Below are 60,948 nucleotides of genomic sequence, written 5' to 3'. Positions count from 1 at the left end.
GAATCCCATGTCTGGGTTATAGATTATGTCAGCATGAATGAGCATGTGAATGTCTGTAAAAGGAAACATGTGTATTTATTTTTCTGAAAAATGAATATACTCTATATCAAAATGCTATTTCATTGTTTCAATGGTTATTGAGAACTAGATTGATAGTTACATTTGCTACTATAAATATGACTATTAAAGTGAATCTCCATTTTTCCCTGGTGTGTATAACTTCTTCTTGCATCTTCTAGATTCCTTTGCGTTCATCTTCTGGATAAAGAAATATAATCTAATTGTGATAGACTGAGTGGGTGGTGCCTGTCTAGATTCATCTTATACTCTGTGTGTATAGCAGTACAAATCTGGATACAGGACAGAGTGGCAAACTTGTAGGCAAGAGAGGTCAGCACTTCCTTGCCCATGAGAAAGGAGGAGACATAAAGTCAGAGTGAGATTTCTAGGTTAATTGATTGCTTTGCGCAGGGAAGTTCTAGAATTTGTGGCAGAAGAAATGGGGCAAGGAAAAGGTGAGCAAAACCTTGCTTTTTTTTTTTTTTTTTTTGACAGGAGAGTTAGTGAGAGAGAGAGACAGAGAAAAGGGTCTTCCATCCATCGAAAACCTTGCTTCTGAGTCCCTCTCAATCCCTTTCTGTTCAAAGTGCTCAGAGTACCATACCTTGGGGGATTCTTATCTGAGCCACCCAATTTTTCTCAAAAACATTTTATCAGAAATTTCAAAAATTAAGTCTGAGAATATGGCAGTGAGGAGGAAATCTGGAATACAACATGATTCATAAGAGATTGCCAAAGAGTGACAAGGCCTAAGTTTAGATTGAGAATTACTAACAAAGAACAAATCACGGGCCGGCACCGCGGCTCACTAGGCTAATCCTCCGCCTGCGGCACCAGCACCCCAGGTTCTAGTCCCGGTTGGGGCACCGGATTCTCTCCCTGTTGCTCCTCTTCCAGTCCAGCTCTCTGCTGTGGCCCGGGAAGGCAGTGGAGGATGGCCCAAGTGCTTTGGAGACCAGAAGGAAGCACCTGTCTCCTGGCTTCAGAGTGGCGCAGCACGCCTGCAAGCAGCGCACCGTCCATAGCGGCCACTTGGGGGGTGAACCAATGGAAGGAAGACCTTTCTCTCTGTCTCTCTCTCTCTCTCTGTCACTGTCTAACTCTGCCTGTCAAAAAATAAAATAAAATAAAATAAAATAAAAATAAAAAATTAAAAAAAAACAAATCTAAGAACATTAAAAATTTAAGCATGCAAGAGCAATCTAACCCAGCCATTGGGTTCCCCTTTCCTTTTGCAAATAATTTCTTCAGCAAATACTATGCTTTGGATACTTCTGAATTCTAGGGTTAAATAGACAAATAGCTGTGCTTATGTGAGTTACAGTCTCAGCACAAGAGTACATCTAGTTGCTAATCAAGTACAACCCCCCAAAAGGAAATACAAACTGTGAAGTGGTAACATCGAGGACATGGGGACAGTGCTGTGGCTCGGTGGGTTATGCTGCTGCCTGTGATGCTGGCCTCCTAAGTGAGTGTAAGTGCAAGTTCCAGCTGCTCTCCTTCCAATCCAGAACCCTGCTAACGTGCCTAGGAAAACAGCAGAAGAGAGCTCAACTTCTTGGACCCTGCCAGCCATGAAGCTGACCTGGGTGGAGTTACTGGGTGGCAGATCCAGTGGAGTTCTAGGCTTCTGGCTTTGGCCTGGCCCAGCCCTGCCACCCTGGCTGTTGAAATCCTCTGGAAAGTGAACCAATGAATGGAAGATTTCTTTTTCTCTCTCTCTAACTCTGCCTTTCAAGTGAATAGATACATTTTAGCAAAAAGGGAAAAAAAAAGTGATAAGGAACACATCTGGGCAGGAGGAGTCAGAATTTTTTCTGAAAAAATGTAAGTGAGCCAAGATATATACAAAGAACTTTTCTACTTAAGTTAAAGATGCACTTTTAGTAAATTAAATAGTAGGAGAATATATTATCCCTACAGCTGTGTTTCATTTTAAACGAGAGCTTCAACTTGAAGCCAAGAGAGTTGTTTTGTTGGGTTTGACTGGGGTCAGCGCCGTGGCTCACTTGGTTAATCCTCCACCTGTGGTGCCGGCATCCTATATGGGCGCAGGGTTCTAGTCCCGGTTGCTCCTCTTCCAGTCCAGCTTTCTGCTGTGGCCCAGGAAGGCAGTGGAAGATGGCCCAAGTGCTTGGGCCCCTGCACCCACATGGGAGACCAGGAGGAAGCACCTGGCTCCTGGCTTTGGATTGGCAGAGCTCCAGCCATAGTGGCCATTTGGGGGGTGAACCAGTGGAAGGAGGACCTTTCTCTGTCTCTCTCACTGTCTAACTCTGCCTGTCAAAGAAAAAAAAAAAAAAAAAAGATGTGATTCTTCTCTATTGCCCTGAAAATAGTAGATCATGGGAGGCTTTATTCCAACAATTTGGTTTGTATGATATTGGTACAGAGTGAGTACTCTGAAATTTTCTTTTTTAAAAACTATTTACTTTCATTTTATTTGAAACACAGAGAGACAGAGACAGAGAGACTGATACAAATTGTCCATCCATAGGTTTGACATTTGTCCATCCATAGGTTTGATCATTTCGCCAAATGATCACCAGAGTGTTCTGGGACAACTGAAAACCCAGAACTTGAAATTCAATTTGGGTCTGCATAAACTGGGTAATAGAGACTCATGTGTTGGAGTCATCATCTGCTGTGTTCTGGGGTTTGCATTCGAAGGAAGCAGTATTGGAAACTGCATGTAAATTTGGGATTATAAACCAACATGGGATATGGGTATTTTAAACAGCATTTTAATTGCTGTACTGCACAAATGGTCCTAATGGGGTTTTCATGTGTGTTATCCAGACATTGATTTTTTTAATGTATAATTTATTTATTTATTTGAAAGTCAAAGTTACAGGCAAGAGAGAGGGAGAGACAGAGAGGTATTCCATCCTCTAGATCACTCCCTAGATGGCAGCAATGGCCAGTGCTGGGTTAGGCAGAAGCCAGGAGCCTAGAACTCCATCCGGGTCTCCCTCATATATGTCAGGGACCCAAAATCTTGGCCCATATTCCACTGCTTTTCCCAGGCCCTTGAAAGGTAGCTATTTCAGAAGTAGAGCCCCTGGGACATGAACCAGTACCCACACATGATGTCATTGCTGCAGGCAGTAGCTTAACACTGACCCTGAAATTGATTCCTTTTTTTTTTTTATCTTAAGATTTATGTATTTGAAAGTGGAGATTCAGAGAGAGAAGGAGAGAGATCTTCCATCTGCTGATTCACTCCCCAAATGGCCACAATAGCCCAGGGCAGGGCTGAGCCTAAGTCAGGCGCTTCTTCTGGGTCTCCTACTTTAGTGCAGGGTGCAGGGACCCAAGGACTTGTGCCGTCCTGTCCTGCATTGCTATCTCAGGTCACAGCAGAGAGCTGGATCAAAAGAGGAGCAACCAGGACTAGAACCAGCAGCCATATGGAATGCGGGCATCTCAGGCCAGGGCTTTAACTTCTGTGCCACAGCACCGACTCCCCCCCCCCCCCCCCCGCCATTCTATGTAATCATATGATCAATTTTTTGAGTTCCATTTCTGAAATTTCTTAAAACTCTTCATCTTCACAGTCTAGAACTGAAGTGTTGTATTTTTTTGGAGGCATGATGTTGTGTTCCTTATTCTAGTTTCTTAAATGGGTGTTTTTTATTTGTTATTTGTGGAGAGAGTCATTGGTTTCTTTGTTTTCTTGCTGTGGTTGATTTTATCTTTGGACTATGTGTGGATTAGTGGACTGTCTGCTTTCAGGGAATTGCTAGGGGCATGTAGCGGGTGTGGCCAGGGAGCTCTGCACATTGTTAAGGTGACACCCAGGTTGAGCATGGTAAATCTCTTTTCTTCCTTTTTTTTCAGAGGGGAGGTTTTTCTTTTGTTGGTGTGGACTCAGCTCATTTCTTCTCTTCCAAAGAGACCAGTGCCTGGGTGCTAGCCCCAGGGCGTATAATATTCAGCCACACTTCCATAGGACCACACAAAGGATCTGTGCAGTCCTTGGTGTATACAGATTCCCAGCAGTGTCCTTCTCCAGGGAACCAGGGATCCCTGAGCTGATGGAGCCTCCCACAGTGTCTGTCCCAAGTCCCAGCCACACCCTGTGCCTTCCCACACAGCCTCAGTGGTTTCAAAGCCCCTCACTCTCAGCATTTTCACCATCCTTACACACAAGCCTCCCACAGTCACGAGCACCCAGCCCCCCATCAGTTCTTCCTGAGTCTCCACTTGTGTTGTTGGGTTGGACAGGGACATGAGCTGGAGCAGCTGTTATATTTGTCAAAAATGCTGCCTGCTTGTATGGGCTTGTTACAGGACACTGTTGCAAGGTGATCGGGAGAGAGAAACGTGCCCCCCTACCTTTTTTTTTTTGCTCCTCTAATTTGGCAGGTACACTATCCCTGACAGGGTTCCAATCCAAATTCCCTCTTGACTTTTTCTGCAGCTTTATCACCAGCAGCTTGGGCTGCTGCAGTCTGGCCCCACTTTTCTCCGAAGCTGGTGCAAAGGGTCTCAGCTGCTGGGGTACTGATCGGTGCCCACACCCTCCACATAGGTCTTTTGTGTTCCTCTAATTGGCATTGAGTTTCCTCTGCTGTTGTCTCCTAACACTTCCCTGAGACTGCATTCTCTCCACTTTTTTTTTTTTAAGGTATCTTCTAGACTAGAGCTCCCTCCCTACTCTGCCATCTTAATCCAATCCAAGTTAATGTGATTTTTATAAGCTAAAGATTTATATTTATATATTATATATAAATATATATATATAATATTTATATATTAAATTACTCAGTGTTGTATCTCAAAATTTTGACTGCTTTACTTTTTTGGGGGACCTTTGGGTACCAGTAATGGTGTCAAATATATACTTGTTCCAACAGAGAAGCACAAGCTTTCCACAATGGTCAGAACAATTAGAAGCTGAAGCACTGAAACACTGTATTATGAATCTTAGTGGTCTACGTCCATATTAGCTTACACACATATTACCTCTTAGAAATAAATGTGCTGGAGCCAGAACTTGTGGCATAGTTGGCTAAGCCTCTGCCTGTGGCACCAGCATCACATATGGGCATTGGCTCATGTCCCAGGTGCTCCTCTTCTGATCCAGCTCTCTGCTTATGGCCCAGGTGGGCAGTGGTGGATGGTCTAAATGCTTAGGCCCCTGCACCTATGTGGGAGACCTGGAAGACACTGCTGGCTCCTGGCTTTGTATTGGACCATCTCCAGTTGTTGCAGCCATTTGGATAGTGAGACAATTAATAGAAGATATTTCTCTGTCTCTCCTTTTTCCTTTCTGTAACTACACCTCTCATAAATAAATAAAATCTCTTTAAAAAGGAAGTGTTTTGGTTGCTCCTATTTGAATATGTTTTTTCTGCTACAGTCACAGGACAGTCACATTTTGGGGAAGAGACAAAGTTCTATCAAGAAGAGTTAAGCGTCTTCTTTTCATAACTATTTGTGGAAACAAATACTGGAGGAAAAGTGCCAGAGACCAGCTCCAGCCAGTTCAGGGGCCCCAAGGTGTGAGAGGTGTCGGTGGGCTTGAAGAAATGAGAGACACTCACAGCAAGGCTGATGGCATGGCTCTGGCTTTTGAGCACCAGACTTTATTTTTATATTATAAGCCACATAATGATTTTTTCTTCTTACAATGAAAAGCCTGTTGTCCATTGTCTAATTATAATTTTTCTTGATTTTCAAGGACATACTCAGAGCATGGGTTACAATCACAGACAGGTGCAAGATAACAGGCTGCCCACACAAGCCAAGGCCTCAAGTGCTGCTGAACTATGCAGAAATTGGCTACATAAGATAGAATAGTACCTTCATAATGTAATAGTTACTAGAAGCCCCAAGTTCAAAGCAGACCCTTTTTAAAATGTATCCCCTCTTTGCAATTTTTTTTGTAATTCTTTAATTTCTTTATTGCACTTATTTAAAGGTTTACATAGATCTATTCTACAGTTTTGACATCCTAACCATTGTAGTATTTGTAGCATATAGTGAATTAAAGCTTTATTAACATCTATCTTTATTCTAGTGGGAAGTATATACCAGAGAGCCTGTTGCCTTTTAATTCTTTTCTACAAACATCTCAACCTTGCATAAGGCATTAACCCTTTCTTCCACACTAACATTCTGCTTGATTAAAATTCTACAAGGCAATGGACATTTTGGAGGTTATGAGACTAAGTGCTCTTCCGTAAAATTAGGAATACAGCAGTCATTAGCAGGACCACCAGGAAGCACCAGCTTGCTTATGCAGAGCGTAGTTCCCATCAACCTAAAACCACCAAGAGGACCGCAGCTGTCCTTCTCATGCCTTGCTGAGACAGACCTTCTGCTGTGACCTTGTCAGCCAGCTGAAGTTGCCTTGGCTTCGTCAGAAAAGTAATTAGAACAGTAAAATAAAGCAGAAAGAAACATGAGTTTAAGTGAAGTGTGATTATTTCTGTTTTTTGGGCCTTGTTTATAGCATGTAATCTTTTTCAAATAATAAGTGAAAGACCTCTTTGCACAGATAGCTAAAGCACAAGCCACAGAGCAAGGCTCTGGTATCATAGGAGCAAGAACGTTAGCCTTAAATAACCTAGCTTTTACAATCCTGAAGTAGTTATAGCCAATTGTATGTTATTTTACATTTTCATTTTTGTTTGTTGATTACTAAATAAATATAGAATAATGACTAATGTCAATTTATTAATTGAAGTATCAGAATGACTTTATGAGTTTCTGGGATTAGGAAATGGCAAGGAAAATTTTACGCATTCCAAGAAGGTCTTTGCTTTTGAAAAAAAAAGGGAAAAAGTCAGATGCACATGACTGCAATGCTCTGTGTGTGTGAGTCATTTGAGTAATTGAGATGACATTTGACAAAAGAGGAATTTCAGAACAGAACATTTACTCTGTAAGGAGTGAAGGAGACAATATAAATACTATGAGGACATACTGAGCCATGGAATCCATAGGACCTCTTTTATTTTTTAATATACCCAGTGAAAATCCAATAATCCAAAAATTATAATAGGTATATATCAAACAATTTTAATATATATCAGTTATAACATAGAAATAGCAATATAAATGATACAATATATTTATACTTTTAAAAGACTAGATTTTAGACCTGATTAAACTTTTACTTGGTAACATTTTTGGGATAAGCTTCATATGAAATAAAATAAATATTTCTTCTCTACTATATTATCACCATGCACATATTGAATGAGCACCAACGTTTTCAGTTTTACTCAACTCTAAAAAATTACTGCATGTGGCCAGCGCCATGGCTCACTAGGCTAATCCTCCACCTTGGGGCGCCGGCACAACGGGTTCTAGTCCCAGTCGCGGAACCGGATTCTGTCCTGGTTGCCCCTCTTCCAGGCCAGCTCTCTGCTGTGGCCAGGGAGTGCAGTGGAGGATGGCACAAGTACTTGTGCCCTGTACCCCATGGGAGACCAGGATAAGCACCTGGCTCCTGCCATTGGATCAGCGCAGTGTGCTGGCCACAGTGCGCCGGCCGCGGTGGCCATTGGAGGATGAACCAACGGCAAAGGAAGACCTTTCTCTCTGTCTCTCTCTCTCACTGTCCACTCTGCCTGTCAAAAAAAAAAAATAAATTAAAAAAAATTACTGCATCTATGAAACAACTTCTTTCAAACATTTTATTCATTACATATTTACATCTTTGTTCTTCAAACTGTAGATGATTGGAATTCAGCATGAGCATTACAATAGTATAAAGTATCAACATTTTCATCATCCTCCAAGGCATAGTTGGAAATTGGTCTCACCTACATGAAGATGATCATCCTATGCTAACTGCACACTCCCATTAAGGGACAGACACATGCAGAAACATTTATCTCCCTTCAGAAATATGCACCCTTAGAATAGCCCACATATGACCATAGGAGATCAGGACAATCAGTAAAGTGACTATCTCAATAAAGGCCACAAAAGAAAAGACGGAGTCTGATTTATGTGGGTATTAGAACAGGAAATGGCAAGTAGTGGAGGGATATCACAGAAGGCATGCCTAATTTTATTGGATCCACTGAAGAACAGGCTAAATGTGGCTACTGTGTACAGTAGTATGCAAATGCAGCCGATATATCAGGCAGTGATCAGAGGAGCAATAGACCCTGTGTGACGTACTTATTGAGTGCAGAAGTGGACTATAGATGGCTATGTAGTAATCATAAGCCATGGCAGCCAAGAAAAAGTGTTCTGTGATCCCAAGAGTAGCAAGAACTCCATCTCCCACATGGGTGACAAGGTGCCTAAGCTCTTGGCCCATTATCCACTGCTTTCCTATGGGCTTGGGAAGGAACTGGATTAGAAATAGAGCAGCGGCTCCTATGCTGGACCCCACATTATATGTCCCAACACTGACCACTTAAATTTTAATCTTTCTGACATAGGAGTTTCCTTATCAGTATTTGTGTTCCTCAAAATATCTAGAAAGAGAATCATTATGAAATATCTAAGTGAATATTTTCATTAAGATTAAGAACTCTGTCTCACTAATATTTGTATATGCCTTTGATGTATGGATCGTGATGTACATATAATCAATCAAAATAAACTTTGTGAAAAAATCTATTTTAAGAATTCTTACTCAAAATATCTTATTTATAAATTAAATGTGTCCTAGTAATTTACATATGCATTCCTTCTCAAATGATCTTTTTCTGAATGATTAGGATATTGAAATAATATAAAGAAAGTTGTATTTTGTGTATATGATTTTAAGTACAGTCAAGTAGTTATTAGTTCAATCTCATACAATACAAAGAATACTCTCTCACTGAGAATCATTTTCAATCTGTGAGAATGGGATTGGGTCTTTGTGTGCAAATGTATATTGTAGTATTTTTTTCTGTGACTATATTCAGAGATCTGAAACTTACTAACAATTTTATAATATCATATTTTACATTTTAAACAGTTAAAACACAATTTGTGAAATCTACTATTGCACCATTGGGGGGAGATATTCAGTTCTAACTCATCACTCACTTGTTTCTATTAAGCCTACATCAAGTTTTAATTTTTCCTTTTATATCAGTGTCTGATTAAAATTGATGGCTCTGAATTTTTTCCATAAGCAATGTTGAGATTTATGAAATGATTAATTTTCCTTTCTTCTTTTTCACAAAAATCATTTTGGGGCCAGTGATGTGGATCAGCAGGTTAAGGCACCGCCTGCAACACCACATGCAATACTGGGACATCAGATCTAGCCCCAGGTGCTCCTGATCAGGCTCTCTGTGAATGTGCCTGGGAAGCCAAGGGAAGATGGCCCAAGTCTGTGGACGCTTCCCAACCATGTGTAAGACCTAGATGGAGTTCCTGGCTCCTCGCTTCAACCTGGACCATCTTCAGGCCTTGTGGCTATCTGGGGAATGAACAAGGGTTAGAACATCTCTTTCTGTCTGTCTTTCCCTATCTTTGTAAGTCTTCCTTTCAAATAAATTCCTTTCAAATAAAAATCTTGAATAAATGATTTTCACTAATATTATAAATGTTTAATTTTATGAATGTGTGTAACACCTTGTTTTTATACATTATTATATTTTTATTCCAATTAAATTTTTATTTTTCATTGTTTTGAATATTTAATAATTTCAAATATTAAAATTGTTACTATATCATTAATGAAACCGTGCATGTAATTGTTTTTAATGATCAGTGCTTTCTTGTTATCCTGTCTCTAGAAACAAAATAAACTGTACTTTTTCTAATTCATTATATAAGTGGGAATATGTGTTCTTTTTTTTAACCTAAAATGATGCTTATGTGTCCATATATACTTTTTCCAGTGCACTCCTTGTGCTTATCTGCTATGCCTCCTGTCATTCTCTCTTCTAGTCCCTCTCTGAACCTTTGCTTTGAATACTATACTCTTTTCAGAGTGAGCCCTGCGTTTTCTTTGGTCATCCTCTCTGTCTGCCTCCCCATGTGCTGTAGGTCTCTCCTATCGCAGATGTCTTAGTAAACAGTCTTTGGTACTATGTCTCCAGTAGTGACATCAGGTGTGAGAACTTACAAATATTTTATTTTTTCACATTTGATGAGAAAAAACACTCTATTTAAAGTAACTTTTAAAGAATTTTTTTAAAAATTTTAATTAGTTTTTAATAGATTAAATGTGTTTTGTAGGTGCAATTCTAAGAACATAATGATATTCCCTCCTTCACTCCTTCTTCCTCCCAATCCCCTTCCTTCTCCTTTTCTTTATAGTTTTTGAGATAACATTTTTTTTTTTTTTTTTTTTTTTGGACAGGCAGAGTCAGACAGTGAGAGAGAGAGAGAGACAGAGAGAAAAGTCTTCCTTTTTCCATTGGTTCACCCCCTAAGTGGCCGCTACAGCCAGCGTGCTGTGCCACTCTGAAGCCAGGAGCCAGGTGCTTCCTCCTGGTCTCCCATGCTGGTGCAGGGCCCGAGCACCTGGGCCATCCTCCACTGTACTCCCGGGCCGCAACAGAGAGCTGGACTGGAAGAGGAGCAATTGGGAAAGAATCGGCACCCCAACCAGGACTAGAACCCGGGGTGCCGGCGCCGCAAGTGGAGGATTAGCCTAGTGAGCAATGGCGCAGGCTTGAGATAACATATTTTTAATTTACATTACAGTAAAAGGCTTAATACTTCACAGAATAAGAAATGTAACCGGTTAAAAGCAAAAAGACCCTAGTTTTTTGAGAATATAGACAATGGCTATAAATAATAATTGAATGGGAAAACGACAGTATTGCTGCAATTATAGTTTTGTAAAATTTTATGTTTGTCAAAACAATTAACATTATATTATATATTTTAATGATCTGTGATTATTTTAAAATTTACTGTATATAGGTGAAATGGTAATTTAAATTAGCTTTGATGCTTCAACATAAAGTTCTGAGTTTGCATTGAGTCTGTTGAGTATGTGATAATGCCCTAATACTGTTCCTGTTAATCATTTGTATTTTTTTAATTTATATTTGCTTACATCCCTTTTATCATACCTTTTCTATAAAAAAATTTCTAAAGATTACTTTGCATAATGTGTTTTATTCCAAAAAATATTTTAGGAGTATTTGAATAAACACATTAGTTAATGAAATAAATGTAAATTTAAAGATATTGACTTTTGATTTAATATTATTTACTTATATGTATATATAAAGATCAATAATCCAAACTGAATTTCATGAATGAATGAAAATAATTTGAAATGATATGTACGAGAAGGTCTTAAAAATTTCATGTATTATGTTTATTGTGAATAAATATTCATTAATTCTTCAAATTTTGTATCAAATAAACCTACTATTTAATGCCATTTTTCCATGACCATTGAAATTCGTGTATTTATTTATTTGAAAATCATAGTTACAGACAGGGAGGGAGAGCTGTCAGGAGGTCTTCCATCTGCTAGTTCACTCCCTAAGTAGCCTCAACAGCTGGAGCTGGAACAAACAAAGTTCAAACGCCAAGAAATTCCATCCTGCTCTCTCACATGGGTGGCAGAAGCTTAAGTACTGGGGCCGTATTCTGCTGTTTTCATGGGCTTATGGACACTAGCTTGATTGGAAACAGAGTAGACAGAACTTGAAATGGAGCTCTGAAGTGTGATGTGTTGCCACAACACCAACCTGATGGCCTTTTTAAACTATTCCCCACATGACGTAGTTTACACAGTTTTTATAGCAATAAGTTGGTTAGCTACATTAGCATAAAGGAATAAAGGAATCCACCTTTTAGAACATCCTTGTTGGTTTTTCCACTTGTCTGAACCCTACTGACTCCAGGTGTTTCAAGTGTTTTCTACTTCTTTTCTTTCAATGTGATCCTATCACGAAGGACTTCCCTTAACATTCTTTTTTAAGGGAGAAAGTTCTAACGTTTCCACTTAGTGTTCTTGTGCCCGCTCTCTTTGTCTCTGTCTCTCTCTCCGCAGCAGTTGTTCCCATCTATAAAGATCCTTAATTGTTTTTATTCCATCACTATCCTCTACCACATCCATAGGGTGACATCTTTATATATAAATAATGTGTTCCTTCTTACTCATACTGTACAACCCAGCCTTTGCAAAGGTCTTTTCACCAATGTCTTCCCTGTCGGGAAGACTTTTCCTCCTGTGCTTTCATGGCTAACTCTTCCCTCTTTCAAGTCTTTGCTAAATGGTGAAGTGTTGATTACCATCTACATTGACCTCACTATTTCTCATTGGTCCCTTATGCCCCACACCTGAAAAGTCCTTCCCACCATGATCTGTTAAATGTTGGGCTTTTTAATTAATACATTTCACCTGCTCACATGATGCCTCACTAATGGTTGTATGTTTTCTTACTCCTTTTGAGAATTTATAAACTATATATATACAAATTGATAAGACCAGACTTGCATAGCAACATTTTAATTTGTCTCTCAGAATCTATCTTTGATCAAGCTGATTACAAATAATTCAGAATTTTCAATAATTTTACCAAACTTAAAGGAATCATTTTTTCTGACCACAGTTCAATGAAGTTTAAAATTACTACTTAAAGCATACATTAATTTTTTTTTCTTTGATACGTAGAGAAACAGAGAGAAAGATAGACAGTGTTTCCATTTGCTTTCCCTCTCTCCAAATGCCCACAGTGGCCATGACTGTGTCAAATTAAAGCTGGGAGCTCAGAACTCAATTTTAGTTCCCCATGTGGGTGGCAGGAACACCGTTACTTGAACCATTGTCCCTGCCTCATAGTGTTTGCATTAGGAGAAAGCTGGAATCAGGAACCAAAGATGGGAATTGAACCCAGATACTCCAGTATTAGATTTGGGCATCCAAACTCGCATCTAGATAGCTAGACAAATGACTGTCCAACACAAAATCATTAATTAAAATTTAAATATTTAATCATAAATTATTAATTAGTCAAGAAATAAAAAAATCAGACATGTAATATACTAGAAAAAGTATAAACCAAAGCAATGTATGTGAATGAAAATAGTGACATTCAGAAGAATAATGTAAATACTAAATTCTAATATTATTAACTATATAAAGTAAATAAGATAAACAGTTATAACTAGGTGCTATTGAAAGAAAAATCAGACACAATGTAAAGGAGAAATGAAATTATAAACTAAAACAAAAATATGTTAGAACTGTAAAACAAATTACACAGGAACTGGTGTCATGCCATAGCAGATTAAGCCACTGCCTATGACACCAGCATCCCAAATGGGCGCAGGTTAGAGTCCCAGCTGCTCCACTTCAGATCCAGGTATCTGCTAAAGTACCTGGGAAAATCAAGGGAAAATTGCCCAGTGCTTGGGCCCCTGACACCCATGTGGGAGACCTGGATGGGGTTCCTGGCTCCTGGCTGTTGCAATCATGTGGGGACTAAACCAGTGGATGCAAGCTTTCTCTTTCCCTTTCTCTGTCTCTTCCTCTCTCTGTGTAACCCTGATTTACACATAAAAACATTCATCTTAAAAAATTACACTTTAGTAATTAAAAGAGTAGAGTTATTATATTGTTAAATGATCCAAACAGTACAATAATAAGAATGATCAGGTATGAGATAGAGGGAAGTGAGGAGGAGCACACAAGAAGGGGATATAATGAATTAGGTAATTACAGAATGTCATCACTTGAATGAAAATTTTTAAATCTCTGGTCAGACTTCAGCTTCTGCAATGAATCAGTAGATGTATAAGTATTGCCACATCATAGTGAATAGCTCTAAACTTGGATAAACTGGGTTTCAAAACTGGACGTCAATATTGGGAAAGTACTGCAAAAAATTAAACAAACAAACAAACAAAAAAACCTTGCTGATGGTGATTTTGCAGTGCCATGCACATAAGCTGGCCTTGCAATGGAAAGTCATCCTTATCTTCTTATGAGAATTAAAATCAAAGGTTAAACCTACAGTGAAATATTTTGATGCTTACTTTTTAATCTCCTAATTAGCCTATCTCAGTGTCACTAAAATTTAGGTGAGTAGAACTGCCATTCCAAAAGTTCAACAAAGATAAAATAAATACAAAAATATCTCTTTTGCTCATGCCAACCAATTATCTGCTGCAACTCTGCATTATGGCCCACTTTCTGAAACAGTCACTTTTGAATCTACATGGAAATTGACTTTAATGTCATGACTTAAACAAGATTTATAAGACTATTTCACTCTGATTCTTTTTATGCACATTGCCAGTTTCTTTGTTTTTAAAGAAATAATTGTCAAAATATTTAAATGTCATTTTCATAGTTAAATCTTTCAGAAAAAAAAATCTCCACCAAGACAGGAAAATATATGGCACAAATACTACAAGAATATGAACTTGGGCTGGCGCTGCTGCTCACTAGGCTAATCCTCTGCCTATGGTGCCAGCACTCAGGGTCCCGGTTGGGGCAGCAATTCTGTCCTGGTTGCTCCTCTTCCAGTCCAGCTCTCTGCTGTGGCCCGGGAGGGCAGTGGAGGATGGCCCAAGTCCTTGGGCCCTGCACCCGCATGGGAGACCAGGGGGAAGCACCTGGCTCCTGGCTTCAGATCAGTGCAGCGCGCCAGCCGTAGTGGCCATTTGGGAGGTGAACCAAGGGAAGGAAGACCTTTCTCTGTCTCTCTCTCTCTCACTGTCCAACTCTGCCTGTCAGAAAAAAAAAAAAAAAAAAAAAAGAAAAAAGGAATATGAACTTGGTGACATTGCCATACTGGAATAGAAAGTCTATTACTCCTTTTAATGCCTCAAAATTTCTATCAGCTGGTGAATGTTTATTTGACTTGGCTATGGAATGCTAGCTAATATGTAATAGACAAAAGTGTGAGGTTTATAAAGATTATATGAATACAGCATGTTAGACTCAAAATGAAGATACTAAATATATATAAATTATACCTACAAATTAGCATTGTGTATACAAAATGAAATGATTAGTAGAAGTTAAAATATTTAACGAAACATTAGTATTGTAATTTTTATCATTTTATGCTTTGTTTCACTGTATTTTTTCATATTGAACAAGTGTTATTCTTATGATAGTATCACATGTTTTAGTCTAAATATGTTTCATTATGAAATAATGTCATTACAGTTCTTGATGGCTGTAGTCAGGGTAGAGAATTATTTCTGTGTAATTTACTTTTCAACCACCCTAATTGAAAATTTCCTTATTTGAAAATTACACAAAATATTCATGTACAACCACCAAATGTACCTCCAATTTGATTTAACTACTGTGTGTCAATTAAAAAACAGGTACAAAAATCAGAAAAGAAAACCAACTTATCAGTTGCTCTTCATTTGACGGTTATAACAGGAAAGGACAAACATTTGCTCAAAACCAAGTATAGTTTCCTTTAATCATTCCCTTTGGTCCTTGGAAAAATGCCAAACACCCTGCCTTGGAATTGCGCCTCTGAGGTTGACCAAATGCATGATCAACAACACCCGAGACACGAGGTTCCTGAAATTATCCTGCGGAGTGGTAAGGTATCCTCCTCTCTGTATATAGTCACAGTTGTTTCCCGGTATTTTTCTTGTGAAATATTTTCCTTTTAAAGTTTCCATTTCCCCAGGACACATACAAAACTTCAGAGCTGATTTATTTTATCTCAAAATTAAGCAAAATGAGTGCAGAAAAATGTAAAAAATATCTCAAGAGAAAACAATATATAGCATAAATTTTCAACTCCTTAAATGATTTTCATATTTTATTTGCAAAAAAAAATAAAATTGACTAGTTTCTAGGCAGAAAAGATTAAAAGAAAGTCTTTCATCATCTTTGGTTCACAGTAAGTATCTGAAAATTGGTATTCTTGGTTCAAGTTAAGAAAAATTAGGTCTTTGGCAGAAAAATATGCATGCACACATATTTAATTTAGCTGTTTCTGTAGATAATAGGAGGATTTCCAGACCAGAAATATGGGGCTGAATAAATCAAGGTCCACAAGCAAATAATATTTTGAAAATATTTGGAAGAAATTTTATTTTGAATGAGCCAAGGTTGTAAAAACATAATGTCTTCTGGGAATCAATACTAATATATCATCTAGAATTTTAATCAATCCAACTGAAGTCTACAAATGAAGAATTTTATAAGTATAGATAGAAAAGAGATCATATGTGATACACATAATACATCAAAACTTTCTCTTTTTTCTCTTCTTGTTTATTATATATCTAGAATTTTTAGAAAATTTGCTGTAAATAATTAGTAATTCAGTATTATTAACAGGCTTTCTGGACTCAGCCTATCATGGTAGAATTACAGAGTGGACAATTAGTTCTAACACTGAATAAGCTTTACTTTCTGTGCTCTTTTTCTCAAAAATGAAGGTAAAGGATTTTGCAATAACAACGATTAATATTTTCATGTATATTAAATGTGCTAATAATAGATTGCATTTCAAACAAGGGAAATTTTATTTTATTTATGCAGTATGTATCATCTATTATATAATATTCAAGTATCAAGTTGTACCTATATCTATATTTCACAATAAAATTTAGATTTTCCAGTATGTATTGTAAAACCCTTCACTGAAAATTTCTAGAAAACTTGAGCTAATGATCCAAAAAGGGTCATTCTTATACACAAAGCCAATTTTGATTTCTCAACAGCTTGAAGCAGTTAGATACTATGAGTAGAAGGAACAACACGAATGTGCCTGACTTCATCCTTATGGGACTGACAGATGCTGAAGAGATCCAGCTGCTCCTCTTTGTGCTGTTTCTGCTGATTTACCTGGTTACTATATTGGGGAATGTGGGGATGATATTGATAATTCACCTGGATCCCCATCTTCACACCCCCATGTATTTTTTCCTCACTCACCTGTCATTTCTCGACCTCACTTACTCAAATGTCGTCACACCCAAAACCTTAGAGAACTTACTGACCTCCATCACGTATATTTCATTCACGGGCTGCTTCACCCAGATGTACTTCTTTGTCTTCCTGGGTACTGCTGAGTGTTTTCTTCTGTCCTCAATGGCCTATGATCGCTATGTAGCTATCTGCAATCCGTTACAGTATCCACTTATTATGTCCACAAGACTCTGCCGTGCCCTCATCACAGGGTGCTATATGATTGGATTTATGGATTCCTCAATCAATATGCTTGGCATGAGTAAATTGCTATTCTGTGACTCCAATGTAATCCATCACTTTTTCTGTGATACATCCCCAATCCTAGCCCTGTCCTGCACTGACACATATGGCACTGAAGTCATGATATTCATTATTGCAGGCTCTACTTTAATGGTGTCCCTTATCACAATAGCTGTGTCCTATGTGTCCATTCTCTCTTCTATTCTGAAAATTCATTCCACTTCAGGAAAGCAAAAAGCTTTCTCTACTTGTGCCTCCCATCTCCTGGGAGTCACCCTATTTTTTGGCACTATGATTTTTACTTATTTAAAACCAAGAAAAACCTACTCGTTGGGAAAGGATCAAGTGGCTTCTGTTTTTTATACTATTGTGAACCCCATGCTCAATCCACTCATTTACAGTCTTAGAAACAAAGAAGTGAAAAATGCTCTTCTTAGAATAATGCAGAGAGGAGACACCTTCAGGTAATTAAGACGGCTGTGAGGCTAAACATTCAAACTCATCTATACTTTGATTTTTATTTTTGTCATGTATTTCCTTGGTCATGATGAAAAATTTGAACCTGAACCTTTTAATTTGTACTTCTTTTGAAGTTATCTTTTGTTGACCAAATATCAGGAAACATTGTAAGAAATCTAAATTTTAACTTCAAATAATATGTATATATATTATAAGGATAAATTTATATGTGGTTAAGGGCAGCTGATGTGTAAAAACAAAATCAAGATTATCACTTTTAAAATAATAGCACACAAATACCCATGCATATGCCAATTTTGGAGAATTTCATTATATAAAACTCTTACAATTTAGGTGCAATAAAAGTTTCAGAAATCATCTTTTAATATAAGGAGAAGAATTAAATCAGAGTGGTTAGGAATGCTTCTTTTGTTTGTTTGTTTGTTTTAAGATTTTTTTTATTTTATTTGAGAGTTAGAGTTACAGACAGTGAGAGGGAGAGACAGAGAGAAAGGTCTTTCTTCCTTTGGTTCACTCCCCAAATGGCCACCACAGCTGGCGCTGCACCGATCCTGTGGTCTGAAGCCAGGAGCCAGGCGCTTCTTCCTGGTCTCCCATGCGGGTGCAGGGACCCAAGGACTTGGGCCATCTCCTACTGCTTTCCCAGGCCATAGCAGAAAGCTGGACTGGGGTGGAAGTGGAGCCACTGGGACTAGAACTGGCGCCCATATGGGATGCCAGCACCGCAGGTGGAGGATTAACTAACCTACTGCCCCACAGCACAGGCCTGGAACACTTGTCTTGTAGTCAAGAGTTCCAGTATTTAGATTCAAGTTCTTCTACAATGTTAGCTCTATAACCTTTAGTAAGTCAAAGAAATTTAAGCCTCAATTTCCATAATTATATGAGATAAATTGTAATTTCAGTTCCATATGATTAAAGAGTAACTGTCTAGTATTCAAGACAGTAATAGTGGATGCTGATTGCCTTAAAAGTCTGATGTTTGAAATATTGTAATGCAAATGCCTTTTCTGAAGAAAAATGTACTTTACAGATTAATTTTGGTTAATTTTATTGGCAGACAAGTATAAAGAAAAACAATTGACAATTAATTTAGAATTAGAACAAAACAAGTAGTGAAATAGTTATAGAAAAATGGCATATGCTAATATTAGGGAAAAATTGGAAAATATATTAAAATTTAAAAGGAAATAGAAAATTAATATTAGTGACTGCTTTGTACATCTTTTTCTAGACCTATCATTTTGTCTTTTCTCTCCTTTTTTTTTTTTTTTTTTTTTTGACAGGCAGAGTGGACAGTGAGAGAGAGAGAAAGAGAGAAAGGTCTTCCTTTTGCCGTTGGTTCACCCTCCAATGGCCACCACGGCCATCACGCTGCAGCCGGCGCACTGCGCTGATCCGAAGCCAGGAGCCAGGTGCTTTTCCTGGTCTCCCATGCAGGTGCAGGGCCCAAGCACTTGGGCCATCCTCCACTGCACTCCCGGGCCACAGCAGAGAGCTGGACTGGAAGAGGGGCAACCGGGACAGAATCCGGCGCCCCGACCAGGACTAGAATCCGTTGTGCCAGTGCCGCAGGTGGAGGATTAGCCTATTGAGCCGTGGCACCAGCCTAGATCTATCACTTTGAATGTGTATATTTTGCACAAAAATATTTCATTCTCTATATACTCTTTTTCATCTGGCATTATCTACTTACATGTTTAAAATTTGATATTCTCTGTCATTGAAAACTGGGAGATTAATGTGTTCTTAGTACTTGGGCAAATTCTAGATGTTAGTTTTACAGTTTTGGACCTGAGATGTAAATTTTTTGAGTTAAATATCTGTACACAGTGATGCCTCCTTTGGGTGCAGAAGGGACACTTTTAAAATTCCACCTTTCTGTAATGTGTCAGAGGCATCAATAAATTGTCACGTTGTTAAATTTTGTGTGGTTAGAAATATTTCCCTTTTTTGTGTTCCCATAGATTTTTAATATTTTAAACTAAATCTAGAATGAAAAGGTTGGTATTTTTGTTTTATCATTTTAATAGAGAAAAATTATATAGCAAATAATTGAAAGTGAATTTGAATGTTGTGGAATCCAATAAACTTTAGTCATACAAAGTGTGAAAATTTTCTTTACAAAAAGATTGTCTTTATGTATTCTAGAATTGGAACTATAGTTTTTAGTCTTATTTTAAGGTTATTTTAAATTATATCATTTAATTTTCAAATTGTTCTTTTTTAAGCTTTTGAAACACTTGCTAGATGGACTGTTTTCATTCAAATAGTATTTTATCAGTGTGTGTTGGCATCTTGATTGCTGGACCACACATCTGATCCTAGTGGAATTTTCATGTAGGTTATTGGGATAGTGATTCTTGATGAAGTTGTTGAAAGTTTTATTAACCATAGTTTTAGGTGTAAATGCAATCACTCTTATTCCTATGCTCACTTCTTCTTGTGTCTAAGAATGATTGCTTTTCTTAATGTTAAGGAACAACAATACAAGAAGCCTTGTCCAAGCTTTCCTTATCAATTTTGAAACTTTGTTTTCAATAGAACATAAAAACAATTTAGAGGGGCTGGCACTTTGATGCAACTTGCCTGACAGCATCCCATGTTTGAGTGTTCAATTGAGTCACAGATGCTCCACTTCGAATCCAGCTTTCTGCTAATATATCATGGTCTCTATAAGAAACATGAGATTTATTTCATAACTGGTCAAAATAAATTAGAAACTGAAGTACTGGAAAATATTATTCTGAATCTCAAATTCACATATACATATTAGCTCACATACATATTATTTCTTAAATGGAAAAAAATTTAGTTGTTACGTTCCAATGTAATTTTTCTGGTGGAGTCAAAGGACAGTTATATGTTTGGCAAGAGATTGAATTCCATCAAAAACAAATGTATGGCGACCAGAGGTTTGGAATAGCAGATTAAGCCACTGTCTGACGCTGGCATCCCATAGAGGTGCTGGTTTGAGTCCTGGGTACTGCATTTCTTATCCAGTCCCTGGCAACAGCTGGCAAATGTTTTAATACAAAATATTTGAGCAAATATTTTAATTGCAGTAAATACTACTGTGTTCCTCATATTTGTTTATGTCTTCAGCGTTTCAACAGTCATGTACATATTGCCATTCAAAATGAATTTTATTTAGTGAAGAAATTCTCTTTCTAGAGTTCTTTCTCAAATTATTTCTTATTTATAAACTAAATGTCACATAGTAATTTACATATAAATTCATTCTCAAATGACTTTTCTCTGAAGGGATTTGGTGTAGAAATAAATGTATAGGAAGTTATATTTTATGTATATGATTTTAAATAGAGTCATCTAGTTAAGACTGCATCTCAACTACCACAAAGAAACCTCTCAAAATGGATCTATCTTCAATATTGAGAGTGTGTGAATGGATCTATGTGTGCATATGTATACATATATCTGTTTTATTTCCTTCCCTCACAATATTTCAGAGATCTGACTCTTGCAAACTCAGTTTTACAATGTAATACTTTATAAAGTTTTGGAATGGAGAACTTACAAAACACGATACGGCATTATTTGGGAGAGGTATTAAAGTCTACCTCATTCTCATTTCCTATTATGAAGTGTACATAATTTTTCTTTTTCTTTTAATCACAGAATCTGATAAGATTGATTGTTCTGATCATTTTTCATCATCATTGCAACCTTTGAAACTGATTAATTTCTCTCTCTTCTTGTTTTACTAATTGATTTTCATTCTGCATATTCTAAATTTATCAATGTGTGAAACATCATAGCTTTCACACCTTATTGTATTTATCTTGATTCTAACTATGTGTGTCTTTTATTTTTAGTTATATGAAATATATATAATGTATATCAATATTTTCTTGTTAGTTTGTCTCTAGAAGCAAAATAAAATGAACTTTCCCCATTCATCTTAAGAAGTAGTAGATATATATTTAATTGTCATAAATGATGCTTAAGTGTCCATTTATGCCTTTTTCCCTTGCACTCCTCATATTTTTCTCTGGTATGTCTTCCATCATTCTCTCTTTTGCTCTTCTCTGTGAAATGTAGAATCATCTCCCAGCACTCTTCATCTCCCCAATAATAGGTGAATTACTCCATATCTTAGGGACTATGTCTCAGGCAGTGGGTGCAGGGGCCTAAGCTCTTGAGCTATCTTCCACTGCTTTCCCAGGCCATCGCAGAGAGGTGAATTGAAATAGGTGCACCCAGGACATGAATCAGTGCCAACATGGATTCTAGCACTGCAGGCAGAGGCTTAGCCCATTACCCAACAGCACTGGCCCAGTGCAGATTCTTAACTTTTTTTTTTTCTTTCTTCAATCAACTCCCTCTACTATCTCCAAAGAATGACATATATATATATATATATATCCTCTTCGTTACTCCTCAAACTGCACAACCTATCCTCTGCACAATATCTTTTCACAGAAGTTGTCCCTGTGTGAAACACTTTCTTCCCATGCATTTGTAGGGCTAACTCTTCCCTCCTCAATTCTTTTTTTTTTTCTTTTTTTTGACAGGCAGAGTGGACAGTGAGAGAGAGAGAGACAGAGAGAAAGGTCTTCCTTTGCCGTTGGTTCACCCTCCAATGGCTGCTGCGGCTGGCGTGCTGTGGCCTGCGCACCGCGCCGATCCGATGGCAGGAGCCAGGTACTTATCCTGGTCTCCCATGGGGTGCAGGGCCCAAGCACTTGGGCCATCCTCCACTGCACTCCCTGGCCACAGCAGAGAGCTGGCCTGGAAGAGGGGCAACCAGGACAGAATCCGGTGCCCCGACCGGGACTAGAACCCTCCTCAATTCTTTGAAAAACTGTCAACTTTGCATTGAAGTCTAGTTTGATTTTCCAATTTCTCATTGATTCTTTATGTCCCTATTCCTGAACCACTCCTTCCACATCTACTATGCTCTGTTAACTCTTACATTTTAATAATACATTTATTTTACCCTCTAACATGACATATCACTAATATTTGTATTTTTATCTTTCTCTCTGATGAGAACTTATAGCATGTGAATAGTATAATTAGTAAGAATACACTTGTAGATTAACATTTTCCTCCTCAGAATCTGAGTCATTTATAAAAAATTCATAAACTTTGATAAATATATAAATCTTAATTTAAAGAATTGGGTTTTCTAACCATAATCAATGCAATTTAAAATTAATATTTAAGTATAGAAGTTTAAAACTTTTATTTGAGAAACACACACACACACACACACACACAGAGGGGTACACACAATATTGTTGAGATCCCTTTCACTGGCTCGCTTTCTGAATGCCCACAATGGCAAAGGTTGGTTTAAGCTAAAGTTGGGAGTTCAGAACCCAATTCAGGTCCCCCAAGTTGGTGCAAAAGTCTCATTATTTGAGTCACTGCCATTGCTTCCTGGGATCAGCATTAGGAGAGACCTGGCATTAGAAGCAAGCACTGGAGATTGAACTCAGCTGCTCCAATTTGATTGCAGACATCTAAACTTGCATCTTTAATGACAGACTAAATGTGTGCAATAAGCAAAATAACTCTTAACCCAAAATTTTAAAAATTAAAAGAATCTTAAATTATTAGAAGTCAAATAAGAAATAAAATTCTGCTTCAAACTGTCTATATAATATACTAGAAAAATAATACAAAACATTGAATGTGAATAAAAAGAAAATGACATTCAAATGAATAATGTGTATATTAAATTCTATTGTTAATTAAAATAGAGAGAGAATAACATAAACATTTAATACCTGGTGCTTGCAAAAGAAGAAATAAACCTCGTAAATCAGGGCAAATGAATTATTCATGTAAATTGAACAGAATTTGTTAAAAAGGTTTTTAAGGATGAATGAATAGGAAGAATAAACCAGGTGTGAGGGAGAGATAAGAAAGGGAAAGAACATAGGAAGAGAACACTAGGAGGGGATACAGTGAGCTATATAATTATGTAATATCTTCAAAAGAATGGAAGAAAATTTAAATCTCTCATCAGATTTTGATTTATGTTATGCCCCAGTAGATGCATAAGAATTTCCTTGTCTTCACGAACCTCTCTAAACCTGGACAAACTGGGTTTTGAAATACGGAAAATACTGTGTAGGAAATACTTGGTGAAGAAGATTTTGCAGTTGCCATGCATATAGTGGTGACATTAACACAAAAAGTCACTCTTCACTTCTCCCTTGTCTTACAATCAAAGGTTAAACCTATTGTGAAATAGTTGATACTTGCTTTTTAATCTCCAAGCTAGCGTTTTTCAGTAGCACTGAAATTTAGGTGAGTATAATTGCCCTTCCAAAAGTTATTCAAATAAATAATCAACACAGGAGTATCTCTTCTATTCATGCCAAGAAATTATCCCCTGGAAGTCAGCATTATGTGCATACTTTCTGAAAAAGTCACTTTTAAATCAAAATGAACATTCATTTCAATGTTGTGACTTAACTCAATATTGAAAAGTATCTTTTACCCTGATCCCATTTGTATACTAGTCAAGTTGCTCCTTTATTCCCTTTCTTCTTCATTTTAGAGAAACAATTCTCAACAAAATATTTTAATGTGCTTTGTTAGTATATTTCTTCTTAATCATACCTATGAAAATATTTAATGGGATTATAGAGAAGGTGAGAGTTTATGGCCATTGAATTGTTGGCAAAATGATTACTAGTCTCAGAGATGATTTTATTTCTCTGCATTCAGCTTTCTATTTAAAATGAGAAAAATGATAATAAACTAAGTGATGTTGCCATTTTTGAATAGAAAATCTGCATTACTTCTTTTTTTAATAAGATTTATTTGTTTATTTGCAAAGCGGAGTTACAGAGAGGCAGAGGCAGAGAGAGAGAAAGAGAGAGAGAGAGAGAGAGAATCTTCCATCCACTGTTTCACTCCCCAAATGGCCACAACAAACAGAACTGGACCAGTCAGAAGCCATGAGCCAGGATTTTCTTCTGGGACTCCCACGTGGGTGCAGGGTCCCAAGCACTTGTGTCATCTTCCACTGCTTTCCCAGGGCATAGCAGAAAGCAGGATCAGAAGTGGAGTAGCCAGTACCTGAAACGGTGCCATGCCGGCACTGCATTACCTGCTATGTTACCGTGTCAGCAGCTGCATTACTTCTTTTGGTGCCTCAAAATCTGTATCAGCTGGCCATCATTTAGTTCACTTAGTTATAGGAACTTACCTAATATTTAAGAGATGAAATTGCAGTATTTGTAACAAGTCAATATAACAAAAGTTTATATAACATACATTGTGGCATGTTATAAAATTTTAGACACAAACTGATGATGAGATACTGAATACGCTAATCTATTATTACATATGCAAATAGGCATCCTGTGCACATAATGAAATAATTGGGAGGAATCTCAATTTGGTTAAAAAAATGTTAACAGTATTTGGAATTACTTTCATTTTCTCTGTTAAATTTTGTTGTATTCCTTTTTTTCCACATGAACAAGTGTTATCCCTAGGATAGTACAACATTTTAAGTCTAAAAATGTTTCATTATGAAACATTATCATTTATTCTTGATGGTGTCAGTTACAGAGTACACAACTACCACTTCAGTTGAAAATTTCCTAATTTGATCATTAGACCATCTATAAGTGTGCATAATACCACATGAATCCCCATAAATTGATCCCCATGACTATTGTGTGTCCATTAAAAAACAAACAGCATTACAGAAGAAGACAGTTGCTGTTGTCCTTCGTTTGGTGGCATATGCAGGAAAAGGCAAAACATTTGTTTGAAACTCAACATGACTTAATTTCATCCTTGACTTTTCTCCTTGGAAAAAGGCCAAGCAATGTTCCTTGAGTTTGGCCTCTGAGGATGACCAAGTGTGGTTTGATCACGGATCTCCAGTCCACGTGGCTCCTGCAATTATCCAGGGGAGAGGCAAGGCAGCCTCTGTTCTGTATATATTCACAGCTCCCTGGTATTTTTCTGAGACTTAACTTCCTGAAAATCTCCCATTAGATTGTGCTACATACAAAATTTCCAGCTTGATTTATTTATCTCACGATGAAACAAAATAAATGCACAAAAATGTTAGCATTATTTACCTCAGAAAATATATAGCATAAAATCCCAGTGCCTTAAATGATTTTCACATTTTATTTTTGTAAAAAATTGAAATTGACAAATTTCTTTGCAAAGGAGATTTGAAGTTTTTTTTTTCTTCAGCAACATTGGCTCACAGTAAGTATTGTTTTAAATCTGTTTTAGATCTTTAATAATATGAGGACTTTATTAGAATGATCTGTATGCACACACACATCATTTATTCCTTAGTTTAAATAATGTCTAGATTTGTGGGATGAAAAATTAGATATGATGGAATCAGAGTCTAAAAGCAATGGCTATTTTTGGAAAATACTTGATTTTAAATGAGATAAGTTAGGCAGATATATGTTTAAACACGTGTTTATAATTTTAATTCATTTGACTTAAGTCCCCTACTTATGAAATTAATAAGTATAAATATTATTGGAAACAAAATGGATATTATGGATCAAAAGAGTTTTCTGTTATTTTTATTATTTATGCATCCTTTTATCATATTTGCTGAAGTGAATCATTAATATAAATCTAGTATTATTAACAGACACACTTGAATCAACTATCTTCGTAGAATTGCACAGTTAACACTTCCTCTTACTTTGAGTTGCTTACGCTTTCTATGTCCTTCTCATATAAAAATGTAGATGAGGAAAACATAGCTACTATGATATAATATTTTATTGTGGATTGTAAATAATATAAATTATTTCAAACAATGCAACAGTTGATTCTAATCATGCAATATGTGCCTTTTGGTATATACCAAATATCAACTTGAACCTATTTTCTATGCTTCACAATAAAACTAAGCTTTTTTCAGTGCAGAATATAAAACACTGCTTATTATCAACTTCCAGAATAATCAAAATAAGTATACAAAACAAAATCATTCTTATAAACAAAACTCTTTTTGAAGTCATTCCTCCCAAGTATGAATGTTGATTTCTTAACAGCTTAGAGCAGTTGGACACAATGAGTAGAAGGAATAACACGAATGTGCCTGACTTCATCCTAATGGGACTGACAGATGCTGAAGAGATCCAGCTGCTCCTCTTTGTGCTGTTTCTGCTGATTTACCTGGTTACTGTGCTGGGGAATGTGGGGATGATATTGATAATCCGCCTGGATCTCCAGCTCCATACCCCCATGTATTTTTTCCTCACTCACCTGTCATTTCTGGACCTCAGTTACTCAAATGTCATCACACCTAAAACCTTAGAGAATTTACTGACTTCCAACACATATATTTCATTCATGGGCTGCTTTGCTCAAATGTATTTTTTTATCCTTTTGGCTGCTACTGAGTGTTTTCTTCTGTCCTCGATGGCCTATGACCGCTATGTAGCTATCTGCAATCCTCTACACTATCCACTTATTATGTCCCCAAGACTCTGCCATGCCCTCGTCACTGGGTCCTATACGATTGGCTTCATAGACTCCTCTTTCTCTGTGCTTTGTATAAGCAGATTGCACTATTGTGACTCCAATGTAATCCGTCACTTTTTCTGTGATACATTCCCAATCCTAGCCCTGTCCTGCACTGACACATATGACACTGAACTCACAGTATTCATTTTTGCTGGCTCTACCTTAATGCTATCCCTTATTACAATAGCTGTGTCCTATGTGTCCATTCTCTCTACTATCCTGAAAATTAAATCCACTTCAGGAAAGCAAAAAGCCTTCTCTACTTGTGCCTCCCATCTCCTGGGAGTCACCATATTTTATGGCACCATGATTTTCACTTACTTAAAACCAAGTAAGTCCTACTCCTTGGGAAAGGATCAAGTGGCTTCTGTTTTTTACACTGTTGTGATCCCCATGCTCAATCCACTCATTTATAGTCTCAGGAACAAAGAAGTGAAGAATGCTCTTCTTAGGATCAAGCACAGGAGAGATACCTCCAGGGCATTGGAATAGCAATGATGCTAAACATTCAATTTCACCTTTACTTTCTTTTCGTTGAATATTTTTCTGAAAAACAGCCAAACCATTGATTTTCTATTTCTTTAGAAGTGCTCTTTACTTGATCAATCATGCTCTTTAATATTTCGAGGAATAAGTTTTATAGAAATCTGTATTATATATTAGAAATTGGTAACTATGTCTTAAATATGTGTAATGTATGTGCAAAAAAAAAAAAAGCACATGATGAATTTCAGAGTATTTCGTTAGAAAACACAGCTACATTTGTGGCACAATGGTAAAACAGTTTCAGAAGTCACCCAGGTAATGTATGGGGAGGAGATAAATCACAAGTGTTAGGTGCACTTGTTTTGTAATTAAATGTTCTAGGATTGAGATTCTAGCTGTTCTGCAGTGTGAGCTACATAACCCTTGATAAGTTTCTGAAAAATCAACCCTCAATGTCCTCCAATAGATAAATTTTAGTTCCTGGTCCTTATGGTTAACAGGTGGATGTAAAGTATTTAGGCAATAACAATGAGTGTTAGCAATTGTCTTAGAATTCGCATATTCCTGCAATAATTTTAATTAATGGTGCCTTTTTGAAGAACACTGTGTTTTCCAAAATATTTTTGGTTAACTTAATTGACAAACAACTAAAGGGGAAAATATCAACTTAACAATTGTACTTTTGGGACAAAGTCAAATCTTATAATATGATGAAGTTATAAAAATAGCCTATATTAATGTTGGAAAAAATTGGAAACCACTGAAAATGTTAAATAAAATAGAAAACTAAAAATGTTGACACCTGTGGACACATTCCCTTAAGGCAACTATTGTTTATATTTATGTCATAAAAATAAAATTTATGTTTTTCCTTATGTAGTATTTTCATCCTTCTGTATATAGGTATATTTTTAAAATTTATCAAGCTCTTTCTAACTGAAAGTTCTGAGATGAAAGTGTTCTTGTCACACAGGCAAAATCAAAGCCTTCTCTTTTGCAGTACTTTGAACCTAAAACCTAAATTTAGGAACTTAAATATCTGCCTGCAGTGATGTCTCTTCTGTGTACAGCAGCCAAACATTTGAAAATCTTACCTTTCTGTGATGTATCTGGTAACTTCGATAAATTATATATCTGTTGAAATTTTCTGTAATTTAAAAATGATTGCTTTCCTCCTTTTCTGTAGATTTGTAATGGTCTATAAAAGCATATTATGAAATAAAATATCTGAAGTATTTGTTTTATAGTTTTTAATTACACAGAAATTTTGTTTAGCAAATAACCAAAAATAAATTCTGATTTTGTGGCATCTCATAAGCTCTAGTCACATAGCATGTTAAAATATGTTCTTTTAAAAATTTCTCCTCTGTGTATTCTAAAGTTGCAACCTTAGGTTTATTTGTTATTTAAAAGTTACTGTAGATGCTGATGCCAGGACTGTGGCAAGTGCAGCAGGTTAGCCAGTGACTATAGCACTGGCATCCCATATGAGAGACAGCTTGAGCCTCGGTTGCTCCAATTCTCACTTAGCTCCCTGATAATGTTCCTGGGAAAGGGGCAGAAGATGGCCCAAGTGCTTGGGCCCCCGCACTCATGTGGGAGACCCTGAGGAAGCCTCTGGTTTCAGCCTGGTCAAGCCCCTGCCAATGCTACCATTTGGGGAGGGAATCATTGGGTGTAATGTCTCTCTCTCTGTGTCTTTCTATCTCTGTCTGTAATTCTGACTTTCAAATATATAAATAAATATAAAAATAAAAGCAAAGAAAAAGTTACTGTAGATTTTATTATTTCAATTTCAAAGTATTTCAACTTTTTATTCATGTATTTAAATTTTTGTAAGAGTCACTAGGTTGTTTTCATTAAAGCAATGCGATTATATTTTTCTTTGTTTATGTTAAGGTTTTATTGTGAATTTATTTTTGATTGTTTATCTTAAATAATTTAGATTGAATAAAATGAAGTGTAACTCTAATATAGAAGTTAATAATTCAACAACTAACACGAACTTAAAAGTGTGAATTTGTTCAAATATTTTAAATGTATATTATTTGTCTCTACTATACTTTCTTATTTTAGAAATACTATGCTGTATTTTCATTTGACAGCCATATAGTCTAGAATCTATGTTTTTAGTGACTCTTATTTGTTTGTGTTTGCAATGACAAATAAGTATTTAAAAATACTTGCTTTTTAATAGTATACTATTTTAGGTAATATCTCTTCTTATACATTCATTATGTCATCTCACAAGTTTATAGACTCTTTCCATATTCTAATTATCTTATGTTTTATGTCCCTTTTGTTTTTGTTTATTTCCATGATTTAAAAGATGGCTTATCAATTGGTTTTGGCAAAGATAGTCAACAGAACCTATAACTGTGTAGACAACATTTACATTGAAGAGGAGCTTGAATTGTAGTTAAATTAAGATTGTTCCCTCCTTTTTATATTAAACTTGGAAAGCATTCACAGAACGTTATTAAATAAGTAGAATAAAATCAATGGATAAAACAAAAAATTAGACAATTTTTCATGCTTTTTAATTTCCCTAATGTACTCATATTAATGCATATTGATATGAGATATTATTGAGTATTTAAAATATAATTCTCTGACTCATGGTACCACACCAAAATGCCATGTAAGGTAAATATAAAAATAAAACTGTAATGAAACATGGCAAATTGTGAACAGCTGTTTTTGCTTTCAAATTATTGATATTATTAATAGCAAGAATATATCTTGCTATGCATTTACTGTGTGCCCATTTTCATACATACCTGACACAGTTTATGCTTACAAACCAACTCTCAGCTAGGTACTAAGAAATACCTGAATTTTAGTCTCATGTGATGGAAAGCCATTCTTTATTTTTGCAAAGAGAACTTTGGCAATTATAATGGGATTTTTGAAAGCTAACACATACTGTCGCCTTGTGTCTGCATATTAAACTGATTGTAAACCCAGAATATATTTGTAATCTACACCAACATATGCCTTGTTAGCATCCTTCCCAAGGCCCCACGTTTCGTTTTCCAATGAATGTTCCAGCCTCCCGGATTCCACCCAAGTGGTGCTCATTGTCCTTGACTTAGAGCTCAGTGTAGCAACCGCACTGAAGCTGTTAAACAGGAAGTTGCGTCATACCGCTGTCCACAAATCCCTCAAGATTTGTTTTACCACAATAAACTTTATACCAATGTTCACTGCTCTAAGGTGACATTGTCCTCACTCCTTACATCTGCGAATTTATCTCTGATTGTTACATCTGTCACACTCAGTTTTTGATTGTCAGAAGTCCCCCACCTCCTGGTCCTGCCTGAACTTTTTCAACTTTCTCTTCTTGAAGCTTCCTTTCCACAGAAGACTGCATGTTTACTTTTTAAACAAAGATGATCTTTACCTACAATTTCACATTACCACAAATTTTTTCCATGTTAGATTTGTTTCCCGTAGCAGTTATTCCCATCCTTCATTGTGGATACGTTGCTCCTGCTTTGGTTTCTTATCTGTTTCCCCCTGCGATCGCAGAATCACTTTGAAGAAAAGATTCTGCCTCAGAATCTAGGCCAGTGATAAATGCCTTGGAATGCTGAACTTCATAACATAAACCTGGAACAAAAAGGAATTAAATAACTCATGCACGGCCACTCCATGTTCTTGGTTTCCTGCCACCCGCAGGAGAGATGCAGATAGAGTTCCTGACCCTTAGGTTGGCCTGCCCTAGCCCAGTGTGATGCAGGTAGTAAGGAGGGATCATTCTCCCTCCCTCTCTATCATGCTTCCTTTCAATAAATAAACAAACAATGCTCTAGTAAATTGTTGGTATTATGTCATAGATTTATATCCTTGATCCATTGCAAGTTGATTTTTATATAAGATGAAAGGTAGGGGTCTTGTTTCAGACTTATGCATGCAGTGATCCATTTTTTCCCAACACTATTTGTTTCAGAAACTGTTATTTCTGCAGCTAATGATTTTAGTTCATTTGTCAAAGATAGTTGGTTGTATATGCATTAATTTTGGGGTGTTTCTATTTTGCTCCATTGCTCTACATGTCTATTTTTGTGCAGTATCAGACTGATTTTATTATAACTGATCCATAATATATCGTGGAATATAAAATTATGATGACTACAGGTTTGTTTTTGTTTGTTTTTAATGATTAATAAATAAAATTTTTGCTAAAAATAAAAGAGTTCAACAGATAAAACAATTACAATAGAAGAATGAGCAAATGACCTGAACAAACTGTTGTTTTTAAAACAAGAAAAACTCAAGAGGCTAATAAAAATCATGAAAAAGATTCATCCTAATTAGTTAAAAGAAATAACAAGTGGGAACAAGCATGATTTTTCATATCACATTAAAGATGATATAAAATACTGTTGACTAATAATATGAAACCATTATAGTACATGTGGCCAAAAATAATTTTAAAATTTATAAATTTATGATAAAAATTTGGAAATATATATCTATGGTCTTGTAACATTGAACATTTTATGTCAATGACTAGACTTCCAGAATTCATCATAAATAACTGGAAATATAACACCAAGTTAATATTAAGCTATTTTAGTTATTCAGTATATCTTGTGTTTGCATAGGAATTTTAGGATCATTTTTTCTAGATCTGAGAAGTATGTCTTCTGTATTTTGTTTGAGATCCCAAAGAATCTGTATACTCTTTAATACTGCTTTTATTTTAAATTTTGTATTTTTTGTTTACTCAAAAAGGAATAGAATGCAATTGTTAAAGAAAAATAAACTTTATGTAAATGATTTTAAGTAGAGTCAACTTGTTATTAGTTGCATCTCATTTAACACACACAAAAAGAAACTCATAAAGAAAATCAGTCTTCAGTCTTGGGAGTGTCTGAATGGATCTGTGCTTGCTTATGTATTCTTATATATGCTTTATATTCTGCTCTGATTATGTTGCAGAGGTATGACTTTGATACTTGGTTTTAGAATGCTACATTTTAAATTGTTATGAAACAGTTTACAAAATCTGCTAATTTATCACTTAATTCCTTTTAGTAACTCCATGTGATGTTATAATTTTCCCTTTAAACATAGTGTCTGTTTAAAATTGATTGTTCTGTGGTTTCCTCACCACCACTATTTAGAAGCAGGACTTGAAATGGCACTGTGCCATGTGATATCAGTATTGCTGGTAGCAGTTTACCTCACTGCCACAACACCAGCTCCACAAACTTTATAAAGCACCCTCAAATTAGCTAGCTTACATATTGTTACTATAATAAACTGCTAAGAAGCATTACCATAAAGGAACTCCTAGAACATTGTTGTTGCTTTTCCATTTGTCTGAACCTCATTTACTCCAGGTACATCAAAGGCTCTATACTTCATTTCCCTGAGTATGACCCTATCAGTGAAGACTTTACTGAACACCCTTTTCTTTAAGAGAGAAAGCTATCACAATTCTACTTACTGCATTCTCTCATATCATCAGCAATACAGATCCTTCATTGTTCCTCCCATCATCCCCATCTGCCAACTCCATAGGGTGACATCCTCATATACAAATATTGTACTCCTTCTTACTCCTCTTGATACTATCCTGCTTATTCATAATTTTCAATACTAATAAGCTTGTGGACTCTTGCCACATATTCAGACAATTCTGAATACTGGCTCAAATAGACCAGACAACATGGTAAGTTTTAGAGCTTTTTATTCAGTGACAGAAATGTGCAGGAGAGAGAGGGCTGTATTTAGGGGAGAAAGAGAAGTCTAGAAGCTAATTTGGGTCCATACCAGTCAGGGAGCAGGCCTGGAGCCACGCGTAGCAAGCATGTAGGCAGGCAGCAGAAAGCAGGAGACCCAAAGCCCACGTGCCCCAAAGACGTGGGCAACAAGCCTAGCAAGGGCACCAAGGAAGGGGCTGACCCCGTTCCAGGCCTTTTATCCACTTCCAAAGGGGAGTGATTACATAGCCCGACTGGCAGGTGGGTGTACAGGTGGGATCAAGTAGGGCATGAGATCACACAGGGGACGTGGTGAATGCATGGTCTACCAGCTCACAAACCTAACCAAATGTATCTTATCTGCCTGTCTACATCATTTGCACTGCAACCCATCCTCTGCACACGTTTTGTTGTTGTTGTTCTTTGTTTGTTTGTTTGTTTTTGTTTTTTATCAGTGCTGTTCCTATCTGGAAGACTTGCCTCCTATCTCTTTCCCCTTCCAAGGCTTTGCTAAACTGTCAAGTGTTCATTGAAGTCTACTTTGCCCTCAGTATTTCTCAGTGGTTCCATATACCCCTACTTCCACAATGCACCTCCTCCATCTACTATGATTTGTTAAATGTTAGATTTAAAAAAATAGTAAATTTCACCTTCAAACATGATACAACACTAATGTTTGTATTTTTGGCTTTCTCGCTACTGACAATTTATAAACTGTACCTGCTCTGATAAGACAAGACTTGAATATCAACATTTTAGTCTTTTTCAGAATCAGAGTCACTTGACTCTTATGATTACAAATAATACATACATTTCTATAATTTTACCAAATGTAAATTATAGCAGTCTTATTTTCTGACCACAACCCCATGAAATTTGAAGTTAATATTTAAAGCATAAATGATTTAAATTTTCATGGAGAAGCGGGAAGACATACAGCTAACCAAAGAGTTTGCATTTGCAGGCTTTCACCTCACATGCCCACAATGGCCAGGGTTGGCACAGGCCATAGCTGGGAACTCACAATTCAATTCATGTCCCCCATGTGGGTAGCAGGAATGTGATTAATTGAGCATTTGCCACTGTCTCCTGTGGTCTACATTAGTGGAAATGTAGAATCAGAAGCCAGAGTTGAGGCTTGAATTCAGATACTCCAATATTGTGTATAGATATCCAAGCTGTAATTTCAACAGCTAGACCAAGTATCTTCCTCACACAAGATAACTTTGAACTGAAAATTTAAAAACTATAAGTATCTTGAATTATTATTAGTTCAGAATGTGTATGTAATGCATTATAAAAATATTAATCCAAAACCATGCATGTAAAATAAAATATAACATACACAATGTTATAATTATTAAACCCCAGCATTATTTAACAGGTACAAATTAAATAAGATAAACAGACATCACTAGGTACTAGAGAAGAAAAATTAAATTTTATGAGAAAGGGTAAAGAAAATGATAAAATTAAAATAATGAATTAGAAGTGTAATAAAGAATGGTCATCATTTATCCATTGCTAACTGATCCAAATAATACAATAGTAAGAATGATCCAGGTGTGAGAGAGAGGAGAGGGAGCTGAGAAAACAAGAGGAGGAAGAGGAGTCCTTACAAGGATACAACAAATTTGGAAATTATACAATATCTTCATTTGAATAAGATAAATTTAAAATCTTTGATAAGATTTTGTCTTCTGTTATGATCCAATAGATGCATAAGAATTGCCCTCCTGATAGAGATCCAAGGGGCACTGGAAAAACAGAGAAAAAACACATGATCTAACTCTTCAGGAGCCCTGAGGGAGGAAGAGAGTAGAGATAGGGCAAACATTTACAATGTAATCTTCTGATGCTGTTGAGTAGGTCTGAGTTTTAACTTTGTTCAGGGGCCAGCATTGTGGCATAGGGGACAAAGCTGCCAGCATTCCCTATGGGTGCTACTCTACTTCCAATTCAGCTCCCTGCCAAAGCACCTGGGGAAGCAGTGGAAGATGACCAAAGAGATTGGGCCCCTGTCACCTCTTGGAAGACCCAAAGGAAGTTCCTGGATCCTAGCTTGGACCTAGCCCACCCCCAGCATTGCAGCCATTTGAGGAGTGAATTAGCAGATGGAATCTCTCTCTGCCTTACTCCTTTTTATCTTTCCTCTGCTCTATAACTCTGCTTGTCCAACAATAATGAAGTAAATCTTTAAAAAATCAGTTGGCTGTATATATATGGATTAATGTCTGAGTTCTCTGCTCTGTTCCATTGATTAAGTGTTGGTTTTATAGTAGTACCATACTGTTTAATTACTATTGTGATGCCTCCAACTTTTTTTTTTTTTTTTGCTTAGAATTGCTTTGCTATTCTGTTATGTGTGTCTGTGTGTGTGTGTGCACGTGCACATCTAATTCCATATGAATTTTAGGATTATCTTTAAAGATTTATTCTCTTATTTACTTGAAAGGAAGTTAAACAAATAGAGAAACAAAAAGAGAAACAAAAAGTTTTCAATCTTCTGATTCATTCTCCAAATGACTGCTACTGCCAGGGCTTAGCTGAGCCCAAACCAGGAGCCTGGAAATCCATCCAGGTCTCCCTTATGGTGGCAGGGCCCCAAACAGTTGGGGGCCTCCTTTGCTGCCTTCTAGGCACATTAGCAGGGAACTGTGTTGGAAACAAAACTTCTGGGACTGTATAGGGCCCTTATCTGGGATGTCAGCATTCCAAGCTGCAGTTCAACCTGCTGCACCAAAAGGCTGACCCCAGGATCATTTTTTTTTTTTTAATTCTGTAAAGAATGTCACTGATGTTTTGCAAGGATTACACTGAATCTGTAGTAGACTTTAAATTGTGAGAATTCTTTACATCAAAATAGACTTACAAATATAGTGAAGAGGTACAACAGAATGGGAAAAATTTTTAAGCTACTTATCTGAGAAAGGATTAATATCCAGAATGCATCAACTACTCAAAAGCATTCAACAATAGACCCAAACACTCCAGTTAGGAAATGAGAAAAACACATCAATAGAGAGTTGTCAAAAGAAGAAATAGAAATGACCAACAAATATGTAAGAAAAAAGCAGCCTAGTGTTACTAGCCATCAGGGGAATGTAACTCAAAATCACAAGATTTCACCTCATCCCTTTCAGAATGATCACTAACCAAAGGAGAGCTACAAATGTTGTCAAGAATGTGGAGAATTAGGAACCCTTATACACTATGCACCCAGTTTGCTGCACTTGATGTAGTAGTACTATTTTGTTGATCTCGTTGCATCTGTGGTATTTCTCAAAAAACCCCCTCTACCTCCCTGTTGCGGGAACGTACCTGCTTGAAAGCCTCTACCATTATTGCCTTTAGTCAGTTTTTTTTTCCCCACCTGGAGGGGAGGAGAACCTAACAGCACCTGTACCATGACACGTTAAAACAATTTAACATTGGGGCCGGCGCTGTGGCATAGCAGGGTAAAACCGCCACTTGTAGCACCGTCATCCCATATGATGCCAGTTTGAGTTCCGGCTGCTCCACTACTGATCCAGCTCTCTGCTGTGGCCTGGGAAGGCAGTGGAGGATGGCCCAAGTCCTTGGGACCCTACACCTATATGGGATATCTGGACAAAGCTCCTCACCCCTGGCTTCGGACCATGGCAGCTCCGGCCATTGCGGCCAATTGGGGAGTGAACCAGCGGATGTAAAGCCTTCCCTCTCTCTGCCTCTCCTCTCTCTGTGTAACTCTGAATCTCAAATAAATAAATAAATCTAAAAAAACCACAATTTAATATTTATTGAATATACAGTATAATAATTATTATGCAATCCTATTGCTATACATGCAAATAAGCATTGTGTGCACAAAGTGAACTAGTTGGGAGAAATTATAATTTAGTCAACAAAATATGTATAGCAATCTGGAGTTGTTTTCATTACTTCTTTAAATTTTGTTCTATTCTAAGTTTTTCTAATGAATGCATGTGATTTTTATGACAGTATAACACTTTTAACTATAAAAAGGTCCAGATGCTGTGGCACTGCAGGTAAAAGCCATTGCTTGAGATGCTGGCATCCTGCACGGGTACCAATTCCAGTCCCAACTGTTCCACTTCCAATCCAGCTCCCTGATAATGTGACCGTGAAAGTAGCACAAGATGGCCCAAGTCACTGGGTCCTTGCACTGGGGGGGGGGGGGGGGGACCAGAAAGAAGTGTCTGGCTCCTGGCTTCAATAACCATGTGGGGAGTGAACCAGTGGATAGAAGATCGATCGATCTCTCTCTCTCTCTCTCTCTCTCTCTGCAACTCTGTCTTTCAAATAAATGAATAGTTCTTTACAAAATGTATAAAAAGTTTCATTACAAAGTGGTACCATTCCATTCTTGAAGATGTTTACTATTGAGTAACAAAGTATTTCTCTGTGAATACCTTTTCCATCACTCTACTTAAAAGTTCCTGATTTGATCATAACACGATGTGTGTGTGTGTGTGTGTGTGTGTGTGTGTATATATATATATATATATACTTAGCACCACATATACCCCCATCAATTGGTTTAACAATTATGTGTCAATTAGAAACAAATAGTTTAAAATCCATTTAAATGATTTCAAAAGAAGATCGGGCCAGCGCCGTGGCTCACTAGGCTAATCCTCCGCTTTGCAGCGCCGGCACACCGGGTTCTAGTCCCGGTCGGGGCACCGGATTCTGTCCCGGTTGCCCCTCTTCCAGGTCAGCTCTCTGCTGTGGCCCGGAAGGGCAGTGGAGGATGGCCCAAGTACTTGGGCCCTGCACCCCATGGGAGACCAGGAGAAGTACCTGGCTACTGCCATCAGATCAGCGCGGTCTGCCCGCCGCAGCACGCCGGCCATGGCGGCCATTGGAGGGTGAACCAACGGCAAAGGAAGACCTTTCTCTCTGTCTCTCTCTCTCACTGTCCACTCTGCCTGTCAAATAAATAAACAAAGATCAAGTCACCTAGTGCTCTTCATTTGGAGACTTCTACAGTAAAGGGCAAAGTATTTGCTCAGAATCTAACATGGCTTCATATAATACTTGAATTTTTGTCTTGGAAATGTGCCAAGCAATCTTCCTTGCAATTTGGCCTCTGAGGATGACAAAACATTGCATAATCTTCAATTACCAGTACAGGAGGTCCCTGAAAGTATCCAGGGGAGAGGGAAGGCATCCTCTGTCCTATTTATATTCACACTAGATCACTGGTGCTTTTCTTGAAACAACTTTCTGACCCAGACACTTAGAAAATTTATGGTTTGATTTATTTTACCTCATTAGAAAACAAAATGAATGTCCAAAAATGGAAAAATTTTTATCTCAAAGAAGAAAACTGTTGTGTAGCAGAACTTTTCATCTCCCTAAAAGATTTTCATATTTTGTTTTGTGGAAAATTTAAATGAAACATTTCTAGGCAAACAAGTTTAGAAGAATTTTTTCACCAATATTTGCCCACAGTAAGTACTGGACTGAGACTTGGTGGTGTTTGTTTCATATTAAATAAAATTAGGACTTTTCTAGAAAAATATGGATGTGCACACATATAATTTAATCACTAAAATAAGTAATCTCATGATTTGTAGAGTCAAATATATAGAGTTGATGGAATCGGAATTCATAGAGTTCTTATAATGAAAATATAATTTATGCAAAAAATTTGATGCTGAATAACTCAATAACACATCTTATCTTCTACAAATTATACTTACATGTTATATGTAACTTTACTACAACCCATTAAAGACTCGTAATCATGAAATTTATTTTAATAAATATCAGTTTTTTAGAAACAAAACTATTATAAGTGATATAAATATTGATTTTAGATATTTTATTATGTACACAGTTTTGAAAAAATAAAGCTAATTATTAACAGGAATCAAGTTTTATTTACAACCCTCTGGATTCGACCAATTGCAGAACTGACAACCAATTCCTCTTACTCTGAAGAATGAGTTACTTAGGCTGTCTGTGCCCTTTTTCTCAATAAAAATTTACATAGTAACAATACAAACTACTAAGATGCAATAAATTCCTGTGGATTAAATTAATATAAAATGTTTCAAACACTGAAAACAGTTGATTCTGATTATGAATGTGTTCAACTTGCTATATAATATCCAAATATCAACTTATACCTATATCTATATTTGACAGTTAAACTAACGTTCTTATATTGTAAAACATTCTTAACTATCAAATTAGAGCATAATTAATCATGGGAAACAGGTTCATTCATATAAGTATGATTTTTTGATTACTAATTTTGATTTATTAGGTGGTTAAAGCAGTAGGACACTATGGGTAGAAGAAATAACACGAATGTGTCTGAATTCTTACTTATGGGACTTACAGATGCTGAAGAGATCCAGCTGCTCCTCTTTGTGCTCTTTCTGGTGATGTACTTCATTACTGTGCTGGGGAATGTGGGGATGATATTGATAATCCGCCTGGATCTCCATCTTCACACCCCCATGTATTTTTTCCTCACTCACCTGTCATTTCTGGACCTCATTTACTCAACTGTCATCACACCCAAAACTTTAGAGAATTTACTGACTTCCAACACATATATTTCATTCATGGGCTGCTTCACCCAGATGTACTTTTTTGTCTTTTTAGCTGCTTCTGAGTGTTTTCTTCTGTCCTCGATGGCCTATGACCGCTATGTAGCTATCTGCGATCCTCTACACTATCCACTTATTATGTCCCCAAGACTCTGCCATGCCCTCGTCACTGGGTCCTATACGATTGGTTTAACGGATTCCTCTGTCAACATGCTTTGCATGAGCAGATTGAACTTCTGTGACTCCAATGTGATTCATCACTTTTTTTGTGATTTATCCCCAATTCTTACCATGTCCTGCACTGACACATATGACATTGAAATAATTATATTCGTTTTTGCTGGTGCTACCTTAATAATGTCCCTTATTACAATAGCTGTGTCCTATGTATCCATTCTCTCCACCATCCTGAAAATAAATTCCACTTCAGGGAAGCAAAAAGCCTTCTCTACTTGTGCCTCCCATCTCATGGGAGTCACCATATTTTATGGCACCATGATTTTCACTTACTTAAAACCAAGTAAGTCCTATTCCTTGGGAAAGGATCAAGTGGCTTCTGTTTTTTACACTATTGTGATCCCCATGCTCAATCCACTCATTTATAGTCTCAGGAACAAAGAAGTTAAGAATGCTCTTTATAGAGTTACGCAGAGAGATGCTTTCAGGCAATTAAAATGGTAGTGATGCTATAAATCTAAGCTCATCTTTCTTTTCTTTTCTGTTTGTTATTTCCTTGGCCTTTCTCTGAAAAGCTCTGAATCCCTACATTTTTATTTCTGTGGAAATGTCCTTTACATGGTCAAATATGGTTTTTGACATTTTCAGGAATATGCTTATAGAGATCTGTAATGTAACTAGCAATTATGAAATACATGTAAAATGTCTGGCTTAAATTTATATGTTATGGTAGCTGTTGTGTAAAATTAAAACAAGTTATTACCACTTTTAAAACTATACTATAAAAAGCCCCATGCATGCCCCACTTTTCAGAATTTCATTTAGAAAAGAAGGTCCATTATGGACAGTTTTCCACATAATACATGCTAAAGAAATCTAGCAGCACTTGTTTTGTAATCGAACAATCCAGGATTTAGATTCTAGTTCTTCTACATTTTCATTTTTCATTTTAATATATATATATGTATATATATATATTCATTTGAAAGGTAGAGTTACAGAGAGAGAAGGAGAGAGGAAAGGAGAGCGAGCGGGGGAGATAGAGAAAGAGAGAGAGAGAAGAAAGACAGAGATGGATCTTCCATCTCCTGGTTACTCTCCAAATGGTTGCAACATCCAAGACTAGGCCAGGCCAAAGCCAGGAGCCAGGAGCTTCATCCAGGACTCCCGCATGGATGCAGGTGCCCAAATACATGAGCTATGCTTTTTTGCTTTCCCAGACCATTAACAGGGAGCTCAATCAGAAGTGGAGCAGCTGAGACTCCAACTGGTTCCATATAGGATGCTGACACTGCAGGCAGCAGTTTAATGTGCAGCACCACAGCCTTGGCCCCTCTTATACATCATTAACTGTATAACCCTTAGTAGACACTTAAAATTTTAACTTTGATTTTCTTAACTGCATAAGATAAACTGTTTCTCAGTCCATATTTTTAGAGGGTAGATATTAAGCATTTAAGGCAATAATGATAAATGTTAATTATCCATTGCCTTAAAGGTCTTATATTACTGCAAAATTTTTAGTACAAATGACTCTTATAAATTAATATTTTGTTTTCTAGTTATTTTTGTTGAACTTAATTGAAAACAAGTTGAAAAGAAAAATAAAATCAGGGCCATCAATAACACCGGCATCCTATATGGACGCCTGTTCATATCTCAGCTGCTCCAATTTCGATCCAGCTCCCTGTTAATGACCTGGGAAAAGCCACAGAAAATGCCCCAAGTGTTCTGGCCCCTGTTATCCACAAGGGAGACTCTGAAGAAATTCCTGGCTTTCGCCTGGACCAGCCTTGGCTTCTGTGGTCATTTGAGGAGTGAAACAGCACTGATCTCTTTCTCTCCCACTCTGTGTAACTCTGACTTTCAAATAAACAAATAATTTTTTTTTTTTGACAGGCAGAGTGGACAGTGAGAGAGAGAAACAGAGAGAAAGGTCTTCCTTTGCCATTGGTTCACCCTCCAATGGCCGCCACGGCTGGCGCACTGCGGCCAGTGCACAGCACTGATCCGATGGCAGGAGCCAGGTACTTATCCTGGTCTCCCATGGGGTGCAGGGCACGAGCACTTGGGCCATCCTCCACTGCACTCCCGGGCCATAGCAGAGAGCTGGCCTGGAAGAGGGGCAACCGGGACAGAATCCGGCACCCCGACCGGGACTAGAACCTGGTGTGCTGGCACCGCAAGGCGGAGGATTAGCCTAGTGAGCCGCGGCTCTGGCCTACAAATAAATATTAAAAAGAAAAAGAAAGAAAAAAAATCAGCAAGTAACAACTTTGGCTTGAGGACAAAGTTCAATAGTGCAATAGAGTTAACTTATAAGAAAATGACACTTGTTACTTTTAGGAAATATTAAAAAATATTATAGAAAATAGAAAAATGTAAAATTATTGACAATTTTGGATATAATCCTTTAGATGAATTGTTTTGAAAGTGTGTGCATATCTATCTATCTATCTATCTATCTAAAACATACAGAAAATTTTCTCTTTCTCTATGCAGTCTTTTTCATCATTCTATATCTATTTACAAATACAAAATTTGCTAATCTTATTGTCATTGAAAACTGTGAGATGAATACGTTCTTGATACATGGGCAAAATCAGGACTTCCTTCTTTGTTATGCTTTGTACCTGCAATGTAAATTTATCAAGTTAAATATCTGCATGCAGTGACAAGTATTTTGTGTGCAGTAAAAACTTGAAAACCCTCTTTCTGTGATGTGCCCAGAGTCTTCAGTAAACTATTTCTTTGTTGAAATTGGCATATTTAAAAGAAAACATTGCTTTTCTCCTTGATTCTATAGTTTTGTAATTGTCTTTAAAATAATCATTTAAATGTTTGACATATTTCTTTCATATTTTTCATTGTAAAGAAAAGCTGTATGACACATAATTGAAAGTGAATTCAGATTTTGTGGCATTCCATAAAATTTCATCATGCAGAGTAATCAAATTCCCTCTTTAAAAATTTTCTCCTTTATGTACTTTATAATTGCAATCTTAGCTCCATCTGTCATTTAAACATTTTCTGTAGAAAGTATGTTTCTTTTCCAGTGATCTTGACATTTTGCTCATCTTATTTGTTAAAGAATTAGAACAATTACTAGATATATTTATTTCATTAAGCCAAAATAATTACATTTTAATGTCTTCTGAAATTTATGCTAAGGTTTCTTTGTAAAATTGTATTTGATTTTCTTATAAAAGAATTTTGATTGGGTAAAATTAGGTGCAATCTCAATTACAGTAGTTAATAGTTCAACAATTTGCACTAATTTATTACTACATATTTGCCTCTACCTTTTTATTTTGGGATTTTATACTTTATTTTTATGTTGACATTCATATTGCCTAGAATCAATAATTATATATATTTTTACTTATGTTTTCCATTAAGATATTTAATGAACATATGCTATATAATATTACATTATATATGATAATGTTATTATATGCATTAAGTTAAAATATGGTATTTATAAGAATTTTGGCTCATTTATCATCTTGTAAATGAATTACACTATTTTAAGTTTATATAGGCTCTTTGCATTTTCTTGTCATTTTGGGTTACCTTGTTTTGAATCATTTTAATTTGCTATTTTGCTTACTTATTTTCTTACCTTGCTTTTTTTATATATGCTTCCATGATTAGAAAATGTTTTTATCAGCCTGTATTTCTTTTTAATGTTTGTTTATTGGTAAATATAATTTTTGTTACCTTAACCACAAAATATAGATAATGCCTATAAGACAGGTTTTCTTTTGAAAGGTGAAAAATTCTTTTCAAAGGTGAAAAATTAAGATTTTTCTTCATTTCTTAGAGAAAAAACTTCCACATCATGAAATGTTTTTCACAGAATACAAACTGGACTCTGTTTTGCATGTGAGGAGCGGTTGCTTTGGTTTAATTTTGTCACACACTACCATTTGCCACAACAGTTAAGGGAGGGCAGAGGCAGGTTAACAAAAGTCACCAAGACAGCAGCATATTTCAGTGTGAGTGTAAATGTGAGTGTAGTCACTATTTATTATCTGACCAGATTACAAAAATACAAAAATGGACACCTTAGTTCATCCTTCCTATTCATTTCCAGGTGTCTCATGATTTTTATTTTATTTTATTTTATTTTAGGTTTTCCCCTTGAGTTTGAGCTCAATTTAGGAGCCAGAGTGACATCACTAAACAAGAAGTCAGGTCTGAACACTTTCTACCACAAATCCCACAAGATTTCTTTAAATCACATTAAGAGTAAAAACTATTATCAATGTTCACTGATTCTTTTTTTTTAAGATTTATTTATTTTTTTTGAAAGTCAGTGTTACACAGAGAGAGAAGGAGAGGCAGAGAGAGAGAATTACAGAGAAGCAGAGGCAAATGCAGAGAGTGGGAGAGAGAGGTCTTCCATCCGCTGGTTCACTCCCCCGTTGGCTGCAACAGCCAGAGCTGAGTCGATCTGAAGCCAAGATCCAGGAGCTTCTTCTTGGTCTCCCATGTGGGTGCAGGGACACAAGGACTTAGGCCATCTTCCACTGCTTTCCTAGGCCATAGCGGAGAGCTAGATAGGTGGTGGAGCGGCCAGGTCTCGAACCAGCGCCCATATGGGATGCTGGCATTGCAGTCAGTGGCTTAACCCGCTGTGCACAGCATCAGCCCTGATGTTCACTGCTTCTAGAGTAATGTCCTCTTCACTCCTTACATCTATGAACCCATCCCTTAATATTATATGCCACACTAATTTTGGTTCAATTGTAAGAAACCTGTTTATTTAAGTCCTGGTACTGCCTGCATTTTTTCTATCTTCCTATAGGAAGATATGACTATAGTCATTTAAAAATGTAATTTGTTATTATGTCAAAAGTATCATTAACCAACATAAAGGAGCTCAATAAAACATGTTAGAAGGGGGTTGGTGCTGTGGCATAGTGGGTAAACCCACAACCTGAGTGCAGGAATCCCATATGGGTGCTTATTCTAGTTCCGGCTGCTCCTCCTCTGATCCTTCTCTCTGCTGTGGCCTGGGAAAGCAGTAGAAGATGGCCCGCGTCCTTGGACCTCTGCTCCCATGTGGGAGACCTGGAAGAAGCTCCTGGCTCTTGGCTTCAGCTCGTCCCAGCTCTGGCCGTTGTGGCCATTTGGGGAGTGAACCAGCAGATGGAAGACCCCCTCTCCCCCACTTTCTGCATTTGTCTCTACTTCTCTGTAATTCTGCCTTCCAAAAAAAAAAAATGAATCTTTAAAAAATGCGTAAGAAGCTAGTTCACTTATTGTGATGCAGTAGGATAGGCTGCTGGTAGTGGTAGTGAGGAGTGAACTAGCAGGTGGCAGTGCTCTCATCCTCTCTCTGTGTCTCTCCATTCTGACTTTAAAGCAAATAATTCTTTTTAAAGTGCAAGTTGTTAACAAATGCTCCCTAGAGTGGTGTGGAACATGGTTGCTGTTGACAATATATACAACACATCCCCCAATTCCCAGAAACATTTTAAAAAATGAAAGAAAGCAGTAAAGGAAAGGACACTTCAGCAAATGATGGGTGACACTTGGGTGGGGGATGGAATTTTCATCAGCCAGGATGCAGGATTTCCTGTTTTAACCAAGGGATCCAGAGACATAGTGGCTCAACAAAGAAAATTAGATACAACACACAATTTATCTATGGTTTCTCCTGATTTCCTCTTGAGTAGTCTCGTGTTTGTACATGGCTATTTTTTAAACTTTTATTTAATGAATATAAATTTCCAAAGTACGGCTTATGGATTACAATGGCTGCCCCCCCCCCCATAACGTCCCTCCCACCCGCAACCCTCTCCTTTCCCACTCCCTCTCCCCTTCCATTCACATCAAGATTCATTTTCGTTTCTCTTTGTATACGGAAGATCAGTTTAGCATACATTAAGTAAGGATTTCAAAAGTTTGCTCCCACACAGAAACATAAAGTGAAAAATACTGTTTGAGTACTAGTTATAGCATTAAATCTCAATGTACATGGCTATTTTTCACAAAGTAACCCTTGGAATAGGTCCCTCTGTGCTATTGTTCTGTTCTGTTTTGTTTTTTTTTTCTTTTGTTTGCCCACTTCTGCATCATGGAAGAGAGTTCATCCAATATTTCACTTGGCATCCTCAACCTCAGGGTTAAGTAACTGTGAGATTTCTCCACTTTGGAAAAACTACAGTCTTTCTATCCATGTGCATGTTTCTTGGGAGGTAATTCAATTAATTAAGTAACTACAGACTTATTCAGATTATTCATTTTTCTTACATATTTTTAAATAATGTTACTTTTATTTAATTATCAAGCTTATTAGGAAAATGTTTATGTGTTATCTTTCTATTTGTGGTTTGCCCTATTTCCTATAAAATAAAATAATATACCGTGTTTCTTTCCTTAAAGCACTTGTAACGTTCGTTTTCTTTCTTCTCAGTGGTAACCTTCAAAATTAAAGTGCATATTTAAAATATTGAAATTAACATAATGTGCAAGGTAATTGTTAATTCAAGGTCCTCAATGTAGTTTAGATCCAACATTCATTTCTCATTCTTTGTATTGTTTTTATCATACATTTTACCTTTATGAATGTTTTAAATCCATCAGTGTAGTGTTGTGGAAGTCCTTTATTTTTTCATGTTTTTCATATTACTTTTCTGGAAAAAGGGTAAAATTTAATGCTTATAGACTGAGGAGGGTGGCAACTAACAAGGCTTTTCTGTTTAGATTCACCTCATGTCTATGTGTAGCATTCTAGCCCTGCTTGTAGAGCATGGAACCCATGGAGTGAGTCAGATGACAATCTTGGCAAGATTCAAAGGTTAATGGGTTGCTTTGGGGAAAGGGAAGTTCTAGATTCTATGATCCACTTTGGGAAAAGGGGGTCCCAGTATCTGTGGTGGGAGAAATAGGACTGGGAAGGTAAGAAAAATCTTGTTTCTGAGTCCCTTGAAGATTCGTGTTCTGAGTCCCATACATTTATATATGACATTTGATCACATATTTCAAAAAAATTACAGGTAAACAATTGGTTGTGGAAAGGAAAATTGGGATAATAGGTGAGTAGTAAGGGATCTACAAAGGAAGTAAAGACCATAGATCAAGATGAGAATGTACAGAAAAACAAATCTAAGAACACATAACAACTTTAACATGGAAGAGCTATTCTAAGGGATGGAATAATAGAATGGTAAGAACAATCTAGTTGGGGGGGAGGAAAAGGAGAGAATATGAGTCAGGTAATTAGACAATATCGTAATTTGAATGAAAGCAATTTAAAATTTTCAGTCAGATTTTGGCTTCTACTATGACCCAGAAGATGTATAAGAATTTCCCCACCATCATAAATAGTGATCAGCTTGGGCAAACTGGGTTTCAATATCAAACAGAACACAAGAAAACCTTGCTGCTGATGACTGCGCAGTTACCTTGCATACTGAGTTGGCATGGACATAGAACATCACTATCTCTCATTTGGTTTAAAACCAAAGGTTAAAGCTATTGTTAAACAGGTTGATGCTAGCTTCATCATCTCCTAATTAGGCTGTGTAAGCATTACTAAAGTTTAGGTGAGTAGAACTGCCTTTGTCAAGTTCACCAAATACGTAATAAATACAGAAGTATTTCTATTGCACATGCCAAGAATTTCCTGATACTCTGCATCATGTATACAGTCTCTGAAAAAGTAACTTTTAAATCTAAATGCAAATTGATTTTTGTCATGACTTAATGTAAAATTTACAAGAATCTTTTACTCTGATTGTATTTGTGCATTTTGTCAGATTCTTCCTTTGCTCTTTCTTCTTAAAAAATAATTGTCAATAAAATATTTCAACATTCATTTCGTGTCAACCATACCTAAGAAAATAGTTTGCTGGTTTATATACAAGAGATGAAAGTTTTTGACCACTAAATTGATTATAAAATATTTTTTCTAGTTTCAGGGTTCATTTTCTTTTCATTTTTTTAATGGAAAAACTACAATAAAATAGGAAAAACATATTGCAAAAATATCATTTGTATATGGCATTAGCATGCCTGGATAGAAAATATGTATTTTTTCTTCTGATATCTCAAAATATATACACAACAGCTGGTGAACACTTTTATAAAAAGTTTAACATAACACAAAAGATTATATAACTTTTGTCGTGTCATGTTATAAAATTTGGTACATAAAATGCAGATTAGATACTGAGTATACTGCTTAATGATCACTTTGCAATCTTCAATTACACATTCAAATGAACACTGTGTGTACAAAATGAAATATTTGGGAGAAATGATTTGTTAAAATATTAAAAGCAATTTGGAATTTTTATCATTTTCTTATTTAGATTTTGTGGTATTCTAATTAGTTTTAGTGACAAATATTATTCCCATGACAATTTCACACTTTTAAATATGAAAATGTTTCATTATGAAACTGTTTCATTTGAAATGTTATTATTTCCATTCTTGATGGTGTCAATCAGGGAGTTCTCTACCACCCTTGTTGAAAATTTTCTAATGTTACCTCTTATACAGTGTATGTATGTACAAAACAATACATAGTCATAAACAGGTATAAGTATTATGTGTTATAAAACAATAAATTAAATTTTTAAAATGACTTAAAGCATCAGAAAAGAAGACCAAGTCAGCAATTGCTCTCCATGTGTTAGCTTCTAAATGAAAAACCTAATATTGCTTCATTGATACTTCACTTTTGTCCTGAGAAACATGTTTTCCTTGGAATTGGGCCTCTGAGGATGATCAGATGTTGCACCATCATGAATTCCCAGCACACAAGGTCCATGATATTATCCAGGGATGAAGAAAGTCATCCTCTGCTCTGTATATATTCTCAATAGTTCCTGTCATTTTTCTTGAGACGTAACTTCCTGTGAAATTTTCCATTTGACCAGCACACATATAAACTTCTAGGGTGATTTATTTTAACACATAATAAAACAAAATGAAATCACAAAAATATACCATATTTTCTCAAAGAAAAAATACTATATGGCAGGGATTTTCAAATCCTTAAATAATTTACATATCTCATTTTTGTGTCAATTTTGAAATTGATGAATTTTTAGACAGATAATCTTGGAAGAATTTTTTCCTCAGCCTTTGGTTCACAGTAAGTAATATTCTCAAAATGGTTGAATTTGTCTCAGACTAAATAAAATGTGGTCTTTATCAGACTAATATGCATGCACACATGTATCATTTAGTCCCTACTATAAGTAATGTCAGGACTTATGTAACCAGAAATAGATAGTTGATGGAATGAGAGTCTACAAGCAATGTACCTATTTTGAAATTGTGAATTTTGGAAGATATTTTATTTTGAATGTGTAAAGTTAGGAAAATATTATATTCTAGATATTAATAATTATATGTAGTCTGTAACTTTAATAATCCCATTAGATTCCACTATTTATGGAATTCATTTAATAAATATAAACACTGTTCGAAATAAAGACAGTATATATTACATGGGATAAATATCTGTTATTTTTATTAGATTTTCTAAAATTAATTAATGACAGAAATACACTAATATTAACAGGTTGCTTGGAATCAACCTATCTTGGTAGAATTCAGTGTTGACAATTAATTATTATTACTCTGAGTTGCTTAGGATTTTGTGTTCTTTTTGCATATTAAGTTTTAGATAATGACATAACATTTTTGTTTCTATTAAATGTGTACCAAAGAAGCTACTTCTAATGAATTATGCATTATGTACCTTCTATTGTATAGTAAACATTTATCGATTTGTACCTGTATTTGCAAATAAAACTAAGCCTTCTTTCAGTACGCAGTGAAAACACCTTTTACTATCAATATCTAGAAGAATTCGGCTAATTAAATCCAGGGTCTTTTTATAACAAGTCCCTGGAGGTAATACCTACTAAGTGTGAATTTTGATTTCTTAGCAGCTTACAGCGGTTTGATGCCATGAGTAGAAGGAACAACACGAACGTGCCTGACTTCATCCTTACGGGATTGACAGATTCAGAAGGGATCCAGCTGCTCCTCTTTGCATTTTTTCTGCTGATTTACTTGATTACTGTGCTGGGGAATGTAGGGATGATATTGATAATCCGCCTGGACCCCCAACTTCACACCCCCATGTATTTTTTCCTCACTCAGCTGTCATTTCTTGACCTTAGTTACTCAACTGTCATCACCCCCAAAACATTGGAGAACTTACTGACCGCCACAGGGTACATTTCATTCATGGGCTGCTTCACCCAGTTGTTCTTTTTTGTCTTCTTAGCTGCTGCTGAATGTATTCTTCTCTCCTCGATGGCCTTTGATCGCTATGTAGCTATCTGCAATCCTCTGCACTATGCAGTTATTATGAACACAAGATGCTGCTATGCCCTCATCACTGGGTCCTATATGATAGGATTTATGGATTCCTCTATCAATGTTCTCTGTATGAGCAGACTGCAATTCTGTGACTCAAATGTAATCCGTCACTTTTTTTGTGATGCACCCCGTATTCTTGCTCTCTCCTGCACTGACACCTATGGCAATGAACTTATGATATTCATTGTTGCTGGCTCTACCATACTAGGGTCCTTTATCACAATAGCTGTGTCCTATGTGTCCATTCTCTCTTCTATTCTGAAAATAAATTCCACTTCAGGGAAGCAAAAAGCCTTCTCCACTTGTGCCTCCCATCTCCTGGGAGTCACCATATTTTATGGCACCATGATTTTCACTTACTTAAAACCAAGTAAGTCCTACTCCTTGGGAAAGGATCAAGTGGCTTCTGTTTTTTACACTATTGTGATCCCCATGCTCAATCCACTCATTTATAGTCTCAGGAACAAAGAAGTTAAGAATGCTCTTTATAGAGTTATGCAGAGAGATGTCTTCAGGACACTTCCAGGCATTTAAAATAGCAATGGTGCTAAACACACAACCTCATATTTACTTTCTTTTTTGCTCTTATTTACTTGGTATCTCTCTGAAAGCACTTGGACCCTTTTGTTAATGTGAACTTGAATTGAACAAACATGATCTTTTACATTTCCAGGAATGTGTTTGTAGATCTATGGTATAACTAGATAGAATATATGTTAAATCTATGGGTTATATATGCACGTGTTTAAGTATAATTACTGTGAATATTTTTAACTTTTATTTAATAAATATAAATTTCCAACGTACAACTTTTGTATTGTAGCAGGTTTTTCCCCTCATAACCTCCCTCCCACCTACAACCATCCCATCTCCTGCTCCCTCTCCCATCCCATTCACATCAAAATTCATTTTCAATTATCTTTATATTCAGAAGGTCAATTTAGTATATACTAAGTAAAGATTTCAACAGTTTGCACCCTAATTACTGTGTAAAATTTTAAAAATATATACTATTTAAAAATATGCCACACATATTTTCAAGCATACTCCAATTTTTAAGAATTTTCTTGTTGAAAATAGGTATGTTTTATGCTTAGTAAGAGATTCAGAAGTCATCTATGCTACATATGCAGAAAATTATTATAGAGTGGAAAAAATTGCTTGGTAATCAAATTTTTCATGATTTAGATTCTGGCTCTTCTACATTCCTAGCTGTAAAATCCTTCAGAAGTCACTTAAAATTCAATCTTGTTGGGGCTGGTACAGTGACACTGTGAGTTAACTTCCTGGCCTGAAGTGCTGGCATCCCATATGGGAGCCAGTTCAAGACCCAGTTGCTCCACTTCCAATCCAGCTCTCTGCTATGGCCTGGGAAAGCAGTAGAAGATGGTCCAAGTGCTTGGGCCCCTGCACCCACATGGGAGACCCAGAGGAAGCTCTGGCTATTGCGGCCATCTGGGGAGTGAACCATCAGATGGAAGACCTTTCTCTCTCTCTCTCTCTGCCTGTCCTCTCTCTGTGCAACCCTGACTTTCAAATAAATAAATAAATCCTTGAAAAAAATTCAATCTTGTTGTTCTCAAGGTTAATTATAATTCCAGGCTCATGTATTTAGAATGTGGATATAAAATATTTGAGTCACAAATGCTTATTGTGATAATTATGGATGCTGATTATTGTCTTAAAAATTTTTTGTTTCTAGATTATTTTTAGTGTTTTTCTGATTATTTTTTATTAACTTAATTGAAAACAGGTTAAAGAGGAAAACATGCAGTTAATCTTTGGATTTAAAACAAAATAAAATAGTACAATGCAATCAATTTATAGGAAAATGACATGTTAATGTTGAAATATTTGGAAAAATGAAAAACATAAAGGTAAATAGGAAAGCTGAAGTTATCAATAATTTTATATATGTTCTTCTAGATCAATTATTTTTATTTTATATGTAATTAAATATATATTACATAAATAAAATTTTTGTCTTTCCCTGTGTAGTCGTTTTCATCTTTACGTTTCTGCTGTTAAGTGTAAAATTTGCTATTCTCTTTGTTCCTAAAAGTTGTGAGGTGAATGTGTGCTTAGTAAGGGGGCAAAATCAAGACTTTTTCAGGGCTTTGACCTGATAAATATAACTTGTTTTTATGCTCAAGAAAGCAGTAACTAACACAACAGACGTCCTTAAATAGTGTAAGTTGTTGCATCCTTTATTGTAGTGGAGTGGATTCATCTGCTGTTGACTCCGGCATCGAAATTGCATTGCCTGGTTATAAAGTAGGCAGGTGTACTCTAGTTGACCAGACCTACAAGATGAGCCCCTGGAAAATCCAGATGCCGTATGGTTTACTGATGGCAGCAGCTATATGAAGGAAGGAGTTAGAAAGGCAGGCTATGCCACAGTGGATCTTACGCAGACGATAGAAGCCCAAGCACTACCACACAATACTTCAGCCCAAAAGGCGCAGCTTATTGCATTGACGAGGGCTTTACAACTGGGAAAAGGCCAGTGAGTTTATATATATATATATATATATATATATATGGATTCCAGATATGCTTTCCTTGTGTTACATGCACACGCAGCAATCTGGAGAGGGGCTTCCTGACTGCAAAGAGTTCCCCTGTTGAATATGGAAAAGAGATACTGGCTCTACTTCAGGCAGTATTGGAGGCCATTTTAGAAGTGGCTGTCATCCACTGCAAGGGACATCAGAAGGGAGATAATTATGTTAACCAGGGAAATGCATTAGCAGATAGAGCAGCTACACAGGAAAGTTTGGAAATGCCCCTTATACCTCAATCTGTGGAAGTGGCTAAGGAATCTCACTATACGGAACCTGAGAATGACTGGGCCCAACAGCGAGGCTATACTAAAAACGCAAATGGATGGTGGATGCTAAATCATAGAATTATGCTACCAAAGGCCACTCAATGGAAAATTATTAAGGAGATACACAACTCTACCCACTTGGGGAGAGAGGCCTTAATGCAGCAGGTCTCCCGAGCTTTTGGAGGACAGGACAGGGACTAAATACGGTCATAAAGAAACTGACTCACTCTTGCCCACTGTCTTTACAGAATAACCCTCACCACGTAAGGCCACCTCCCCAGTTGACTCCTGTGCAGAGGAAGGGAACATACCCAAGTGAAGATTGGCAGGTTGATTTTACCAATATGCCCCCAACAAGCAATTACAGGTACCTTCTAGTCTTTATTGATACTTTTACAGGATGGACAGAGGCCTTTCTGACCCAAATGGAGAAAGCACATGTGGTGTCTAAAGCCTTGTTGAAAGACATCGTGCCACGCTTTGGACTCCCACGGTCACTCCAGAGTGACAATGGACCTTCATTTATATCTAAAATAACCCAGCAGGTAGCCACTGCTCTAGGAATTTCTTACCACCTCCATACTTCTCGGAGGCTTCAGTCATCAGGTAAAGTTGAAAAGGCTGATCATAGCCGTAAAAGGGTTCTGGCCAAGCTTTGCCAGGAGACCTCAGAAACATGGCTCAAACTGTTGCCAATTTTATCTTCTCAGAATGAGAATAGCGCCTAAAACCGCCTTAAAGCTTAGCCCCTGTGAGATGCTCTATGGAAGGCCTTTTCTCACCTCTGATATTTTCTTTGATTCAGAGGTGCAAGATCAAATAAATTACATTATCAACCTAGGCTCTGGTACAGCATAGCAACAAGGTCCTTCCAGCACCAGACCCTGAGGCTCATGAGCAGCCTCTCTCCCCAGGGGACTTGGTCTTATTAAAGACCTGGAAGGAAGGGTCTCCCTCAGACCAGTTACAGCCCCAGTGGAAGGGGCCTTACCGAGTACTGCCGAGCACTCCTACATCAGTAAAATTACAGGGATTCCCAACTGGGTACAATTGTCAAGGATTAAACCTCTACCTCTTGAATCTACACTGGTGGATCCAACAGATACATCGGCTTATTCCTGTGAGCCAATTGAAGATCTAAAATACCTCTTCAAAAGGCAGAAAGATAAGTAGAACTCTTGTCCTAGCCACATCAAAATGCTGCAATTCAGTGCCCACCTGATGTACATACCTCTCCTGGTCCTTTCCGGGTGCTATTATTGGCAGAAGCACCCCTTGGTGGGTTCCTCAGAATGACAGCCCAGAAGAGTTTTATGAAACTGGCTTTAAGAATCTGACCTTAGCTGTGGGTAATCTGACCTACACTTCAGGATGGCTTCTACAGCAGGCTCTGATTTCAGTAGACTCCCTGTCCAGGGTAGTTATGGACAATAGACAGGCCTTAGAGTTCATGTGAATAGAACAAGGGGGCATGTGTGCAGTGCTCAACGGGATCTGCCACCTTTATTCAAATAATAGTATGTTCACAGAAAAGGACATCAAAGCCCTCTATTCTCAAGCTAAATGGTTTATAGTTTGCATAGGGGTAATCTCCCACCACCTACTGTCTGGGAGATGGCTAGACATGCTTTTTCTATTTTAAGGGGCATGCCAGTTGCACTTGGGGCTATTCCAATCTTGCTCATGGTGATTGACAAACTTATATGTTTCAGAACCCGACAGCTTCTGAGAATAATGATGAACATGCAGGGGACATGGAGGATGGCAGTGACTGAAAGAGCTCCAGCTCGTGAAGCAAACTCATTAGGTGAGATACGTAGAGACTTCTGGTCCGAGAACAGGCAGGGTCTGCACCCCTAATAAGTAGGAAGCAGCTACAGAAGATGGTGACTCGACACCCATCACCATCCCCTTAAGATTAAGGTCTGGAGTCTCTGAGGGGGGGATGAAGCAGGCAGGCATACAGGCTAAATTGATCAGATTTGTGAGCTGGAAGACCACGCCTTCGCCACGCCCCTGCGTGACTTCATGTCCTGCCTGATATCTTCACCATGCCCCTGTGTGACCTTACACCCTACCTGATACCCCCACCACACCCCGTGTGACATCAGGCTGTACCTGACCATACCTGAGCGCCCACTTGGCCACAAGCCACTCCCCTGTGGAAAATATATAAAAAGGCAGGGAGGGTCGCAAAAAGCCCTCTCCGTCTCTGTGCTGCTACTGGTGATAAGTGGTGGATAGCAGCTTGAGGTGTTTGCTGCATGTGGTTTTGGCCTGCTCTCTGAGTGGTATGGGCATTACCCTAGTCCTGGACTTTCCTCTCTCTCCTACCTGAACTAAAGCTTTCACTTTCCTGGATACCTTTCACACTAAAAAAAAAGCCTAAAACGTACCATGCTGCCTCGTTTATCTGTGTCAGTATTTAGAATTCTTCTCTAAATATTAGGCAAGAACCCTCTCAGGCTTATTAATATTGGGGATTTATTAATAAACTCATGGTGAAATCGTATGGCACCCCAAATTCTGGTAGCACGTGTGGCACCCCATATAGCACTTCCGGGGAACTTTAAAGGGCCACAGTTCAGTGTAGATTTTAGGGGGTTGTCTCCAATTTCAGTTTGAGTCCTGGTTGCTCCATGCTTCTGATCTATCTTCATGGTAATGCCTATCCTAGGAGGAAGTAGATGATGGCCATGTCCTTGAGTTCCTGCAACCCACATGGGAGACATAGATGAAATTCCAGGCCCCTGGCTTCAGCCTAGCCCAGCCCTGGCTGTTAGAGGGATTAGGGAATAAACCTACAGATGAAAGAACACTGTCTCTGTAATTCTTCAAGTAAATAAATTAAATCTTTAAAAATGATGTAGGTTATTAACAAATATTTTCTAGGGCTACTGATTGAAGAAAGCATAGTTTTAGCAGTGCATACTAAATTTCTCCTAATGCACAGAAATGTATTTTAAAAGAAGATATCAATAAAAGAAAGAACACTTTATCAGATATTGGGTGATATAGGTCAGGGGATCTGCCTCAGCCAGGATACAGACTTTCCTATTGCAACAAAGCAATCCAGAGACACAGGATTAGCACAAAGAAAATTGTCTTTTTATAACACACAATTTATCTGTGGTTTATCTTTATTCCTCTTGAGTACACTAGCATTTGAGGTGACTGTTTTTCACAAAAAGTAACTCTGGAGCCAGTTTTTATGTTCTCTTGTGTCGCTCCCCCTCTTCGTGGAGGAACGACACTAAACCCTGCGCTGTTCTTTTGTCTGCTTGGCCCTCCCCGGGTTTGCTGCTGGTTCTTCCCGGGTTGGCTACTGACCCTTCCACCTCCGTGGAAGGGCGGTTCCCCCTGCCACTTTCCCCACTTCCGCGGGGGAGTGGCACACCGCCGGCCGGCTCTCTCGGGGGCTGCACAGGTGTTCCTTCAGATAGATGTTCCTGGTGCATGTTGTCTCTCTCCTCCTTTATAGTCCTCTTCCACCAATCCCAACTTGGCTGCCCACACGCCGAGTACACTGCTCTCCTCCAATCAGGAGCAGGTCCTACAGTTTATTGGTTGAACTGGAGGCAGCTGTGTAGAAGCTGTTTCTCCCTTCTCAGCGCCATATTGTGGGAGAGCAGATGCATAGAATAAGTCTTAATTCCAGTAACTTAGTCTAGTCCGAGTTGCTCCCCACACTCTTGTTTTACTTTCTCCCAATCTTTGTCCCCTTCTGCATAGTTGCAAAGGGTTCATGCAGCAACTTGCCCCAAGTTCTCAACCCCTACTCAGAGGCAATAATGAAATTTTCATGCAGAAAATTCAAGTAGTCTTTATGTTCATGTTACTGTATTTAGTGAGGAATTAAATTGATTAAATAGCTATAGGTTTACTCATATAATTTATTTTCAGATGGATCTTTAAAAAATTGCACTTTTAATCCAATTATTAAATGTATTTGAAAAATGTTCTTTCTGTCTTATTTTTCCTTTCAAAATAGTGGCATCCTACATTTATATGCAATAAAGTGGCATCCATTATTTCACTCCTGAACTTGGCAATCTTGTCTTCTCTCTTCTCAGTGGTGACCCTCAAACATTAGATACATACTGTAGATATTACAGCACACTTAACATGATATAGAATATAACTTTTAATATAAAAGACTCATAGTAGTGCAGATCCAATATTTCTATCTCATTGTTTGGATTACTTTTGTAATAAATTTCACTTTCTGAATGGTTTAAAGCTACAATGTCATAGATTTGTGATATTTATGCCATTTAATTTATAATGCATTAAAATAAATTTTCTGATATTTATTTTATTTTTCTTTGCTTTTATATGTTTGTTTTATCTTCTTTCCTATGCAGACTCACGTTTCCTTTCTTATTTTCTCATCTTGGAAAATAATTAAAAGTCTGCTGGTTATAAGTTAAATCCACGTGAATACACATGTGAATTTGAATACCGGGACATCTGTGTGTGTGTGTGTGTGTGTGTGTGTGTGTTTTAAGAAACTAATATATGGTACTTTAGAAATAGTTCAGGGCCGGCGCTGCGGCTCTATAGGCTAATCCTCTGCCTGCGGCACCGGCACCCCGGGTTCTAGTCCCGGTCGGGGTGCCGGATTCTGTCCCGGTTGCCCCTCTTCCAGTCCAGCTCTCTGCTGTGGCCCAGGAGTGCAGCGGAGGATGGCCCAAAACCTTGGGCCCTGCACCTGCATGGGAGACAAGGAGAAGCACCTGGCTCCTGGCTTCAGATCAGCACGGTGCGCCGGCCGCAGTGCGCTGGCCAAAGCTGCCATTGTGGGGTGAACCAATGGAAAAGGAAGACCTTTCTCTCTGTCTCTCTCACTGTCCACTCTGCCTGTCAAAGAAAAAGAAAAAAGAAAAAAGAAATAGTTCAATTATGCAGTATGTATTGAATTCTGGATTGACAGTTAACTTTTGCTGCTATAAATATGAATATTAACATGATCCTTCATTTTTCACATGTATACAATATCTTATTTCATCCTTAACAATTTTATGTATTTCTCTCTCTTAAAAGAGATATAATCATTTTTAAATATTTATTTATTCAAAAGACTTATTGGGAGAAAAAAATGGAGAGACAGAGAAAGGGCTCCTCTTTGATGGTTCACTCCCCAAATGACTACAATGGTCAGGTCTGGGACTGGCCAAAGTCAGAATCCTGGAGCTTCTTCCAAGCCACCCACATGGACCCATCTAACCAAGGACTTAGGTCATCTTACACTGTTTTTTCCCAGACACATTAGCAGGGAGCTGGATAGGAAGTGGAGCAACCAGGACATGAACTGGCACTACATTAACCCATTACACCACAACATTGGTCCCTAAAAAGGGATATAATTGAGTAGTAATAGACTGAAGAGAGTGGCATTTAAAAAGGCTAGTTTGTTTATATCCCTCCTATCCTCTATGTGTAGCTGTCCAACACTGGGTATAGTGCAGGAAACTCATGGGATTAGAGATGACAATATTGTAATCAGGGAGTGTCAGAAAATTTCCTCAAATCTGAGAAAACATATATTTGTCTTTTGGGGACTGGCTTATTTCACTAAGCATAATGGTCTACAGTTTTATACATTTTGTTATTGTGAAAGACCAGATTTCATTCATTTTTACAGCTGAGTAGTATTCCATCATGTGTATATATCACAATTTCCTTATCCAGTCATCACTTGATATATGAGTGAAATTGACATTTTGATCACATATAGGCAACAACTATTGAATATCACAAAATTTTACATTTTTCTAAATGACTTTTAAGGGAACCTATTTGATATTATGTTATTAGACAAATACATTATACATCTTATATTATATACATGCAAACACACAACCACACACATTTAGCTGATTTGTACATGATTTTCAAAATACACAAGCAGATTTATGGTGTTTACATATTTTCCTTTAAATTTATTTATTTATTTTGAAAGAGAGGGAGAGAGAAAGACAGGGAGAGAGAGAGCTCTTCCATCCACTGATTCAATCCCCATATAGCCACAATGGCCAATGCTAGTCCAGGATTTATCTGGGTCTTCCATATGGGTATCAGAGGCCCAAACACCGTGCATCATCTTCCACTGCTTTCCTCAGACCATTACCAGGAAGCTGCTGGGACAGGAACTGGACCATATGGGATACCAGTATATCAGGTGGCAGCTTCACTTGCTACACCAAAATGCCAGCCCCTACAAAATTTCTGATAGGCTCATTTTTCCCATTGAATAATAAGGTTTTGAGATTTATTTGTGTATATTCTTATGGATCTCATTATGCATTTACTAAGTGAGAACTTTGGTTGTTTCTGAATCTTCTCTAATGCAATAACATTCCCCCATGTGTATAAATATTTTCTCTCATATACAATAATAATGCATTTAAACTATATATTTGTAGCATATGAATTTGAACCCCTACCTCACACCATATAGTAAAATTAACTCAGAGTTGATCAATAGCAAATACAGGAGCAGCAGCCATGCCACTTTTATAATAAAACACATGAGTAAATATTAATGTAATTGGAGTATCAGTGTATTCATAAATATGACTCAAGAAAAAGACAAAAATATAGGTACATTGAGCTTAAACAAATTTTCAAAAAGCATACATTTCTATGATTTGAATATGTCCTTCAATAAAGTATGTATTGGAAACATAATCAGCCATATCATATGTTGGTGCTACTTCGATGTGGTCCTCTGGGAGACAATTACAGTTCGATGGAGTCAAGAGAATCAGGCTACCATGTTGGGATTAAGACTATACACGAAAAGGAAGACTGAGTTTAACATTGTCTTGCTCTTTCACTACGTGATGCTCCTGCTTTGTAATTCTGTAACAAGAAGGCTGTAATCAGATGTGGCCTGTTGATCTTGGATTTCTCATAGTCAAGAAATGTTCTTTGTAGATTACCAGTTTCAGATATTCTGTTACAGAAGAAATACAAAAGAAAATAAAACAACAACAAAAAAAACTAAAACATGCATCAAGGGACATTGTCATGAAAGTGAAAAGGCAACATATAGAATGATAAAAATACATTATTTTTAAATAATACTTTCAATAATGGTTGAATATCCAGAATATCTAAAAAATTTATACAGCTCAGCAACATAAAATCAAGTAACTCATTAAAAATGGGAAATTTTTGAAAATTTACTTGAGAGGTACAGTTACAGACAAAGAGGGAGAGAAAAAGAGAAAGGTCTTCCATCTGCTGGTTCACTCTCCAAATGGCCACAATGGTTGGAGTTGAGCCGATCCGAAGCCAAGAATCAGGAGCCAGGCACTTCTTCTGGATTTCCCATGCGGGTACAGGGACTTGGGCCATCTTCTACTGCTTTCCCAGGCCATAGTAGAGATATGGATCAGAAGAGGAACAGCCTGAATGAGAACCAGCGCTTATATTGGATGCTGGCACCTCATATGGAGGATTAACCCACTGCATTACAGTGCCGGCCCCGGCAAAAGATTGTAAAAAACATTTCTCTAAAAGTATGCACGTGGCCATTGAAGTCATGAAAATTTACACATTATCATTAGTCTTTGGGGAAATGTAAATCATAATAAAATGAGAAACCTCTTCACATTTACTAACATTTAAAAAAAAGACACAGAAAGAGCATACACTGACAAAAATCTGAAGAATTTTATATCCTTTTCCATTACT

At 37.1% G+C, this 60,948-nt stretch overlaps 4 protein-coding genes across 4 annotated transcripts; all 4 read left to right on the top strand.

The window, feature by feature from the left end:
• The first annotated feature begins 16,666 nt into the window (after window positions 1-16,666).
• On the top strand, window positions 16,667-17,605 carry LOC100345912 (olfactory receptor 8H1-like). The gene has a single exon (XM_002708926.4). The coding sequence runs from the start codon at window positions 16,667-16,669 to the stop codon at window positions 17,603-17,605; it is 939 nt and encodes a 312-aa protein (XP_002708972.3).
• A 4,599-nt stretch (window positions 17,606-22,204) lies between these two features.
• Window positions 22,205-27,740, top strand: LOC100346173 (olfactory receptor 8H1). The gene has a single exon (XM_089303229.1). It carries the CDS (start codon window positions 26,666-26,668, stop codon window positions 27,611-27,613), a length of 948 nt encoding a protein of 315 aa, XP_089159355.1. The 5' UTR covers window positions 22,205-26,665; the 3' UTR covers window positions 27,614-27,740.
• An 11,880-nt stretch (window positions 27,741-39,620) lies between these two features.
• On the top strand, window positions 39,621-40,568 carry LOC149128313 (olfactory receptor 8H1-like). Its single transcript, XM_089331409.1, has one exon. It carries the CDS (start codon window positions 39,621-39,623, stop codon window positions 40,566-40,568), a length of 948 nt encoding a protein of 315 aa, XP_089187535.1.
• Window positions 40,569-49,984: 9,416 nt separating this feature from the next.
• LOC100346685 (olfactory receptor 8H1) lies at window positions 49,985-51,226 on the top strand. The gene has a single exon (XM_017349665.4). It carries the CDS (start codon window positions 50,001-50,003, stop codon window positions 50,949-50,951), a length of 951 nt encoding a protein of 316 aa, XP_017205154.3. The 5' UTR covers window positions 49,985-50,000; the 3' UTR covers window positions 50,952-51,226.
• Window positions 51,227-60,948: the final 9,722 nt, after the last annotated feature.

Source organism: Oryctolagus cuniculus, chromosome 1, assembly GCF_051225735.1.
Source record: "Oryctolagus cuniculus isolate XC-2025 breed Fujian yellow rabbit chromosome 1, ASM5122573v1, whole genome shotgun sequence".
NCBI classification, from domain to species: domain Eukaryota; kingdom Metazoa; phylum Chordata; class Mammalia; order Lagomorpha; family Leporidae; genus Oryctolagus; species Oryctolagus cuniculus.
The sequence above is the reverse complement of the archived record's forward strand: the minus strand, read 5'-3'. Positions and strand labels throughout refer to the sequence as shown.

Bases quoted from the DNA above. Each gene is read 5' to 3' on its own strand.
- LOC100345912 (XM_002708926.4), top strand. From the start codon at position 16,667: ATGAGTAGAAGGAACAACACGAATGTGCCTGACTTCATCCTTATGGGA.
- LOC100346173 (XM_089303229.1), top strand. From the start codon at position 26,666: ATGAGTAGAAGGAATAACACGAATGTGCCTGACTTCATCCTAATGGGA.
- LOC149128313 (XM_089331409.1), top strand. From the start codon at position 39,621: ATGGGTAGAAGAAATAACACGAATGTGTCTGAATTCTTACTTATGGGA.
- LOC100346685 (XM_017349665.4), top strand. From the start codon at position 50,001: ATGAGTAGAAGGAACAACACGAACGTGCCTGACTTCATCCTTACGGGA.